Genomic DNA, 72,089 nt, shown 5'->3' on the forward strand with positions numbered 1-72,089 from the left:
TTAGAAAAGATCTATTTTAGTTCTCAATATATAAATTGGGAGTCATTGGTACAGAGCTGATTGGCAGCCTTATCAAGTTCGACACTCCAGACTCTACACCTGAGTTACACTTCCTATCAAATGGAATTGTCTTGATTGGGTTCCCCCAGAAGCTGGCCCTGGGACAAAGATATGAGTGCAAGTAGTTTATTTGAGAGATACCATCAAACACTTGTAAGCAAGTGGGGAATTAATTGAAGAAGGAAGATAGCTTTTAAAGAGTGGGCCATGAAGCCTGTTATGAGACTTAGAGCTTAGTCCCACTGGGAACTCTTGGGAGTCAGCATAAAATTCACACCTCGGGGTCTTCTCACTCTGACTTAAGGAGCTGGGGTTTTTATTCACCTCTCCCATCATGAGTCATTGGTTGGGGAGCTACCAACATTATTTTTCTAACACTTCCAGCCTTTCTGATATGTGCTTAGGCAAAAGAGGTGTCAGCTGCCAGAAAATTCCCCCAGACAGTTGGAAAGTAAGGCATTTAGACATCAAGAGTTTCAGGTAAAAAGATTTATAATATCTACATAGGTGTGGCATATAAAGAAGAGGGTGAAATGGTTCATGAATGCATGAACTAGTCTGTTCTTCAATAAAACACCTACTAATCTTCTACCTATTCATTCAACCTACGTTTGGTCAACGCCAAAAATTATTCACTGACATAGAACATCACTATTATAAACTGCCTTCCCAGCAGGATGATCAGCTGTATTAATTACTCATTGGACAACCTTAAGCTTTCTATTCCCAAGTGTGGTTGTTTTTTTTAATTCTTACATTTTTCATCTCGTTTTCTTCTCTAAAAACTGGATAATGAGCCTCCTGAGAAATCACATAGCTTTTCTGAGAATGAACCATGATACGAAAAACCATATGTATAGATCTGGCACATGGTAGACACCCAACAAATGCTATTCCACTTTTATCTTCCCCACCCACTTATCCTCAAGCACTTCTGCTGCTTTCCTCTCCCTCTGTGATTAGGAATCCTTTTGTGAGCTCAAGACCAGAAATCTTCCACTGATTGGAATATGGCAGCCGTTCAACATCGCTCCTGTCTGCTTTCACTAAGTTCCTCTGACCCAATGGGAATGAAGACTCTCAGACTGTTTCATGGGTCACTCTGGAAAATTCCAAATTGAAGCTTTTTTGAGAAAGGAGACATTACCTCAGAATTCCACATGTAGCTATTATGGAGTTTCTGTTTCTGTGAATGGGTATTTTCACCAGATATTGGAAACATGCTAAAGCTCAGCTGCGATGCAACACAGACAATTCATTTGGTTATTGGCTCATGGTGTTATGTGAAATACAGTTAAATTAGACAAATTCTCCACCAAGATTTGTGGCCAAGACAAATTATTATTTAAAGAAAAAGAAGATAAAAACTCAACAGTTTCCTGTCATCTTTCCTTCTTGCCAAAATCTTTGAAAAACAGACTTGAAGTCTCAAATGAATACCTTAAATTCCAAATGACCACTGAGAGATCAGGGAAGCTTAGTCTCCTTGTTGGATGGATGGATGGATGGATGGATGGATGGATGGATGGATGGATGGATGGATGGATGGGTGGATGGATGGGTGGATGGGTGGGTGGATGGGTGGGTGGATGGATGGATGGATGGATGGATGGATGGATGGATGGATGGATGGATAAATATTCAAAAAGTGTTAAGTCTTCTGTGACTAAATCAGTGGAATAGTAACCGAGGAGGGCTTCAGAATGCTTCTTTGACAATGATGAGTAATCAGAGGTGAAGTTTCGAAAGAGGACATTTTTTATTGAAAGGAAAGAATAGAAAAAGTTACAAAGAGAACTGAAAAGAAATGCACCTCCACCTCTCATCCTAGGAACAGGTAAAGGGTCTCTCCACTTTCACCTAACAGTTGGAAGAAGCAATGTTTTCTGCAAATAGAAATCAGAAAACTAAGAATGTTTTAAAAATTTGTTTCTAATAAGTAACATTTTTTATTTATTAATTTATTGCTCATTTCTTTTAAAATAGATATTTACTTTGGATAAAAATGGGTATGAACTTGATTTTAAACTCACATAATTTCGTTACCTAATACAACAATTTTTATTTTTCCTAAGTATCTACTATTGCTGTACATGTAAACTTACATTTATATAATTATTATCACAGTGGAGATACTATTTGATATTCTTTTTGAACATTATTGTGTAAATGTTTTATCATTATTTTTATAATTATTATATTTAATTATTTATAACATTCCATTAAATGGAGAAAACAGGATTTATTTAGTTGGGCCATCTAAATGTTTCACTGTTTTTGTTATTATATATGAATTTGCAAAGAATTTCTCTATTAACGTGGCCTTTTTATTTCAATTAATTCCCTCCCTTAGGATAAAGTCTCAGGAGTGACATTACTAGATCAAAGGATATATTTTTTTTAACAATGCAATTTATTTTTCTAACTTTATTCTTATTGTTGACACTGCTATAGATGTCCCCATTCCCCTCCCTGACCCCCTTTGCCCATCTCCTCCCAGTCCTGCCCCCACTTCCCTCTGGCCATCACCACACTGTTGTCAGTGTCTACGGGTATTGTGTATATGTTCATTGGCTAATCCCTTCATTTTCTTTCATCCAACCGCCTCCCCCCCTCCCTTCTGACATTTGTCAGTCTGTTCCATGTATCCATGACTCTGGTTCTATTTTACTCATTAGATTCCACATATAAGTGAGATGGTATTTGCCTTTCTCTGCCTGGCTTATTTCACTTAGTGTAATAATCTCCAGGTCCATCCATGCTGTCACAAAAGGTAAGATTTCTCTCTTTTTTACTGCAGTGTAGTATCCCACTGTAAGGATATTATCTTTATTGTGGTTCCTGATACACATTGCCAATTGCAATCGCAAGACAATTACCAGTCGCACGCCAACCTGTAGTAGAACATTAATTCATTAATTTCACCGAGCTGTGCCAGTATTCAATGCTACCATTTTTTAATCCTTGAATAATTTAGGGGATATACAAATAATTTGCAGAATTTTAACTTTAATGAACCATTTCCCTACTACCTGAGTCCCTGTAGAGATAACCTGTGTAACAAACACCTGTTGAGCACTGTCTTTGTTCTCAGTCTACACAGCAAGAACAGTTAGGGAAGAGGAACATGAGGAGAAAGGTCGCCAGGGCTCCGACAATCAGGTCTTTGGATCCTGGTTAGGATTTGACTTTAACTTCAGTGCTGTGGGGAGCCAGTGGAAGGGAAACAAGTTATTTTGTTTGGTGCCCAACCTTCAGGAGCTTTTTAAAAATCTTAATGGAGAGATTAAGGGCTGAGGAGCTGCTCCCCACCCTCCCAAAAGCTTGTCACACCCCCACCACTGTGCAATGACCAGAGGACCATAACCAGTCCTTAGAGGTATGGCTACCCATCTCTAAGTATGGAAGGGAGGGCACTAAGGGACCCCCTGTGTGGGGAACATGCTAGGTGTTCTACGTAATTGATTTTATTTTATCCCAACAACAATCCTGTAAGGCCAGTTCCCACTCTTACAGATGAGTAAGCTGAGGCTCATTGTGTTCACTTCAGAAGAGAGTCTGTCTATCTTTCTTACCAACAGAGAGAAGTTTAGAAACCAGAGCCTCCTCGGGGAGCTCTGATAGAATTAGAATCCTTTTTACCCTGTTTTTTATTGTTCTATCCCCAAGACATCCTTCATTGTTTTCACCCTGTGGAAACTGGGGAGCTCCGTGGGTTACAAGATTGGCCCATCAGGTAAGCTGGTCACTGCCTACGGTCTTCACCCTCTTACATGTGTTTAGAATTTCCAAAGGAGGTTGATAGATCCCAGAGTAGTCAGTCCACAGAACTGGGAACATGTGAAATGTGAAATCCAAATTTACAATGTCTTCCATAGTTTTGAAGTGGTCCCCTCCTCTCCTGGGTCTCAATTTCTCAAATGTGCAAACAGGAGACAGGGAGGTAAACCAGGGGGTCTCTGGGGGTGCTCCTGCTTTAATGACCTACAAGAAAACTTCCCCACTGGGCTACACAACCAGGAAAGTACAAGGCTGAGAGCTACTCCTCCCCAGAAATGTGAGTCTACAGTTTCAGTTTCCTGGAACAACTGAAGAGTGTGGTAACAGAATCCATGGAGAGAGACTTTATGTGGCTAATATTCCAAAGCTTTCTAAGTGCACTAATAAACAGAGTATGTCTTGGTGACACAGAAATTATGAGGCAGAGACCATAATAATAACTCATGTCTGCTTCTGCTCACCATTGACAAGAGATGCTTCCACTCCCAAGACGCCAGGCCAACAGCAAAAGAAGTAATTCCATTAGTTGCCGCCACATGTACTTTGCTTTATGCTAGCTTCCCTTTTATTATTATTATTTTTTTTTTGCCACCCACAAAAGTGAAACCCAGCCATGTGCAGAAGCTGCCTTATGTCTAGGAGTAAGTGGTGGTTAATTAAGTCCATCATAAGAAGCTCCACATCACGCTTTCCATGCTGGAAAGCAGAGCTCCTCTTTATTAGGCATCTTTGGTTTATGGTAATATACATTTGAGGACTGGGAAGGCATTTTGAATACATTACATTTGCAAAAGATTTCGCAAACTCAAAGTCTATGGAAACTAGATGATCCCATGAGCCAAATTTACTTTCTTATCTCCCCCCATCTGACCATTCCCCGCTCCCTGAAATAATTCTTGGGAAATTTTTATCTAACTTCTGCTGAGTACCCTAACAGACGTGGGACTTTACTGCTTTTTTTTATGATTCATTCCATTCTATCTTGTGCTACAGCTCCAATTATTAGAGAGAAATAGTCTGCCTTAGAAATACACAGCCTTGGAACAAGGCAGGAGGCTTGTATTCTCTGAGGGCACAGCTGTTCTTCAAGGCTGTGGACTGAGCCCCGCACACCTTCTAAGTCTTGCTTCCCCATGTTAGGCGTGTACACTTCCTCCACCGTTCCTGGTGGGACATCGCAGACCCTGCCTGTATCTTCCTCATGCTTCCCAATGTGGTGCCCCTTGACCAATGCACACTTTAAAATTAGACACCCCTCACTTAACACTCCACCTCCGGTGTGGGATGTGTCAGGGAAAATGACTGGAATTATCACCAATGGCAATCTGAACGCTCCATCTATGTTAATTTTGCCTAAGCATGCTGTAATTTTTTCAGCCACATTTAGCTTGCGGTTAGTCCTGTGATGGGTTTGTGAGATTTGATTTCTCATCAAGGTACAAGCAGGAATATGTTGAGAATCAAAGTGCTCATGGTAATTAGAGTACGTTGACAGAACAGAGCTTCTTCACAAAATCCGAGTCCGCCTCGATTGCACTTTGGACACCTCCTTCCTTTTAGTGCCGTGGTGCCTCCCGTATCTCCTCCACCCCAGCATACCTGCTACCAGGCTGCTAGATTGTAATGGCTGAGAGCTTGGCCTGTGGAGCCAGCCTGCCTGGGGTCGTATCCCAGCTCTGACATCTGCCAGCTGTAGGTTTCAGAAACTCGTTTAATATCTTTATGCCTCGCATGTAAAATAATAATAGTTCCTCCCTCATGTGTTCTTATGAGGATTTAATGCTTAATATGTCTAAGGCACTTGGAGAGTGCCTAGTTCACGTTGAGTGCTGGCTGGACCATAATGCAAGCATGGTATTAAGGACAACCAGGCCCGGGGTATAGCCGTGCCCAGGCTCCAGTAACCCGTCACCTTAGATTTCTCATATTCTCTTTCAGACTTTCCATTTCTCTATCTATAAAATGGGGAGAGCAAACAGCAAGATGCTTCAGGTCCTTTCCTGCTCTCTCATTTATCAGGTTAAGCCTGTCTGCAAGTTTTCAACCATCTGGCCCCTGCCAGGGGTGGGAGAATCACCCCGGCTCGGATGGTAGGCAGTAAAAGCTGAGATCTGACTCCTCTTGTTGATACGGCTTTTATCATCCAAACAAACAAAATGTGAAAGCAAAAATGTTTCATAATCCTGTGAGGCAAGTCTGGGGAGACTTCTAAGGACAGTGAGAGTGGCATCTTTTCAGAGCCGCCCTTACATCACAACACAGAGGGAGACTTCTCACTCCGCAAGTTTGCCTTCATTGGTAACACGGTGGGAGTATTTTGAAGAACAGCCTGGCAGTCAGGGATGAAGGATTGTGTCATTGCGAAGACTGAAATAGAAAAAGCAATCCATTTTTCATGAAAATAGTTGGCTTTGCATGGGTCTTTGGAAACCCACACGGTGAACGCAGTGGAAAAGGCAGAAGGCCAGAGGTCTGGGGCTGCCTCGGCTACCAAACCAGCAGAGCACTTAATTAACCTTGACCATATGTCTGAACCAGCCAGAGATGCGGCCTCCTCATTAACCTAATGGGGTAATAATGCTCTCCCTAGACTTTCTCAGGGAACTGCGAGAGATCGTGAGTGTGAAGGCATTATGAGAGCAGGGAAGCTGACTTCAGTTGCCATGTGGTTAGTAGCACCAAGGTTCCTGTCTCTCCAGGGCCAGAATCTGGGGCCTAGAACCTCCTCCATCATTTAGCTCCTTCGGCTAGGTACAAAGATTCAGCCATGCTGAAAGATAAAAGTGCAAAATGCTTTTTCTTTCCCAGCTCAATGCCCTTAAGTGACTTCCTTGACATCTATAGCTCTTTGCTGCAATGTTCACTCATACTCAGTATGTGGCTAGTAATACCTTTTGTGATCAGACCTTCTCATCTCACCTTCATCTCTCATACACTTTGCTTGAAACTCTAAGATTTAGTTGATTGATCTAGTTCATCAAACATTCTTGAACACTTTCTCTCAGTTTATTGTGTCCTTCTGCTTGGCTGGTTCCTAATCATCCTTCAAATCCCAGCTTTTTACCTAGTTAACCTGCCCCCCCCCCAAAAAAAATTAGTTCGGTTCTCTAGGTTATGTGTTGCCAAAGCCCCCTGTGTTTTTCCACCATTGTCCTCACCACAACCCATTGGAATAACTTGTTTAATTAGTTTTCTCCACCCTGGACTACAAAAATCTTTGTAACGACAGAGGCCAGATATAACTCCTTCATTTTCAGTATCCTCAGTGCTGAGCTGAATGGCTCACATATACTCAGTAACTATGAACAACTTGCATGTTAAAGATAAAAACCACCTTCTATTGACATTCTGCAAAGCCCTTCTCATCTCACCACAAACCCAGCTCTTCCCCCTTTGCTTGTTCATATTACAACTCTCCTATTTCCAGGGCCCATCATCGGCTTGAAGAACCATTGCGTTTCAGCTGTTCTTATGTGAGTTCACTTAAGTATCCCTTTCTCCAAGAAGGTTCTCTGACTTGGTTCTCGGGCAACGAGGTGTCTCCTCCTCCCTGTAGTTTATACGTCTACCAGAAGGAATTATTATATTGCTTTATTCACTTGTCTACATGCCTGTCTCCACAAGTACACTCTGAGGCCTCTAAGTGCAGAAATCTGTTCTTTTCATCTCTGTTTCCCTTTGCTCAGAAGTGTTTTAAAGATGGTAGCTCTTACTGAAAACTGAATAAATGCTAATCAACCTTTTTTTTCCAGATGAAAATGCCAAACACCTACACAGATGAAGAGACCTACTGATTGAGGCAAAGGATTCAGAGTACATAACCCTCATTTATTAGTTTATTCAACAAATATTTATTGAGTGTGCTCATTCTAGGTGATAGAGTCTCCGTGCAGAACAAATGCTATTCTGTAACCACTTTGGGATAGATAGCCTATGCTTTCCACTAATGATATTTTCACTTGTTGGTCCTCCTAAATATAACTATCATCCTTCTAAAAGACTTCATGACAAAAACACATTTAATTTTGCCAAAGAGTGATTGAAATCCCACAAAGCATAGTAAAAATTTTTCAGCTGAAATTAGTGACCACCATGATATTACTAGACTACTTTTTAGTGTCATTTTCTTGATTGCAGTATGACATCTGGCAAAGTACAGCATTTATTGGAATAAGCTGGATGGTCATCAGGAGCCCATCGGGGACTAGTTAGAGGGCTGAAATGAGAATGTGGGAAACCCCCAGAGCCGCCGGGCTCTCTACTTCTTCATATGGGAAGACTCTGGCAGTGGCACCCTCTTCAGCCTAAGCTGCTCATCACACCTTCTTTCTACTTGAACATCCAGTGATTAATTATCCCCAAGATCATGACTGAATCAGAAAATAATATAACATTGAGTTAGAAAAGTCATTACTTACTTTATAGAAATGAAGGCAAGGATATGAGGGATCGGATTGCACAGAAATGGATTTCAGACTAGTCACAAAACTTTCGTGAATCAGCCAAACTCAGAATATAGGTTAAATTATGAAAAGAAAGAGATTAAGATTTGAGGACCCTTGATCCTCTTAACTAAGACAGCTCATGATTAAGTCAGCTCATCAAAAACCAGAGTCCACAGGATCACTTCTGTTCTAGACACAAGAAGGTGAGGGTGCACATCATCTAGTCACTGGAATTAAACAGCTTCATTCGGTTTAAAATTCTGGCTCAACCACTGTGTACCTTCAGCAATTTACTTGATTTCTCTTGGCTTGAGGTTCCATAATTATAAAAAGTAGATGGTGATAGCCACCAAACAGGGCTATTGTGAAGACAGAGTTATGTTATGGATGTATCAGTGCCTGGCACAGAGGGCCAGTTATCATTCATCTACAGTAAAGTCCTCTCGGCTCCAGAATGTCAATATGAGATCATCCAGGTTGAAAATTAGGTCTGCTTATTTTGAAAAGCTTTGTATATAATGTTCAGTAAATGAACATTAGTTCCATCCATCCCTCACCCCAGCCCCCATGTAACTCATTGATTGCTTCTCTGAACCTTGGTTCTCTTGTCTATAAAACAGAAACATAGTAAGTACCACAAAAGAATATTGTGAGGCTCTCATGACATAGCCCATGTCAAAGGACTTAATACTGACTGATATGATAAATACTAAATCATCAGAATGTTTCTGATTCTCATCGATTTTGCCTGAATTCTCAAACAGAACTAGAGTATCCTTGGGAATGTGAAACAGTGTCTGCTGATGATTTTTGATAAAAATCTTCCTGGTGCCAAAATTCAAAGAGTCTGTGAATCCACGATCATTTAAAAGGTTTTTTTATAGCCATAGCCTGAGTGGGTGTTTGAGAGCTTGACTTCCAGAATTCACCTTATTAAAACATTTTTATGTTCCAGGACTGGAAGTAAAGAGTAAACAAGGTTTCCACCCTCAAGGAACTCACATTGTAGAAAAAAAATGAACACATTAAAACACAATCAAAATCTTCCTTTCCCATGGCTTAGAAAAAAAATTAGATCCCCACTGAGAATTGTAAAAGTTCCCACAATAGTAGGTAAAGACTGGTTTGTCTGTAGCCATGGTAACAGGTAACTAGCAGAACTGCTTTCAGACCTGTTGAATTGATCAACAACAAAACAGTCTCTCGGTGAACATAAGTTTCCAAGCCAATCAATCAGTTCCTGTCCCGGCCTTTGGAAAGACAGCTATCAGTTACTGACTCACTCCAAGAAAACACCTTTGAGTGTTAAGCCACAGCAATCTACCCCAAATAACCTCCCCTTGCAAGTACCAGACAGAGTGTACCCATAAAGCCCACTAGTGTCATATCTTCAGTGAGTAATCCTGGTCTTTCTTTCATCATACTTTATATATATATATACACACATATATATGTATAGTCATATATATATGCATAACTTTAAATAATAAGTAATTGTTTAGGTGGACATGCAAATATGGCAAAATTCATGAATGTGTTATCAAAATATCTAAATATGGTAAAAATAAAAAGGTTTTTAAAAGGAAGACAACATTTTGCTCCCATCGACGAATGACATCTGTCACATGGGAAGAGTCTTACTCGTTGAATATTTGTCCTGGTCTTTCTATCTCAGCCTGACCACTGAACACTTTCCTCCATGTTTCCCACTGCGTCATGGTGACTCAGTCACCCTCAGAGTCTGCTCGGGGTCAGCATGGAAAAGTCATGGTCAGCCTCAGGCTAGTGCATGGGAGGGCTGGTGCTCACTCTCCCAGCTGCAGCAGGGACACATAATTAAAGAATATGCTTGTCCCAGTGCCATGGGGCAAAAGCCGAGTCTTGCCCTGCCTAAATCACCAAGAGACTATATGGAGAAAAGCCCTGTGCTGAACAATGTAGATAAACACTTGCTTTATGTAGCCACTGAAGTTTGGGGTACTTTTTAGTTGCAGGTCTGCTCCCATGGAAAAGACTGCCTGAGACTCAGACGCATACAGAGCAGTTACTGGGGCGTGTTCTCACAATAAACTCCTGCGGGACCAGGGGAAGAACCAGAATTGGGCAGTGAGAGAAGACGGGCTGTGGTATTGTCACTACAAAGGCTCAGCTGAACGTGTGAAAGGCTCCTAAGCTGCATGGCTTCTGATAGTTGTCCCAAATTGGAGCCGGGGGCCCAGCCTTCCTGCCCCCATGCAAATGACTCACAATGGAAGCTGCCCACAGGAGGGAATTGTGATATTGGGTGAGGTGACTTTCAGCCAGGGACAATTTCTGGACAGGACTGAGAGTTGAGAACCACCAGCTGTGAACCTTCCCAGCAGCTAGAAAAACAAACTCTTCAGTCTTGAGAAGGGATCTGGAAAATGCAATGCTGTGTCCACTACAGCAGCCTAACCCAGCCAATTCTGACTTCTCTGGAGAAGTGAAGTAACGTCCCCAGGTCACAAAGTTGCAAGTGGCAGATTTGAGATTCAAACCCACATGGGTCTACCCCTAAATCTTAACTCTTATGTTGAACTATCTACCTATCTAAACACAATTCTGAGCCTACCTTTTGTTTGGAGGCCAGTTAGTGGGGTCATTGCCATTTACTGGGACTTTTTCTTAAATGCTCTATTTATATCAAAACCTTGAGTGATGAAGATATTCCTTATTACACACAAGGCACCCACAGCTTGGAGAAGATAGGTTGTTCATCCTGGTTCATCAGTTAGTAAAGGAGGCATGGATCCTGGTGTGCTTTACTCTAAAATCCACCTTTTATTCCTAAACACTCCTGGCCAACTACAGCCTTGCAAGGAAAACTAAACAGGGTTTTTTGTTTTGTTTTTTTAATTTATCTTTATTGTTGAAAGTATTACAGATGTCCCCTTTTTTTCCCCATTTGTTCCCTTCTATCCCACATCCACCCCCGCCCCAAGCCTTCACCACACTATTATCTGTGTCCATGGGTTATGCATATATGCATATAAATTCTTGATTAATCTCTCCCCACCCACCCCCACCATCCCTCTGAGATTCCTTAGTCTGTTCCATGCTTCTATGTGTCTAGGTCTATTTTGTTCAATTTATTTTGTTCTTTAGATTCCACGTATAAGTGAGATCATGTGATCTTTGTCTTTCTCTGCCTGGCTTATTTCACTTAGCATAATACTCTCCAGGTCCCTCCATGCTGTCCCAAAGGGTACAAGATCCTTCTTTTTTACAGCTGCATAGTATTCCATGGTGTAAATGTCCCAGTTTTTTTATCCACTCATCTACTGATGGGCACGGGGGCTATTTCCAGATCTTAGCTATTATAAATTGTGCTGCTATGAACATAAGGGTGCATATATTCTTTCTGCTTGGTGTTTTAGGCTTCTTAGGATATATTCCTAGCAGTGGGATCACTGGCCAAAAGACAGTTCCATTTTTAATTTTTTGAGGAACCTCCATACTGTTTTCCATAGTGGCTGCACCAGTCTGCACTCCCACCAACAGTGAATCAGGGTTCCCCTTTTTACACATCCCTGCTAACACTTGTCATTTGTTGATTTGTTGAAGGTAGCCATTCTGACAAGTGTGAAGTGATACCTCATTGCAGTTTTAATTTGTATCTCTCTGATGATGAGCTACATTGAGCATTTTATCATATTTCTCGTGGCCATCTGTATGCTCTCTTTGGAGAAGTGTCTATTCAGGTCCTTTGTACATTTTTTAATTGGATTGTTTGTCTTCCTCATGTTGAGTAATATGAGTTCTTTGTAGACTTTGGAAATTAACCCGTTATCAGATGTATCCTTGGCAAATATGTTCTCCTATACCATGGGGTTCCTTTGTATTTTGAGGATAATTTCTTTTGCTGTGCAGAAGCTTTTTAGTTTGATGTAGTCCCATTTGTTTATTTTTTTCCTTTGTTCCTCTTGCCCTAAGAGATGTATCTGTGAAAATTCCACTACGTGCAATGTCTGTGACTCTACTACTTATGTTTTCTCCCAGGATTTTTATGGTTTCTCAACTTATATTTAAGTATTTTACCCATTTTGAATTTATTCTTGTGTATGGAGTAAGTTGGTGGTCTAGTTTCATTTTTTTGCACATACCTGTCCAATTTTCCCAACATCATTTATTGAAGATGCTGTCTTTACTCCATTGTGTATACTCCTGCCTCCTTTGTCAAATACTAATTGACCATAATGGTGTGGGTAGATTTCTGGGGTCTTTGTTCTGTTCCATTGATCTATATGTCTGTTGTTGTACCAATACCAAGCCGCTTTGATTACAATGGCTTTGTAGTATAGTTTGATATCTGGTAACCTGATCCCTTCAACTCTGTTCTTTCTCAAGATTGCTGCAGCTATTTGGGCTCTTTTTTGGTTCCATATAAATTTTTGTAATATTTGTCCTAGTTCTGTGAAATATGCTGTTGGTATTTTAACAGGGATTGCATTGAATCTATAGATTGCTTTTAGTAGTATGAACATTTTAATGATGTTAACTCTTCCAGTCCATGAACATGGTATACTCTTACACTTGTTTATATCTTCCTCTATTTCTTTTTTCAGTGTCCTGTAGTTTTCTGAGTACAGGTCTTTTACATCTTTGGTTAAGTTTATTCCTAGGTATCTTATTTTTTTAGTTGTGATGGTAAATGATATTGTTTTTTTAGTTTCTTTTTCTGAGAGTTAACTATTGGTGTATAAAAAATACTATCAATTTTTCTATGTTAATTTTGTATCCTGCTACCAAGCTTGCCATATTCATTTATTAAATCTAGTAGTACTTTTGTGGAGTCTTAAGGGTTTTCTATGTACAATATCATGTCATCTGCAAATAATGACAGTTTTACTTCCTTCTTTCCAATTTGGATGCCTTTAATTTTTCCTTTTTGTCTAATCACTGTGGCAAGGACTTTCAGTACTATGTTGAATAAGAGTGTTGAAAGCAGACAACCCTGTCTTGTTCCTGTTTTTAAGGGAGATTATTTTAGTTTTTGCCCATTGAGTATGATGTTTGCTGTAGGTTTGTCATATATGGCCTTTATTATGTTGAGGTATGATCCCTCTATTCCCATTTTGCTGAGAGTTTTTATCTAAAATGGGTGCTGGATTTTGTCAAATGCTTTTTCTGCATCTATTGATAGGATCATATGATTTTTGTCCTTCATTTTGTTTATGTGATGTATCACATTTATTGATTTGTGAATATAATACCAGACTTGCATCCCTGCAATAAATCCCACTTGGTCACGGTGTATGATCTTTGTAATGTATTGCTGGATCTGATTTGTTAATATTGTGTTGAGGATTTTAGCATCTATGTTCATCAGATATTAGTCTATAATTTTTTTTCTTTGTAGTGTCTTTATCTGGTTTTGGGATTAGGATAATGCTGGCCTCATAAAAAGATCTTGGGAGTCTTCCCTCCTCAAATTTTCTGGAATAGTACAAATAGAATAGGTGTTAATTCTTCTTTGAATGTTTGGTAAAATGCCTATAAATCCATCTGGTCCTGGACTCTTGTTTGCTGGTAGTTTTTTATTACTGCTTCAATTTCATCAGTTGTTATTGGCCTATTTAGGTGGAAAACTAAACAGTTTAAACCTCTGGGGATGGGCACTTGTTTTTTCTCCTCCATTTCTGTTGGCATTTATTTAGGACTGACCACTCATTTTAGAATCTTCATAACTAAGACTTTTCCAGACCACACACTTCTTTAACTTTATGAGTATAAATGTTGGAGTGACTAATTTTGTGATGACAATTTGAAGAGAGAATAACTTTTCTTGTGAAATAGCTTTTCACAAGGAAAGCTATTCATTCCTATGAAGGGATAAAAATAAAGATACCTGGTATGTAGTCCTATTCCTACTACTAACTGATGAACTTGGACACTTGACCTTTTGTTACTTCAGAGCTAAAGAAGTTGGACACTACATATAGATTCTAAATGATATTTTCTTATTTAGATTCAATTCCTCAAGCATTTGGGAAACCTATACCATGTGCTAAGCACTACACTGGGTCATATACATTGTGCCAAAGATTTTTACATCTCCCATGACCCCTCAGGAAATTCCATGGATTTGAAGGAGGATTCTCAACAGTGACCAAGGTTTAGGGCAAGGTCATGTACTCACAGAAAATAATAAACTTATATCTGGTTCAGTAGACAATAATTTTAGTTCAAAGCTTTAGATTTGGATATCTGTAGTATTACCCATGGAAATAGCTCATGGAATAATAGTGCTTTTAAAAATATTTTAATTCTTTTACTCATTTACTCAAAAACTGCAAAGACTACCAGGGATGTGGAAATGAATAAAACAGTCTATGACCTTGAGGATTAGTAGAGTAGAAGCCACAAATTATAATAACAAAGAGAAACAAACATGCAAATCCTAAGATAAATAACATTTATAAAGGTAATACAATAAGAAGTCAAGTTTATTGAGTTCTTAATATATTTCAGTTACTACATTGCCTGACTGTGTTATGAGTGCTATGAGTGATGATATGCCAGTTTATGCTCAGTGTTCTATATCATTTAGTCTGGCATTTGCAAGCACTCAATAATTATTTGTTCAATGAGTATATGTGATCTCATTTAATCTATTTTATAGCTGAGGAAATGGTACAGTAAATGGCAGAATTATTGGCGAAACCCAGGTGTTTCTGATGTAACAGCCTTCTAACTCCACTTTCCTAATCCCCATAAATACATACAGGGTGAACCAAGTGAGGAAAATTCCAAAATATATGACTGCTTTGTCCACTGGACCGTGAATTATATAAGGTCAGGAAACATGCCTGTATTGTTTATCATAATATTCTCTAGTGATGGGCACTATGGATAAAATATATTATAGACACATATGTATTTCCTCAATTACGGAGTTTGACTCAGACATGTTTCCTTTCAAGAATATATATTATATTATTATTATATATATGTTATATAGTTATTAGTCTGGTCCTGTATTACTCTGTTCAAGCTGCCTTAACAAAATACCATTGACTGGATGATTAAATAGCCGACATTTGTTTTCTCACAGTTATAGACACTGGAAGTCCAAGAGCAAGATGTCAGCAGGGAATACTCTCTCTGGCTGGCATGTGGCCACCTTCTCATCATGTTCTCACAAGGTCTTTCCTCTATGCATGCACGTGGAGAGAGAAAGATCGCCCCTCCTCCTTCCTCTTCTTCTTCCTTCACTTCTCCTTCTCCTTTTCACTCCATTCTCTTCCTGCTTCTTCAGCCACCACTTCTGTCTTATTAGGACCCCACCCTTATGACCTCATTTAACTTCAATTACCTTCTATAAGTCCTGCCTTCAAATACAATCTCATTGAGGGTTCAGGTTTCAACATATGAATTTTGGGGAGACTTATTCAGTCCATAGCACCTCCTATGTTGATCTCTCCTCAGGACCTTCATGGGTCAAACCCAGCCAGATATCAGAGGCAAAGATACACATTAATGTAGTCCATACAGAACAGTGTCCAGGGCCCAGAGCAGGTAGAAGGGTGGAGAATATATCTGGAGAAGGGAAAAACATCCACTTCAGTAGGTTAAAAGAATGAATAAGCAGAGAAATAAATGAATGAAGAGAACAAATGAAGCTATAAAATGTTATGGAGAGTCATGTGGTGTGAAACCATTGCAGTTCAGGGCAGAGGGGTAATGAGCAATAAAGTTGAAGTTATTGAGGACTAGATGTTGAAAAATTTTGTAGATTATGCTAAGGATTTTGGATTTTATCCAAAAGGTGGGATTTAAAAAAAAAACAAAAAACAAAACAAAACATGAAGAGGACAGAATTAAGGAAAAAATTATGAGTTCCATTAAGATTGAGACACCTGTGGCATATTCAAGTGGCAATGCCCAATTTGAAATTCACAGGAGAGATAAAAGAAGGAAATAGTGTATTTAGAATTCATCAGTGTACTGTATGGGCTTGGATAAAATTACCCAGAGATAGTAGACAGAGTGAAATTTGATTATCAAAACCTAAAACTTAAATTGTAATTATACAATTTGGGGGAAATAAAGTTGGCAAAGCATGCATGTGTATTCAGATGTCTATAAAGATCTGAACTTTACACAATGAGTTGGAAGAAAAAGTAAAGGTAAAGAGAGATGGCTCATGGTAACATGAATTACTCTGGTAACTATACACCAAAATGCTTTTAAAGATATGTTTATTTATTCAACTAATAGATAGAGGGAGACATGTTATGAGTCAGGTACTATGCTAAATGCTATAATACAAAGAATATTATATTTGGACCTTTTTATCAATGAAATTGCAGCTTAGTAGAGGAAATAACAAAACTGGCAGAAAATTGTAATGTTAAAGAAGTGGTAACAGGATGTTTGAGCAGAACGTCCTCACTTGACTTAAATTTGATGGATGAAGTATGTAGTCATGAGTGCAAGTGACAAGAACTTAAATCTGAACAATCTTGAAAGAACAGTAATAGCGATTCAGTTGGCAACTGCCCATAGGCTTGACCTGCATACAATGACTAAAGGAGGACACCATTAAAAAGCCCTACTGTGGTATGAAACTCTGATTCATGGCAGGGGCAGAAATAGAAAGCCTTGACTTTTAGCTTGTGCCATCATTTCATCCCCAATTGAATCATTTGGTTTTGATAATGCCATTAACTCTTGTGAAAGGGAGTACATCAACTTCCACATCCAGCCTTGATGAATGACTGTGATCAGACCTTCCTTCTGCCCCAAATAATGAGAAAACCTGAAAATATATGAAACAAATATTTCCATCATTTTACAGTAAGGAGCACAAGATTATGATTCCCTATAAGGAGAGAAAAATAAAATATATAATCCCTATAATTGCCCCAAATTTCTACTTGTATGTACTTTCCAGACTGCAGGGTAAGGTAGGGGCACTTGAAGAGAAGATGGCATTCTCACTGAGTTGGAGAGACTGATATTGGAGTACAAAGAGGCAAGGCTGGCTGGAATAAGCAAAATAAATAACCAGAGAGGTGGTAGAAATTTTTTAAAGAATCAGATATGTCTACAAAATTTCTCTTGAGTTTATTACTAAATACAAAATCAGATATGTCTACAAAAGTTCTCTTGAGTCTGTTACTAAATACAAAAACATATGTGTTCAGTAAGATTCAGCTGGGCAAAGAATGACTAGGAAACAGTAAGCTGAATAATATTGCACAAATCTTGGAAATGTTCAGGTTCTAACCAGCCATAGTGGAAAGTCCTCAAGGAAAACCAGGAGAATTTGGAAGTGAACACAGAAGTACAGTGACTTAATAGTAGCACTAAAATAGCCAGAATAAAGGGTATTTTATAATAAAACTTAAAAACAAGTCATAAAAGGATCAACTTAATCCATAAGTAATTTTACTACCTGGCAGAACAAAATCAAACTTTGAAAGAAGACAACAAAAAATCCAGTATTCAATAACACAAAATATACAATATCCCATATCCACTCAAAAATTGCTAGACATGCTAAGAAGCAGGAAAATAGATCCATAAATAAGAGAAATATCAATCAATAGAGAAAGATCCAGAAAAGACAGAGATAATAGAATTAGCAGACAAGGATTTTAAGAAATCATAAATACACTCAATATGCTCAAGGACTTAAAGAAAAATATAAACACAATGAATAAAGAAACGGAAGACATAAAAAGAAACCATGTGAAACTTTGAAAATTGAAAAATACATTTGAAATGAAAATTTCACTGAATGAGGTGGCAGATTAGACACTGGAGAACAGAATGTCAGTTAAGTTGAAGATACAACTTCAGATACTATTCATAATAAAACAGAGAGAAAAAGTGACTGAAAAAAAGTGAGCAGGGCTTCCATGATCTGTGGGAGAATATAAAACACCATAACATAATACAGGGTGGGGCAAAAGCAGGTTACAGTGTGAGTACATGAAACACAGAGTTTATTCTTGTATTATTATTTATTAATTATTGTATTATTTTCCATATGAACTACTGTAAACCTAAATTGCCTCATCCTGTACATGTACTTGGGATCTCAAAAGTGAGGAGATGGGGCAGGTAAGGTATTTATGAAAATAATGGCTGAAATTTGTTGAAAAGTAAAAAACCACATATTTAAGAAGTTCTGCATTTGCCAAGGACAAACAAAATGAAAATCACACCATGACAAACCATAACCAAACGGCTGAAATCTTTCACAGAAGAAAAGACGTTCGTTGCAGAACAGAGATAAAAATGAGCAGTCTTATTATTTAACACCATGTGAGCCAGAGAAAATAACTACAGCCTTTGCAGTGCTGAAAAAAACACAACCAATAATTTGATATCCAGCAAAAAATATTTTTGAAAACTTAGGGAAAAATAAACATTTCCAGATAAAGTTTGCAAGAATTGCCAACGGATAAGTCCTACAAAAAAATTAAAGAAATGCCTTCAGGAAGAACTGAAATACTGAAAGTTGGATCAACACAAAAAAATAAAGACTGCTAAAATTGGCAAAGGATATGAGTAAATATCAATAATGTTTTCTAATTTACCTATTTATTTATTTTACTTTATTATGGTAAGAGCACTTACATAAGATCTACCTTCTTAACAACTTATTAAAACAGTATGCACTGTTTTTACCATGATATTCTCAGCCACAAAAGAAGTTTTAATAAATTTTAAACAACTGAAATCACACAGAGCATGGCTCTCGGACCATAGCTGAATTAAAACAGAACTTATCAGCAAGATATCTTGAATTGTCCACATGTTTGAGAAATAAACAATGCATTACTAATACTAAATAAACCATGGATCAGAGAAGAAATAAGAAGGGTAATTATAAGGTATTTTAAACTGGATGAAAATTACATCAAGTTTTGAGATGCAGCTAAAGCAATGCTTAAAGGGAAAACATTAGCCTTAAATGGCAGTGCTAGAGGAAGAGAAGAAGCCCTAAAGTCATTTATCCAAATCAGACATTACAGAGCTGGATGAGCAAATTAAACCCAAAGTCAGTAGAAACGAAGGAAATGACAAATACACAATATCCTATAGTGACAGAAAGCAGATCAGTAGTTGCTAGGGCTGAGAGTTGAGGGGCATTGTTTGAAAGAACAGCAGAAAACGTTTTCAGATATGAGAATTTTTTCTATTTTTATTGTAGTGGTGACTACATGAATGCATAGAATTAACAAAACTCACTGAATTTACACTCGAAATGAGTGCGTTTATTGCATGTAAATTCTGCCACATTAAATTTGATTTTAAAAACTTTAACAAGTGTATTCAAAATTTACTGAAGGTTCTGTGTTACGCATTAAAGATAGAAATATAAATTAATGATAGTGATTCTATTACGGAAGCTACTATAAAAAGCCTGTGTTGTAGATATAATCATCCCCATTTTCCAGACAAAGAAACTAAGACTTGAAAGTTTAATTAACTGACCCAGTGTCATACAGAGAGACCTTAAAGGAAGGAGCAGAGACTGAAACCCCATCCAGGCGGCTGTCCAGCCAGGAGCAGCGCGGTGGAGGCAGGTGCACCTTTGCAGGCCTAATCCCTGCGCTGTTCCATTTGATTCATTGATCACTGTCCCTCCTCCTGTGCTAACTTCCTGCCTCCACCTGACTCACTCCCAGGGCACCCACATTTTGGTGTGCTATCTTTGCAATGCTTCGCATGTTTAATTTTTCACCCAGCACCTCTCTCTCTTTTATCCCCCCCTCGCTTTGCGTCCTCATGTACTGGAATAGTTTGCGCTCTCAGGGTGCGTGCGGGGAAGAGCCTTCTGGAAGACAGGGCTTCCTTCAGTTCCCCGCGCAGGCTCGGCCTCTCCCGCGGCAGCAGGTAGGACGCTTGGGCAGCGGGCCAGGCTGCACACAATCTGTTTCAGGGATGGAGACCGAAGCGGAGCTAGAGACACACTCTCAGCTGTTATGCATTTTACAACATATGTGCAGGAAAGTGTCCCTTTGGCTGCATTGTTGCACAGCCTGGGTGTCTCTGGCGAAGCGAGGCAATCATGCAGGAAGGGCACGTGCGTCCCTGTGTGTCGGCCTGGCAGCAGCTGCAGTAATGTCCCATCTGCAATTAAGATTCTCCTACAGGTGACTAATGAGTCATACGAGACCAGCTCCTGCTTGCTGGTTTCCACCCCTCTCTTCCTTCACAAAGACTGGATTTCACACCTGCAAGGCCACCTTTCCCAAATGCAATGGTTTCAAAACCTGCACACTCGCTTTCAAAACAAAGGTCAGGATAGGGATTTGAGACCTGATCGGTGACTCACAGGTTGAGAGATGGTGGGTCATTCACTTATCTTCTCTCAGCTTCATTTGCTTTAGTGGCAAATGGAGAAAAAGAAACCAGCATCACAGGCGGGGTGTGAAATTTCAATGAGATAATGCATTCAAAACGCTTTTACATAAACTGTAAAAAACTAGAACGTAATACATAATTATCGCCCTTGGTAAACATCTCGTTGTTCAGACCTTTGGTTTATTAAGCCCTGCTTTCTATTGGAGGGAAACTCTCTTGAAGATCACGTATAATAGTGCTAAAAGGAACTTAGGATCCAAAACCTGTGATTTTCACACAGGAAACTAAAGTCCAAGGAAGGGAAATGTTTTGCTTATAATTCTGAGCTTGGTTACTCTTACCTGCTCTGAGGCTTGACATTTGTTTAGATTCTAGAGCCTTACGTGATCGATGACTAATATTATTGTCAAGATGTGTCTATATAGTATTTCCTGATTTTGTATTCTCCTATGCCAGTGTTTAGAATTTCCCACCAGGCACACTTCTTTCTAGACAAAACATCTTGTGCATGCAGGTTTCAGACCATCCAAATTCCAGCCCTGGAAGCCAAACCGTGCATCAGGGTTGGGATGACTGACCTTAGGTCTCTGCCTTACGTGTCTTCATTCGCTGAGTACCCAGAAGTCTACAATTTCTAATCCACGCTTCCATGACCCTCACCAAGGGGTGTCCAAGGGATGGCTGTTTTTGGGGGTGGACTGAGGTCCTCACCTTTCCTGCAAAGCCCCTTCTGTTGGGGGCAGGGGACAAGAAGGAGAGTGGTTCTCAGGAGCCCATTCTTCCAGGCCACCGCTTCCCGACACAAAAATCCAAAAGTCTGAGAATTCTAAATGCAAACCTGGCCTTCCAGGGTGTTATGACATTAGATTTGTCAAGGTAGGAGGACAGATTTAAAGGGTTATGAGCTTGACTTGAAACATTTAAATATTTAGACAGATGGTGTGTGGGCCTCTGCTTGTCCTCTTGTCCTGGGCCCTGCGAATGTTAGGGGCAGGCACGCTGAAGGCTGCGCTCGGAGACTGTCTGAAAAGAAAGGTCGTGACAAACGAGTGAATCTAGATCACCGGCTGCCTGTTATTTAGTTAGCCCTCTCCTCTTGGCTATAACCATCGCTATTATTACCATTTTAGTAGTAGTATCACCCTTTTCCAACCTTCATAGCATATATTACTGTTTTAACTTATTCTGTTTGTCGGTTTATTATCTGTTACTCCATTAAAATATAAGTTCTATGGTATGGCAGGCCTTGCCTGGCTTAATCACTTGTTTCTGAGGTGTCTATAACAGTATTTAACACATTACAAGCATGTAATAAGCCCCATTTAAAAATTCACCAGATAGCTGATTTTAGTATGTAGTCGCAGCTCATGGGCCCAAAGATTCACCAACACCAGATTGTTTTTACCTGTGTCGGCAGCATGGAGTTGCAGCCCCTGTACTTCATTGCCTATTCCCCTTCCTCAGGCACAGCCCGGAGAAAAACCTAAAATAGCATTTTAAAAATTAAAAAATGGATCCATTTCCCATGTTGGTGTCCTGCAGGCTCTCCACAGGATGTCAATGGGCATCATCAGGAAAAAGAACACGATGCTCCAGTATGACTGGGAAGTGCTGCATCATCTCATTTATCCCACGGTGGGAGCTCTGCCTGATCTCCCCATTTAAAAGGCCTGCAAACAAAGATTCAGAGAGGTTAATTAATCTACTGAAAGTCACACAGTCAATGAGAAATGGAACAGGCTTTAAATCCAGAGAGTTTAACTCCAAGGCTGGAATTTTAATCACTAAACTTTCCAAGTATAATATAAATTTCATAGTGTCCCCTTAATTAATTAAGTAGCTCAATAGTTCAAGGTGTTCCCCAAAGAAGAGCAAGACTTCATGACTCCTGGTTGTTCCATCACTTAAACACATGTGACAACCCTTGGCTTAGTAGGAAAAGCCTGCTGTTAACTGAAAACTTCCCCACCCACAGCACCAAAATCACTTCCAGCTTCCTCCAAGCCAATGCCTTTTCAGGTCTTTGGCAGCAGCGTTCCCCTCCGGTACCTTTTAGAAAACGCCCACGGCAGGAGTTATCTCTGTGTCCTTACCAGTGTGGCTCACACAGCCGGGCCTCCATGCACAGCGTGTGGAGGACTGAACGAGTGGGTGAAGGAATTCTTGAGGGAAAGCACTGGAGCTAGGTTTCCACCTGCACCTATGACTTATTACTGGTACGATAAGCTTCTTAACCACTTTGAGCTTCCGTTTTCCCATATTTCCCTTGGAAATACTATCTACTCTACCTTCTTTGCAGGCTGCTTGGAAAGAACAAATGAAATAATAACAGCAAACTCTTAGCATCTCTATGTAGCAGGCATACTCCAGACACGCCATATTCATGATCTTAGTCAATCCTTACAGAAAGCCTAATAGGAAGGTAGCAGTGGTATTTATTATCACCTCCAGAAAAATGAGACTCCGAAAGGTTCAGCAGCCCTCCAAGCGCACTCCCTCACAATTAGGAGGAGCAGGATTTGAACACCACCCTTTGGCTATGGAGTCTCTGCGCATTCCCCTCTCCACAGGTGCGATAACATTTTGTTCATTATAAAGCACTGTCCAAATAACAGACCTTCTTATTGTCACCCCTCTGTAGAGCAGGCTTGTTTCCCCCCTTTGGACACCCAGTCCTCGCCTCAAGGTTCTGCAGGCCTGTTTCCATTTCGTTCCCTTGCAGCCTCACTGGAATTTTGGTGTTGAGGGAAGTTGCAGACACTCCAGCCCTTTTATTAAGCTTGCTTGTCGGCTCTGTTTTCATGTTTCCCTCTGTCCGGCCCAGCCTTGGTGGCATGAATCTGGGTTTTCATGCACAAAAGAAAGCAGAGGCCCTCGGTTGCTTATTACCGGATCTGCATCCTGAATCCAGGTATCCCCGCCACGATCGCTGCAACCCCAGGAGCAGTGCATTTGGAGCCTCGGTGACTGAAACCGGCCAGATGTTTGGAAATTGAGACGCTTGCCCAGGCGGCCACAAAGGAGCCTCCACGATGCGAATTCCTGATGGCAGGAGGGAGGGGGTGGAGGCAGGTTAGGGCCCCATAAAATGAGCAAACAATAAAGAGATGATTACAGGTGTCTCGCTTCAGCCCCCAGTGGGTAGCTGAGCATACCTGAATTGAGTTTTAAGCGTTAGTAATGAATTTAATTCTCCCATTTGAGAAACGGTGGTATCAGCTTTCAGCATAGTGGAGCTGGTATTACTTTCAAATGAAAATTTGGGAATTGGAGAAACAGAGGTGCTTGGCCCGGAGAATGGAGCTGCTTATGATCAAGCTGTAGTGGAAAGAGTCATGGAGTCAGGGTTCAGACCCAAGGTCAGTCACTGGCCAACCAGGTGACCTTGAGAAGTCCCTAGTTTAAGTCTCCATCTTCTCATATCATAGAAACTATGCATCTACCTTAAAACTTGTGAGCATAACAGAATCTCTCTCTTTTGTTATTCCTATAGTTACATGCTAAGGCCACTATGGGGGATATGAAGGCGTGAAAGATAAGAGAAGAATCCACAAGGTAGAATTTAATCAAGCTAGCTATTATCACTCAGTTGTTTTACAAACATCTGGGTGTTTGAATGTGCCCCTCTGGCATTTCGCCTCCATATATTTTCATAGATATTTTCTGCATACTTTTTTCAGAATATCAGTGCTCCCCAATAATACTGCTTTCTTAGCATATCCAAACCAAAAAAATCGGTTGACCCAGATTCAAGTCCCAACTGCATTATTTGTAAATTTTGTGACTGTAGACAGTGTTCTTAACCATCCTAAGGCTCAATTATCTTATGTATAAAGTGGAAATAATAGCAATATTTATAGAGTTGCTGAGAAGATTAAATGGAACCATATATATAAAGCGTTTCTTTCAAGGGCACATGGTAAATGCTCAAAAGATGGTTACTATTATAGCACTGGTAGAATTGTTACTGTCATTTCAAATATCTGCATCTATTATATGGATAAAATATCTAGATGGTAAGATGCAAATCTTGTTTTTAATATAATACTTTGTGCCATGAAGCAACATTTAAATTTAAAATAATTGTACTCGCATAGTCCCTACAATCTCCACGTGCTCTTAACATGCAGTTCTGAGAGCTGTCACCTCATAAAGAAGCAGAGTGTGTTACTGGTATGGACTGAGCCTCGGAGACTTCAAGTGACCATGGAACGCTGAATGGCCAGGCAGGGGCAGCTGAGAACTTGAATGCTGGAAATGCCTCCTAGTTTAGCAAATAAGCAAAAGGAACAGATGTGACTTGAAATATTTGGCACCAAAGCCTGTCTAGACCTGATCCTGCCGACTTTTTCTGCCTCTTTTTCTCCTATGTCCTCAACACATATCCTAAGCTCCAGTGTTGGAAATACTTAGAGATCCCTCCACACACTATGTTACCCCACCCTCCCGACTTCGCATGGGCTCCTAACCTTGCCCAGGTTGCCATTTCACAAGCATCGGACCCCTTGCCCTCCAGCCAGCTCCAACCTGTGGTTAGGCATCCCTCTGCAATCATAGCTGTCACATTGCATAGATGATGATGATAATAAAAGATAATATTTTTTAGTTTTCGCTATGAGCCGTATGCATTATATTACCTAAGCTCCTATAAGGCCGATAATCATTATTATTCTCATTCTATATATGAAAAAATAGAAGCTTATAGAGGTAGGAAAACCAGCTCAAGGTCACAGTTGGTCCATAGCCCATTTGTTTGCATACGGTGACCTCCAGAAGAGGAGAGACCCTGTGAAAGTCATCTGCAAGGCCTCTGACGGAGGGCAAAGGAGCATCACATCCAATGAAAGCTGAATGTGAAAACCCAGCCTGCTGGTGATGTTTCTGCATCTGTCAGTGTTTAGACTCGGCCAGGGCGCTCTCTCCCCAGACAGCAATGCAGCCAGCATCCCCTCCTCCTCATACTCAACAAGCAAAGCCTTGGCTAAGGAGCAGCCATGACTACCCTTCACCAGTGCAACCAGATAGAAACAGAAATCTCCCCTTCATACGCAGTGCCCACTGAGGGGCAGCTGAGGCTCGGTCTTCTGGATCTGACAGATAAATCTGGGTTATCATCCAAGTCTTGGCCTTGATTTTACAGATGGCAGGGACCTCAGATCTATTCCCATTTTACATATGAGCATGTTAAGGCTCAGTGAAGTCACACTGCAGCCTCAAGATCACCTCAGAATGGAAAGGGAAGCTGAGATCAGAATGCTAGTTTCTGGACTCTGCAGCCCAGTTCCCCTTTCCTCCAGGCATTTTGAAATCTAAAATGGAATTAAACTACAAATACTTTGAAAAGGACTTCAGTTTCCTGTCCCCACCTTCCCTTGTAGCATCAGGTAACTTTGAAAGAGCTGAGGGTCAAAGGAACTGTTTGCTTCTAATTGTCTCAATAAATTTTAAAGATGTTATTACATTGTAGTGATTAAGAACTGGCCGGAGTAGACGCAATATGATAAGACTGTGGCCATGAAACTTAATAGTCCTTAGCTGACCGTCACCCTCTTACTTCTTTCTTTTTTTTTTCCTTTCTTTCTTTTTTTTTAAGAAGAAACAATTCCATCCAGGACTCTAAAGCTCCCGGATCCAACAGCACTTTATATTTCCTGCTATAAAATTCCTGGACTGGAGCAGCTGCCGGCTGAAGTGAGGAGCGCGCCGTAAACACCAGAGCTCCGATCCCGCAGCACAGCCGCCGCCTCACAGCCCAAGGGACAGGCGGGGCCCGTGCCAAGGAAGGGACCTGTCACACGCATTGGAATTCTCTCTGTTCTTACTAATGTCTCACAACTTTTTCCTCCCTCCCTTCCTTCCTTCCTTCTTTTCTTTGGAGCAGAGTTAAGAGGCAAACTCATCTCCTAGAGTTGACAATGGAATTGTGTGAACCCAGGACTCTGGATGAGCGAGGTGTAATTATAACAGAGCCACCCATTTAGCACCTTCTATATCCAAGAGCTAGACTTGGTACTTTACTGAAGACATCTCATGTCATTCTACCTTGCAAGGTGGTTATTACAATTCCTATGATACAGAGGGGAAAACTGAGTCTTAGAGAAGTTCTTAAATTATTTTCATTATATTATATGGTAGGTGGGATGGAATGGTAGGATCCATTTAATGGTCCATTAATTGATTTTCAAAGCCTTAAAGTACCCACACACAAAAACAAATTTCAATGTTGGCAAGAAACTGCTTAAATTCAAAGAAGTTTCTAAGAAAGACAGAAACTTACATGGTTTACCAAGATTTCCTCAAGAGCTATGTTTAATGTGAAACAGCAAATCTCTCTTCACTAACGTTAAATTGTGTAAAATGTACAGTAGGCGCCCCGTAAGTCAGCATTTGCCACTCCTCTAAGTTCAGTGCAATTTGCCCAGAGCACTATTGCTGTGTCTCAGCACCGTGACAACTGGAGTAGAATCAGAGATGGGGAGAAGGGATTCTGACATTATCATGACCACGGTCCAGGTCTCCTTTGGTATCTCAAGGATTTCCACAGAAGGAAATTGTGCTTCCATGAGTCAAACCACCTAAATGTTACACATCACTGGAACCGTTTTTTATCAAGAGAATATGGGAAATATCAGCTGCATTATGTAACATCAAGCAGTGAGCAGTGGCAACCAAATAAAAAACAAAGGGACAGTCCATCTACTAGGCAAATGCCTGGCCATTCAAAGTCACTCAGTTATCATTGCTTAGAGATCAATCAGATACAGGAGGGGGAAGTGCTCTGAGTTCTCTGGTCTCACTAGATGTCAGACAGTTTCTTCCATGTTTCTGGCAGCATCCAGCCCCTGCAGACTTACCTCAAGAATCCTCTTCAGGAAAAATACAGAAAGGACAGAGCTGAACACTTGGAGTGGAAGGAGAGTCAGGGTGAGACTAAAGCCACACACAGAGCCAAGTACCGATTCATCATCTCCGAGCAAAGGGGTGGCCCGTTCCCAGAGCTGAGGCGTAAATCCAAGACGCCCACTCACTAGGGTGGGCAGGATGAGGCCAGAGAGAACGGAAACTTGCCTGTGAGGTCCTGAACGCACTGGGGGCAGCAAGGCCGCATCTGAAAACCTCCGGGCCTGGGCAATGCCTCTAGTGTCATCTTCCAGAGCCTCCCCTCTAAAGGCTGCACTCCTGTGAGACAAGAACCAGTTCTTATTCAACGCTGTGTAGCCAGCACCCTGAGAGTGCTCAAAAATATTGGGGAAAATATATAGACTTTTAGATTTTCTTCCACACACCTGCCTTTCCTCTACCACACTCTAGAATGCCTGGGATCCAGAAAGAGACATTCTCTGTACCTCCCAGGTGGTTAATCTAAGTGATAATACTTAATGCGATGTCTGTCTCTGGCAGGATCATCTCCTTGAGCAACTTTTCCCCCTGAATAGAATAACTTTCCCTCTCTAACAACCCAGCCCTCCTCACATACAAGGAACCATGCCTTGCACAGACCTTGTCTTTGAGAAATAGGGCAGATTGTGCTGTGATCCCAAACTAGCAGCCCCATACCCCCACCAGGGATATGGGAGGCCCTTTCAGACAGAACTTCTGGTGGAGGGAGACATGTGCCTGAAATAAAAATGCCTAGAAAGCTTGCTGAAGTTGCTCCAAGGAAATAGATTTCATAGCCTTCTCTTGATGAGCATTCGAACGGTTTCTGACTCAGGTCTAACAGCTTGGAGAGATATTTAGGCAGTTGTGTAAATGATACAGGTTTTCTCAGTGTGTCCAAATGTATAATTAAATGGATAATATTACAGCTCCCCAAACCCGCTAAGGCCTGCTGCCTAAGTGGAGGGCTTTTGAAATTTCATCCCAATACATGGTTACATGATCCATCGCTTTTATGGCCTGCTGGGCAAATGACTAGTGGTTTGGAAAGGGTCTGAATGCATATTTATAGTCGAGAACACAGTGATGTTCAAAGGGCCACTAAAATCGCTCTAGTAAATAACATGAATTATACAAAAGCATCTCTTTATGCATCTGAACTTTCCTGATGCAGGATGAGTGTCAGCACAAACACATTTCATCTCCTTAATGTTTGCAGGTAACTTCCTCCAATTCTATGTAGTCAGGTGTCAGGGTTAACCAAATCTCAAGGAGAAATCTGTTTCTGAGATTGCTCTGCTATGTTTAAGGCTTCTAGAATCCGCAACAGATGCCATTGTCATGATTGGTAAAATGGACCCAGTCTTGAACCCAGGCTTCTGTGTCTGTGCCCACCCTTTCGCTCACACACCCAACAGAAAACTCTGACCATGGGGACAAATCAAGAAGACTTTTGTTTGCAACTTTGAAGGTCATGAGTGAGAATGGGGCCCATTGAGAGGCCCCGTGGGCATGAACTGTGCTATGTTCAGAATCCAAAGCCCAGATGCGTGCCCTTCTCCACCAGCCAGCTGCGCAACCTCAGGAAAGCCTCCTCGCCTGCCTTTCTGAACCTCGGTCTCTGAACCCAGAAGCAGCAAATGACATCTTCCCTGCCCACCTCCCCGTCGCTGCAGTGACCAAATGACGCGAGTGCTCCACAGCAGACGGCTCCTGGGAAGCAGTGTCAGCCCGCAGGGAGCAAGCCTGTTCTTATTCATGGCTTCACTTAATCCACAAATATTTTGGACATGATACTAAGCAAAGGTATGTGCTAGGAAGTAGAGCTAAAACAATATCAAAGAGGCCCTGGCCGGTGTGGCTCAATGGTTAAAGCGTCAGCACGAGCACCGAAGGGTCGAGGGTTCGATTCCCAGTCAAGGACATGTTCCTGGGTTGCGGGCTGGCTCCCTGGCCCCAGCTGGGATGCGTGTGGGAGGCGGCCCGTCCACGTGTCTCACTCACATCGATGTTTCTCCCTCTCTTCTCTCTCTCTCCCCCTCCCTCCTTCCCTTCCACTCTCTCTCAGAGCAGTAGGATGACAAAAAACCAAAACAAACAAAAAAACAATAACAAAGAGGTAAGTCCCCGCCCTCTAGGAGGAATTTACAGTTGAGCGGAAAGAAAAATCATTAAATGCAATGCAACCTGTGCTAAAATGGGGAGAGTAAAGAGATGCCCTGGGTAGACAAGAAGCATTGCTTCAGCCTGCCTATGAGGGTTGAGGTGGGTATTGTGGGCGTGGGAAGGAAAATTTCAAGGGAAGACAAGACAATCTACAGGAATCGGGGTTTGGCGTTTGAAGGGAAAGGAACAAGGAGTGTTTTCCAGCTGAGATGTGAACGCGTGAAAAGGTTTGGTGATGGTGAGGCGCAGGCTGGGTGAGAGGACGGGGTGGCGATGGCCTGACGGTGAGAAGACCTGGAACACGCCCCACCAGCTCTCCTTGTCCCCAGGGGAAGGCAGAACCGCCTGCCCTCTCCCCACTGCCCTTAGGCCTTTCTCCGAAGGAGCAGCGGCCTCCTCACCTTCCTCCGCCTCTCAGCCTGGGGTCTGCAGCTGTCTCCCGTCAAGCCGGGCAATGTGACCCGTCCTCGGTAATGCCCCTTCTGTAGGCTCTTTGGAGGTTAGAGAAGGTTCCATTTCAAGTGCACTTGAAGTGTAATATAAGAAGGATCCCACCTGGGAAAGGGAGCGCCACGAACCCCATGCATTTCCCAGCTTAATCCCTGGGCCTTTGTCAGACTGAGAGCACTGCCCATTAGTGGGTCTGCAAATCAAAGTCATGGGCTTTGATCAGCAGTACATTAAACAAGATAATTTAGAATAGAATAGAATAGAATAGAATAGAATAGAATAGAATAGAATAGAATAGAATTAATAGAATAGAAAGAAATAATAGGGTGTTTGGCTTTAGAAGAGGGCATTATATCATGAAATACTCTATTCCAATTACAGACATTTGTGCGTGTACACTAGGTTGCGAGGCAAAATGAATTTCTCGCTGTGAGTCTCTGCCACCATTTGAAAAACACAGCTTTCCCTCAACCAGGATGTAAGATTTAGCCAATCAGTTTCTGTGGAACATGATGTCAATAGATGTTTCGCAAAATAAAATTGATGTCGGCAAGTTGTTCCTTTAAAATAGAACTTAACTACATTTTTGAGAACACAGACCTTCTAAATGCTTCTATATAATTAAAATTAGCATTGCACTATAAGAAAGGGTGTGCTTTCCAAGGAATAGGAGGAACTCGCCTGGGGTCTCCTGCTTGTGAAACGAGGGTGGCAGGAAGCCCTGGCCAGCGCATTGCTGTGCGCCGTATGTGTGGTGCCCACAGGTTAGACGATGCATCTTTTCAACACGTTTGAACACGAGTCAGTGATTATTGTTCCTCAGACGTTAATATCCTCAAGACTGACTACTGCTTTTATTAGTATTTAATCATTGTTAAAATTTCCTGTGGACAAATAAGTTTGGGAAATTCTATCATCGTTGTTTTATATTTAGGAAAGATCTGAGCCAATATTGAATCACCTCACTTTTGGGTGAGATTATTGAAACCCTGGACAGTGACCTTTCTTGCTAAATAATGATGAAAACAGCTATTGTGTGTTGAGAACTTAACATATGCCTGTTACTTAATGAAGCAGTTTGTACACATGATTTTATTTCATTCTCACAGGAACCCTACAAGATAGGTAGTATTTTCTTCAGATGATAGGTGGGGGAAAATTAGACCTTGGGAGGTAAAAATGATTAAAGTAATACAAAGAAAACATTGCTTCGTGTTGCACAGTTAATAAACGGTGGAACAGGGGCCCAAGGCCAGGTCTGTCAAACTCCAAGCCTATGGCCGGGGGCCTCATTTTCCCATTGCCATAAAGGAGGGCACTTCTCTTCTGCTTCACCTTGGTCTCTCCCTCTGCCCCGTGTCCACTCATTCCAGGAGAAGGGCCAGCGAGCTAATTTACACAGGAAACGTCTAAAACCCACTGAACCATTTTTTTCAACAGAAGGTAGGGCCACTTCATTGAAAAGACCCAGCAGCCCTGCCTCTTGCAAACTTCATTCTACCGAAGACTGTGAGCACGACCCCTGCCATAGGCCCTCCCCGAAGGCCAACCGGGGAGCACACAGACGCTATTTTGCAGATCCAAGTGTTCTTGACTCAGATGCCTAAGTTTATATTTAGAGGGGAAAATTGGAAACCCAGCTTTGGGCTTGGTTGTGAGCCACAGGCTTTACTGGAAAGCCTTGAACATTCAGAACGATGGAGCCATCTTCACCCCGCAGACTGTTTTCTCCCTTTTGGCTTTGCGGGACTATGTATGCTCTGCCAGTTAGAAGCCAGGAACACGGGAGCAAGTAAGGACACCCTAAATATCTGTCAAGCACCTCGGGTGACCATTCTGTGACCTCACAACCTGTTGGTGTCCAAAGCACTCCAAGTACATGCCCTAGTCTTAGTGAAATAGAGAAGAAAATAATAATACTCCATAGTCTTTGGAGATTGAAAACACTCTAGAGGTAATTAGCCTGATGATCCTTTAAAAGACAACGAACTAAATACATCCAAAATCATATTGATTTTCTTAATGTATCTTTTTGAAAAAATAAACCTGCAAAAAGTTAGAAACTGACCGAGTATATAACACAACCTGCTCACGTTGCAGATGAAGAAAGTGAGACTCCAAGTGGGTGTGACTGGAAGCGTTTCAACACTGACAGTTCACTCGAGTCTCTGATTCCATCATAAGGCACCTGGCTTTGCTGTCGACCAGTTTGAACACAATTCACTTCGTGTGAAATGCAGCTACTGCCTCGGAAAAGCAGGGCAAGTCGTTGGGTAGACCAAGGATAAGTTGCCACTGTAAGCGCAGCAAGTTGCATTTTCAAAGACTCCCTGAAGACCGGGGAGAAGTGTAATGTATCCTAAGTGTTTTCCCTAAGGAAAATAATCCAAGAGTTTTTACACCCTGACTTTGCTTTGAAGGGAACTCCAAGCAAGAAAAGAGAGGCCAAGAGGAGGTCCACGCCAGGATGAAGGCAGAAAATAATATTTGGATGAATAGGCTTTAATTCTAATTAAATCCCCACAAGATGACTCGAGTCAGATCCTCCAAGAGCAAAACGCAGCCTCTGTTTAGCAGGTTCCTCTGGGGAGGGCAGGGGTACTGTTTGTGGCCTGTTTGTGTCCCCATAGCACTGAGAAGGGGGAAGGAAAAGGGAAAGCAAAAAGAAATCAGCTGGTGTGGAGGCGGGGACATCGGTGTCTCCCCTTAAACGTGTTGATAGACCAAAGTACTATCTGACTCTCCGGGAGAAGGGGGAATAGGTGGGAAACAAACTCTCTAAAACAAAAGAGACATGTTAAAACGCAGGATTGTTTTATAAACCATGAGTACCATCATTTTGCACCAACATAGCACGTAAACCAAAACCTATGTGCACTGTCTTGTGGAGTTTTCTCCCAGGATGGTGTTCGGGGATCTGCGGCCCGGCCCGGTTTCTCTCAGGCTGCATTCAAGAGCCTGTGTACAGACTTCACAACAGCTCCTTCTTCTGAAACGCCACGAGGCCCTCGGAACCCCTCTGGTCTAGCTTTCCTGTTTCCCTGGTTAGCAAACTGAGCCCCAGAAAGGGGAAGGGTCTGGGCCAGTACACCCAGCCAGCAAGTGCCGGGAAGAGACCGCAGGCCCTGCACCCCGGGGTTCCCTGCAGCTGCTATTCAAGCGCTTGGCCAGACTTGGTCTTCTTGACATGGAGTCAAGGCTTGGCTTAAGTGTATCCTTTATTTCTAGTGACTCCTGGTGTTTTAATGGGGAAGGAAAGTTACTATGGCAACTGGCAATAATCATTAGTGTCCTCAAATAAGAAACTGATTCTATTCCTTCCCTCCTTCCCCTCCTCCTGCTCCTGCTCCTGCTCCATCTCCATCTCCTTTTCAAGAAATCCACCTAAATTTAAGTACATTTGGGCCTGAGCTGCAAGATGCTTAGTCCTTAATCAGGGAGCTGGAGAAACATTTGAGAACCAAGTAAATGTGTTTACAGCTTGGTGGGTGATTCATTTCATCTTTGTACTTGGAATTTCTACAGGGTCTGAGTTAGTCTGCATGATGCGTCTTTCCTCCTCAGGCTTTGCTGAAACAAAAGGAAACAAAATGGCTGAGTTTTGTGCTCTCGAGTTAAACTCAGGTCACCATCTACCTTTCATTAAACTGTCTCATAGCTACTCATTTATGCAATATTGTAGCAGGTGTCTTGTGGGACAAAAATACCCTAATATTTCAAAAATGTTTGAGAATGGGGACACAGAGTGAGAGCAAACACAAGGAGACCCCAGGTACCTCTCTGCAGCCAAAGAAGTCTGTTAACAGGAGGCTCCATCTGGCTGCAGTAGATGGTTGCTCACCTAACAGGTGCAAGAAGACAGACAGACAGACACACACACACACACACACACACACACATACACACACACAGAAGCTCCGTGTATTTCACCCGGTTCGGGTTCCTCCAACCTTGTCTTTTCTGTTAATGATCAGATACCCCTTTGACTATGTTCTGAGACGTTATATGAGCGAGGCCAACACACCCATTAGGTTCAGTTGTTTATTTCAAGGGCTTTCATTTCACACAGGCAGGAGCCTCATTGAACTTACCATCAAAGGACATGTCTTGTCACCATCAGAAGGTGCACCAAGAGTGGGACTATTGAACTAGATAACATCAAGTCAATTTTCAGGGTGAGTGTCTGTTTCTTTCAGGTATATCTTGTATTTAGTAGACGTTTATTTTTTTCTAAAAGAACCATAAACTCTAGAGGGAGCGTGCAGGTGCTCACTGAAGAGCTGCATAGAATAATTAGAGGGGAAATCAAGTAAAAATTGGTGACAAATTAGAAATAAACACATTTGAGACATTATTTTCAACATGAAATAATTATAGTGCTTTACTTAAATGATATGATTCATTGAACTGGAGACAGGGCATCAGTTATGTTGTGAAAGATGCTAAATCTTTTCCTTAATTTTAAATCTATGACCCCCTCATTCCTCCTCACTCCAAACAATACCAACCAAAAGAGAATTCTTGCTATTCTGACCCTTGAAAACATAAACCAGTTCAGATAGTCGTTTTACACTTCTTTTAAGATCTATAGCTTTCCATTTCAAACCGTTTTGTCCTTAATGGACATAGTTCTAAAAAACACATAGCATGTCCCTTCTTGCTTCTCAGAGAGCCACAGCTTAACTTGTCTGGGCACCATCTAGTTCTGGCTAGTGAGTGACTGGTTATTAAATATGGGCTTACTGTTGAAACGAAGGCACATCTAAGGCTATTGCTTATTGTGTGTGAGAGGCAGACACTCCAGGTACAATGTCTATAATCTTTGCATTCATGCCCTTAGACATCTAAGCATTGTTTCCACTGTTCTTGGCTCCCACAAGAGTTCAGACTCCCAGGCTTTCCTCATCACCTGACACGTATCTCCAGATTGAACATTTAATTTAGTTTGATGTCTCATATGTTGTTGAGATAAACACCTCAGGCTCCCCCAACCCTCCAGTAAAGCCAGATACTCAAATGCTTTGGATCAGTTCCATTATTCCTTGTTGTTTTCACTTCTGAAAATCCTGGACAGAGGCTTATTTCTACAGCTACTGGTCAATGGAAAAAGAGGCAGCACCTTCATGAAGGCAGGAGAATCTGTAAAATAAACAGCTTCAGAAGCAGCAGGAATTCAGAGCCTGAATGATGTCCTGGAGAATTTACGCTCCTTAGGAATCCAAGGGGTGAGGTAAGAGGCACTGGGTGATCTTACCTACAAGGCAAGAAACAGGGTGGCTCCTGCTGCTTTCTGAGTTGCAATGTCTTATGATTAAAGCCGATGTCTTATAAATAGGCACCACCCTAGCTATGGCCTCTACATTGTTTTGTAGCCTTTAGTTAAGTTGATGTTTTTTAAGTCCTGGTCCCAGTGAGCATCAGTAGCGCTCTCTCTCTCCTCTCTCTGGCTCACTCGCTTGCTATTACTCTCGCTCACTCTCTCTCATTTTAAACATCACTAAGGATGTCACAGAAGGAAAGTTTCTGCTTTTACTCTGTGGCTGTGCCTCTGAGATAACCTGGGTATCACGGCCGATATATGGAAATGAGAGCCGTCAGGCCTGCTCCCTCCTGCAGCTACTCTCCATGGCAAATGTCTAAATGGGCAACGTTTCAAAGGGGGAAGGAGAATTAAAGATAGTGTAGAATGAGACAGAGAGAAAATAAGACATATGCATTATGAGAAGGTGAGATATTATTAGAAATACTCTAAGCTATACATAAAATACCTTATTAAGAGTGGCTTTAATTAGTTTGATTTTCTCACGTAAGCATTCGGGAAGCAGGCCTTTGCAAGATGGTTACTGCCCGTCCAAGCCTCGGACCCTCCTTCTAGGCAGGCGGAGGTCGAGGAAAGGTGGTGACAAGCATGTGTCCTATTATTGGGGGATCAGAAGCTTTCCCAGGTACCTTCTGAACAACTTCCCCTTACACCTCATGCCAGGCTGCTTCACACGGAATCTCTAACTGCAAGGGGAGCTGGGAAGAGGGAAACTGGCTTAGCCTTAGGCCAATTACGATCCATTGCATGGCTGGGCCAATCACTGCTCCATAGAAAACCACAGTTCTGTTAGCAAGAAAGGAGATCTCAGGCATAGTCGGCTGCCTTCTTCTCTCTGTGGCCAGACCGAGGATAAGCACTTCTAATCTCAAACTAACTCCTGGGAAAGGATTTCAAAGCAGTATCTCCTTAAGTCTTCTCATTTGGAAGCCGGAGCATACATAATCCCACGGTGACCCCTTGCTCAGCAGTTAGCACTCTCCCTTCATACTTCCCACTCTGGTTTCGCTTCCAGGTCCTCTTCCGTCATTCTGCTACTTCTCCCCATACGCCTTTCAGACTCATGAACAAAGTTAGGAGATTATCTCTCCTTCAAAATACAGTTCAAATTGATCATGACCCCTCCCCTGCCCCTCCCTGTGAAAAGCATCTCACTCCCCCTTCATGCTCACCACCCACCCAGCCCCAGGAACATTGTCCAGAGGTCTCACTGTCACACCACGAAGCACAAGGTTCTTGTGCACCATCTCATCACTGTCCGAGGTTCTTTGAGAGCTAGTGAGTTTCGATTCTTTGAAGATTTTCAAGCAGAAGCTAGGCAGCCACTTCGTTGGGATGATACAGAGGAGATTAAAGCATAAGGTGCAGATTTGGAATAAACAAACCTTGAGGTCACTTCCAGGCATCACTGAGAAATCACTCTGTGCTGGGCCCCAGGCCCCATGCTGTGCATAGTCCTCATACAAGCCTTAAAACGACATTATTGCCCAAAATCACAGAGTAAATACCTGGTGGAGACGGAAGTCCATCTAGATCTCTCTGATTCCAGATTTTTTTCCCCCGTATTAAATAAGAAAAGCATTTTTAAAAAGAAACAGGATTCATGATTTCCACTCCAGCATTCCCATTGTTACAGCAATATGAAGCTGAACAGACTGAAAATCAATGACTTCCCTCAGACTCTTTAGAAAACTGAGGTTGCAGGGCAACCCCACCCCCACCCTTGAAATCTGAAAAAAACAGGCAAATCTAGAGACTCAAACAAGATCTCCTTGCCTGAAGTAGAAATTCTTAGAACTATTAACTGGTAGGAACATTTAAATGGCAGCTCTGATGAGTTGCTGGAAGTTGCATGGGCACTATTTTAACAGTGAGAAATTCCTGGGGACCACAGTCTCAGGGAGGCCCTTATATTTATGGGTTTCATCTCTCCAAAATGTACCAGATGCTCATGGTAGGGAGTCAAGAAAGATCCCCTCATGGTTCTGGCAGAGTGAAGAGTTAACACTGTAAAATACGCTCAGAACCTTCCTCATATCTGGCTTGACCTGTTTATTTTCAAAAACAGTGTCTCATTGGACTTGTCAGTCTATTTAAGTCAGCAGTCTCCCCATTAGAAAAAAATATTAAAAAGTACACCTTTCAAAAGATGCAGTTATAAATTATATGCATCTATCTCTTTTCTAATAGGTTATATTCATCATAAATTACACAAAAATTAAAATAAATTAAATTAAATGTATAAATGGAGGTTCTCATACTTGTCCCCGACACCTGATGGGTCATGTGCAACTTCGCTGTACACCTTGTTTTGGGTCCACTGGGATGGAGAGCAGGTTTCTAAGATCCTCATTGCCTGGTACCCACATGTGCATGCAATTTCATCCCTTTGAATGAGGGCAGAGTCTATGGTTTGCTTCTAACCAATAGAATAAGGTAAAGGAGATGGAATTTCAGATGTAATTGAGGTCTCTCACCAGTTGGCTTTGTGTTCATCCGAAAGGATATTATCTTGGCTGAACCTACCAGGATATCAGGCGAGCTCTTTAAAGGAGGGAACAGGGCCCAGCCAGTGTGGCTCAGTGGTTGAGGGTCGAGCCATGAACCAGGAGGTCACGGTTGGATTCCTGGTCAGGGCACATGCCCGGATTGTGGGCTCGATCCCCAGTAGGGGGCATGCAGGAGGCAGCCGATCAATGACTCTCTCTCATCATTGATGTTTCTCTCTCTCTCTCCCTCTCCCTTCTCTCTGAAATCAATAAAGACTTATAAATAAATAAATACAATTAAAGGAGGGAATAGGTCTTCCCTGGCAGAACAAAGTTGAAGCAGGAAAAATGCTCTCTGCCAGCCTAGAAGAAGCAAACAACCATTTTCTGAACAGCCTACAGAGAGGGCTGGCGCCTAGGAGTTGAGGACCGTATTCCTGTAATCACAAGGAACTGAATTCTGTCAATAGCTTGAATGAGCTTGGAAGCAACCCGAAGATCCAGATGAGAATGCATTCCAGCCAACACCTGGATTGCAGCCCTGTGAGATGCTGCACAGAGGACCCAGCTAAGTGATGCCTGGACCCCCGAGCCACAGAAACTGTGGATCATAAACTGGTATTGTTTTAAGCCTATAGATTTGCAGTGATTTGTTACACATCATAGAAAACTAATATAACTGGTCTTAGCAAAGGGGTTGTCTCTAAGAGTTCACAGTTTTCAGTGCAGAAAGGCCTCTTGAGCCCTGGCCAGTGTGGTGGCTCAGTTGGCTCTCTCTCTCTCTGTCTCAAATCAATTTTAAAAAATAAAGTAAAATAAAAGGCCTCTTGGGCTTGGAGATGCCATCTCTGCATCCTTTTGAATGCATATCAAATGAGACCCAGTCTGTGGAGTGTTCCTTCCTTTCAGATTTTCTATGGCTCGGTTTCCCGAGTCTTACATCTCAGTTGTGGGGATCAAAGCATGACATCACATTTACTCATTTTACCTCTCAGGAGCCCCATAAGTTCACTAAAATTCCTCACACTTAAAGGTTCTCAGTTACAGCTCCTGAAATGAGTGGTCATTAAGATTTTTTGAACAGGTGGTGGAGCTGGGGTGGGTAAGGCACAAAGTCTTGGAGTTCCCAGGCCAGGAACAAGAGCTCTGCCGCTCGTGTGGACACCGACCCCTCTCCTCCTAGCGTTCCAATGTCAACCTCATGCCCTGCACCACACACGCACAAACTCTAACCTCACCCCAACCCACATATACACACACAATTCTAACATTCACACACAACACAATTCTAACATCACCCCAACATACACACACAAGTCCAACATCACCCTCAACACCACACACACACACACACACACACACACACACCATTTTCCTCTGCCTTCCACGCCCAGCACACATTCTGCTGCTTCAGAGTTTCAGACTAGAATCAAGTGAGGAAAACAGATTTGCATGGAGCTTCTTATTCTAAGCTGGACTACTCATCATAAAAGAAATGATCAGGAAATATTTGGATGGGAAAGCTTCTTTCACCAATATTTGACTCTGGACAGGCATGAGATAGGGACGTCGGCAGGAGCCCTTCCTCTCACTATAGAGGAACATCATTGAGTGAGATCTTAATTTAAGTCCCTCCAAAAGGCAGAGTGCCTGAGGTTGCATGTGGCTTTGTCTCTTACTAACCACGTGAATTTTAAAGAGCGATTCATTTTCATGATGCTCTATGAGTCTGAGATACCTCATAGGATCGCTGTGCCGATGAAATGAGGTAAGGTGAGAGTGCCACAGTCATGTGACAGGTTCCTAAAACTGTCTGCCTGCTTGTTACATCAGCCAACCTGTTTCCACAAGTATATTTTAGGATAGGAATTTTGCATGTCATATGTTACTCTGGTCTATGTTCTCATCAAAGCAGTTACCTGCTTCGATTTGGTTCCTTTCCAGTGTATTTATTTACCCTAACTGAGTGCCATTTAAACGCACCAAATCCCTCCTAATTAAATTCTTAACATTTTGGAGTTTCCTCTCTTTATGTTTCAATGTTGGCAGCAATTCTGGGTAGCTCTGAAATGAACAGAGCTCTCAGGCACAGCGTTATAACTGGACAAAATATTTGCAGGGACCTACTCTGCCTTTCTCCTGCTAAACTGAGTAGAAATTCCATAACTACCCATGCATGGTTTGGTTGTATGTAAAGCATAACCGAGCAGCCAATCTTGTTCCTCTGTATAAATCATAACCAATATTTCTAGACACCTAAAGCTCTACAAAGTGTTGCAAACTTTTCACTTTGTTGCACCCTTAGTTCTGGGCTTTTTTTACACATTTTCTCATCGAATCTCTATGTCAACCTTATGAAGGAAGTTCTTATCATTGCAGGTTGCCGGTGAGCACAGTCAGGCAGGGCAAAGCTGCACACCGGGCTCTGGATTATGCAGATATTGAGTAGTTGGTCTAAAACTTGAATTCAAGAACTCATTTTAAACTCTGGGCTCTGTTTGCCAGAGAAAATGGATCAATTTCCTTAATGGTCTTAGGAAAGCCATTTTCTGTGAGCTCTAAGGGGACAAAATTTTGTAGGAGACACACGTTACAAGCTCCTGTTAACATTTCCTGCCTGATCAGTACTTCTTTTATCTTGTCACTGTGGCCTCTTGAGAAGCAAGTTATACTACTTCATCCTCACTGGATAGCCTATAATTCCCAGACAGCGCCTGAATATTGCAATTTTACATAAAGGCTCATGGAATTTTCTAAAGAAAAAAAATTAGTGCGATATAGCATGTATGTATAGCATATATATGTCTGTACATGTGTGCACACACACATAAAATGCACAAAAACTTACGGAATTTAAGGTGAACCCATCTCCAGGAATTAACACATTTTCCATGGCTGGATGGTAAATGGGAAAGCTATAGCAGATGTTTAAATAACTGCCCAGATCTCCTACATTGAATGGGCCCTTCTGCCTTAATTTAGTAAAATTACCTATATTTCTCAGGCATACAAAGACACAAGAGAAGGCGTTTTAATTCCATGTGGAACCAGCTCATTCAGAAAAGACAGTAGTGACCAGCCTAGGGAATGCCTCTTACTGTTCTCTGGGATATTTCTCCCAGTGCACGTTCACGTTTGCCATTCTGGCAAAGGAATAAAGAGACTGCTGATGCCTTTCTAAAGAAAAACGGAAGGGATGATCACACGTTTTTAAATTTGCCACTAAGCCATTCTCCCAATAAGCACTTAGTAGGCACTTATGCACTCCAGGCCCTGCCTAGTCTCTGGACCTATCAAAGTAAACGAACTCTGGTCTCTTACCTGTGAGGGGTTTTCAAGTCAAGAGAGGAGAGACAGACATCTCCAACTAACTATAAAGTGTACAGGCATTTAACAGTCGGAGCACTGGAAGCAGAGGAAATGGGGACATTTTCACATGAAAACTCATATTTGGTTCTTGAGGGATGAAAAAAATTTGAGCTGAAGAAGAGGGTATTCCAAATCTAGGAATAGGTAGAGCAGAAAACTCAGCATCCTAAAAATGTTCCTTGTGCCCAATGAATGAAAAGCCTGGAGCTTAGCCTAGCACTGGGGGGACCCAGGGACAGGCGAAGCAAGCAACCCAGGTTGAAGACATCTTTGCAGCCACACTAAGGCATTTGGACTTTATCCCATAGCTGATAGAAAGCTTGGAGAGCTTTAAGAAGCAGAGATGTGTCCCTAACTCTGCCTTTTAGGAAGATGCTCTGGTGACTATGCAAGAATGGACCAAAGAGAAGTGCATCCAGAGATAGTGAAGGCAGTTTTCAGGTTCTACAAATGCTGACTATGAGAAGCTATGGTAATAGAGAGGACAAGAAATTGTTAGGGGCAGAAATATTAATCATGCTCTGTTAACCATGATTTTTAGCCATACTTATAAGAAATATTAATCATGTTCTGTTAACCGTGATTGTTCTGTTCTGATTGGAGAAAGCACATTCTAACCTGGCGGACAGTTGTGTGCCCAGGGACATTTGGAATGAGATCCATTCTCTTTAACTGCCCATCATCTTGGAAAGATTGACAACTGTATTCCAGAGACAATGGAGTCCCTTAGGCATCCACCCTTTTTGACCAGTAGATTGCCTCCCCACCACATGCAGGAGGACATGCCCCACCCTTTTGCAAACCTCCAGCTGGCATTGAGTCTTTATACGCATTCTTATTAATTTTGCCTACTTCCCCAGGCCTGTAACTCCTTTTGCCAATGTAACCTTTGTCCTTCTACCCAATATAAGCAGCTGGCTTATGGGGAGGGGTAGAGCAGATTTTATGTGGACAAATCCCACTGCTCCTCCATACTGCTGGCATTATTGGAATAAGCGCTCATATAAGATTCAACCTTGTCTCTGCTTAATTGGCTCAAGTAGTGACAGGCAGCCCGGACCCATTGCATCCGGTTTTAAAATCAGTAGGAAAGAGGTTTGACTTCTGCATGGATTGAGGTAGAGAAAGGAGTTTAGGATGACTCATAAGTTTCTATGGATTGGGCATCTGCATAGAGAGTATTGCTGTCTGCCAGAAAAACAAACAGGAAATGAGAGAGGTCATCTGTGACCCAAGTCATGGGGCAAAGGTCCAGTAGAATACAGGTCCTGACCTCCAGCCCTCTTTTTTTAAAAAAAGGAACATGTACATAAAATATGAATGAAGTACAAATCAAAGCATGGGTGGACCTGTGTACAAGAATCATTTTTTTAAAAAAACAGTATTAGGAAAAAGAATTGTGAAATGGAAAGGACACAGAGTCAGAGATTTGGGTTTCATTAACAGTTCTGCTCAGCACTTTCTGTGTGATCTTGAACAAATTAACTTCCTGTACTTCAGCTTCCCCATACTTCAGTTTCCGTAAAAAGTGTTAACAATAGTAACTGATGTGATTTGTTAGTTGAAAATGTTTATGGAAATATAAGACAATAGATACAGGAAAGTCTCTGGGTCACATCATGAAGTCATCTCTGCCTTCAGCCTGACCTTGTGGAGGTGAGGACCCCCTAGATACCCTTTGATAATAAAAGCTCCACTCCCCCAGCTGTAGGAAGGTCACTGTCTTAGGACCTGCTTTGGTGAAGAGAACTGCCCTGCCCAAAGTTATGGTCCCCTTGAGAAAGTTTAAATCCATTGACTGACCTACTCCAGTGCATAAGGACTCCACCCTCTTGACCCAACTAGGGACAGCTCTAGAAAAAAATTCCCTCTTCAGAGCTTCCAGTGGGGGGTCCCTTAAATCTCTGCTGAGGCTGCCTCACAGCTCCACTTCTCCTTCAGCCCAGACTATTTCAGTGACTCCAAGGGATCTCGCAAATAAATCTCCTGCTGCTAATCTACATCAAACAGTTTGCTTCCAGAGAAGCTCAGCCTGGCCTTTATCCCAGGGCACCCAGATATGCATATCTTGGAGAATGTCCCAACCTCCAGATTTATGTCTCTGCCCCTTTCTAAGAACAAATGTCATCTGTCTGTCCCTTGCCAAATTCCATATTGCTCCCTCTAAAATAACCATCTTAGAGTTTCTCAATCTCCACACTTCTAACATTTTGGATGAGAGAATTCTGGGTTAGAGGGCTGGTCCATGCATTGTAGGATGTATAGCAGCGTCCCTGGCCTCTGTCTACTGAATGCCAGTAGCAGCCACTCTCTAAACTGTAACAATCAAAACATCTCCAGACATTGCCATATATCCCCTGGGGCACACAGTCACCCCCATTGAAAAACACTGATATAACATAAATGTGTGTTAAGTGTCAATGGTTAACGTTTAACTTATGTCAGTTCTCTAGATATTTGCTGGGTAGCAGAGATTCCTTTGGGGACGCAATGCCTTAACATGAAGGGATGCATTTCTGTGACAGGATTCCTTGGAACCCTTCCAATGATACCACCAAGTTGTCTGCCTTATCCCCTGAAAATAAAATCCAACTTAATACTTATTGCAAAACTCTTCATGGCAGACCTGGCTTTGAGAAACATCAGCTTATGGGGTGCATGTGTTATAAAAGCATAATAATAATAATAATAATAATAATAATAATAATAATGAGGATTATTCAGGTCAGCTTCTGAAGCTATAATTTAAGCACTGCATTCACAAAAATATAACCGAAAAATCGTGGTAAGAGATCTGATCTGCGTATCTACCCAGGGAACTCTGGGACATGAAGCCAAGCTATCTCATTTTTTTAGGATGAACTGTATGGAATCCTAATATTTGACCATTTTTAACCACTATAAAAATGGTCATTTCATAGGATTCAATCTAATATTTAGCCAAAAATCTGCTCTGACTAAGACTAGAGAACACAGAGTAAAAATAGTTTTTATGTCACGTCTGGTTGTGGTTGCCAGGAAAGATTTTTAGATTTCATCCAAATTCAAAAGAAAAATTTTCTGCGATCAATTAACGCCTTTTACATAGTGCCAGGGGAAAAGGTACATCCCATGCCTTGCATTCCCATCCTATTCCGAAAGAGAAGCATATTAGAAGATGTCCTGCCAAATCTTTGGGGTAGAAGGGAAACGTGGAAGAGAACAGACGTGGGAGAAAGTCTATGACATTCAAGAGAATCAAGGTGCTTGCAGCCGCCTTTCTCAGTCCTCTTGAGTCTCTGCTCACTATATGACAGGGAAAAATAATTTTGAATTGACACGGGATGGTCCAGATAAACATCTTCTGGACTAAGTAATAAAAATCCATGCTGGGTCTCTCCCAACACTCTACAACATCCGCTGGCTTGCAGCTTCTTTTCAAAAGGTGCTCTGGATACTCCTGATGGCGCATATAAAGCAGGCTAGCAGTTTCAATTCAAGCAAGAGGAAGAGGTGCCCTTTCCTAAGCGACTCAGTTTGTTATAGGTTTTATCTGAGTCAGATAGCAGCCATCCCCTCTTTCTGGCTCCGCCATTAGCGGCTGGAGGGCTCTTTCACAAGCAACCTCCCAGGAAAATGCCCCATTTACCAATTTGTCAGTTCTCTCTTTACAATTTCTCTGAATTTTTAAACTCGTTCCTGAACATTTGCTATGGCCAAGAACAGTGCTTTGTACTGAGACTGGTTACACATTTGTTTTGTGTGGTTTTTCCCATTTTCATTTTTTTTAATTGTTTTTAAATGTATCTTTATTGTTGAAAGTACTACAGATGTCCCCTTTTTTCCCCATTGACCCTTTCTACCCTGCACCCACTCCCCCGGTTAGAAATTTAGATGTTGACTAGCACCTGGATTCTAAGGTTTGTCATGAAATGGAGAATTCAGAAAAATTTGCAGTAGCCTCGAGTTGATGCCAGGGAAGAAACCTACACTGGGCACCGTGAAGGCTCAAGGAGATTCCAGTTGCACCAGGAGTGTTGGGATGGGAAAGGAGGCAACAGTTCATAAATACCTTACAAGGGGCCAAGAGGTGTGAACCGAGTTATGAGAGATGAGTAAGAAGGTCACCAGGTTGATGAGAATGGAAGGACCGGAGAGCATTCAGTGAACGGGTGTAAGAGAGAGACATGGGCCGGCCAGGCAAGCCCCGAAATTCAAACTGAGCTAAGGCCAAAGCAGAGGGTGTGGAGGGGAAGGTGGTGCCAGAGGCTATGTCACTGTCACTGCCAGCTGTACCTTCTATTGTCTTTTCTCAGAATTGACAAGCCGGTGCATCCCTGCTCCCATGTCCTAATTACTCACTGCCTCCAGTTTCTCGAACCCACCAATAAAGTACAAAACAAGTTCTTTCACATGGCAAGTAAGGCCTTTCATCACCTGACACCCCATCTTCCCTGGCCGCACCTCCTACCAGCTCCTCATTCATTCAGTCATCCACTCACCAAAGATTTAGCTGACAGCATCTGTGTTCCAGGCATAGAATGAAATGGCTGTGCAACCAGACAGGCATGGGCCCTCCCTCATGACAATGACTTGCTAACACACACACACACACACTAATATATATTATGTTACATGCATGCATAACTCTTGCATGGATGAACTCCATGCAGTTCACCACAGGGGCCATGAGATCCGACCCACAGCCTCTGGACATCTTTTTTTATTCTCAGAATGTCCTTTCCTCCTTGACAAGCTGATGTATCCCCAGCCATCCTCCACTCTGCTTCATTTCCTCTGGAAATCTTCCCAGAATTGAGCATCCTGCTCTCAAAACACACTGTCCTTACCTCTTGGTAGTTCTTGCTACTTGGTTAAGCAGCTGCTGCAGGCTTATCTGCTGGTGGAATCCTGAGAAGACTTAATAGCTGGTATGGCAGGAATGTTAACCAGTCCTAACCGATGCTGCCAACCAGCACAGCCACGCCAGAGTGCGCCGCCTGGATTTCAACTCTCCTCCCTGCTGGGCTGTGGGCACCGGGCTTTTGTCTGGTTCAGCGCATAGTAAGTCCTCAACAACTTTCCTGAATGAATGGAGAATTGGTTTTTTCTATCTCGGACACAAACTCTTCACTCTGCCTTCTCTGGCCAGCTGTTAAGGGGGCTAATTATTTGCGAAAGCTGTAGAAAAACGTCCAGGGCTCTCTTGGGAGGCATCGCTGCCCTGGGAAGGCTGGGTCTGAATGAGAACGTTCCCTGGCTTGCCTCCTCTGTCCTTTGCAGCCTCATGATGTATGAACATTTCTCATAGTATAGACAAAGGGGCATCTATTCAATGCAGAAGCCCCAGAGAAAAATAAAATTATAGTGAGCAACCCAGTTATTTTGTATTAACACTGATAAAAACTACAAGATGCCTTTTCCCCCTCAAGCATCGGCTCTAGTTAAAACGTCGTTTGTAGGTGAGCCTCACCTTTGGAGGGAATGAGCCCCGCAACTTTTGATGGTTTTGGCTGTACTTGTTTGGTTGGCTGCTGGTTTCGTTGTTTAGTTTGTGTTGTTATTTGGTTTTTAAACAGCTGCTGGCTGTCGGGGTATTTTCTGAAGTAAGTTCCAGGGCTGCAGGTCAGCTGAAGCCAGATGTCACATGTGACACTACATGGATCAGGAGGTCCCAGCAGAGCTAAGCAGCTGTTAGTGCTCACGCCCTTCAGGACTCAGACCACTGGGAACTTAGAACGAGGAGCCGCCGTCACTTGTTGCTCTTTCTTGGGTGTCCCCGCCTCGTCCCAGCCTATGGCTCAGGGAGAGGCCGCACTAGGTGCTCACACGTGCTTCTTCCCTGCAATTGAAATGGACCCCCCAGGGGTCCTGTCTGTCGGCCTTTGCTCCTGGAGTCCTGGACCTGGGAGAAATGGTCCCCGACCGCAGGATTCTCTGACAGCACCTGGGGAAATCATGCACTGGACCAAGTGGCCACAGGGCAGAACACCTGTCACCAGGCATCGTTTGAGGTGGAATGCCGTCCAGCATTCTTTTGACAGAGTCCCTTGGAGATGGCCTTCTGCATGTGTCATTTTTACTCCGTCTGCCAGGAGTCTTTCTTGTTGTCCTTGCGGGAAGTCCTCTGTAAAGATGCAGCGCTCCCATTTTCCAGCACTTAGCAGCTCTTGAGAGGGCTTTTGTTGACAATGTTTTTCCATTAAGTGAAGACAGTGGAACACAAAAGGCCACTGGACAGAGGCTGTCTTTTCCATTGGCTGGGACAATGGGAGGACAATAGCTTGCAGGGATTAAGAATCTACCTCAAAATGAAGGTAAGTGTTGGAATATTTACAACTCCTGCCAAGAATAATTTGCTTCTGCCCAACTCATAAGAATGCACATTCTTTATAAGTCAATGATTATACTTCCAGAAATGTGTCTCTTGAAAAACTCTCATGTATAGGAGATACAAGAATGTCTGTTGCCTTTTTTTTTAAAGCGAAATGTTGGAAACTGCCCATCTACCAACAGAATCAATAAAAGCAATGCTACATTAATATGATGGAATACTATGCAGTCATTAAAAGAACTAAGGCAGACACATGTATCAACAAGTACAGATTCAAGAAATATAGGACTGAAAATTAAAGCAAGTTTCAGAGTGATTGTAGGATACCTTTTTATAGCTTAAAACAAAGCCAATATTCTATAGCAGGAGTTGACAAGCTTTCTGTAAAAGACAAATAATAAAAATTTTAGGGTTTGCAGGCGATATATGATCTCTCTCCCATATTAGTATTTTGTGTTGTTGTCTTTTGTTTATAACTCTTTAAATGTAGAACTTTTCTTATCCTGCAGTCTTTAGAGAATGGGCCATGAACTGGATTTGTCCCACAGGCCATAGTTTAACTTCTGCTGTATATCGTTTGGTGCATATATTTGTATGTAGAAATGTAAGAAAAGATAAAATGTTTTCACAGGTTCATAATACTACTTACCACGAAGAAAACATGGAGCAGAACAGGGCTGGGATGCAAGACAAAGGGTCGTATTTATCTGGAATGTTTTATTTTTTTCATTAAAAATGTGAAGCAAGAATGAAAAATGGTGCCAATGGTTGTTTGTGATGATGAGTGCATGACACTTTTTTATTATTCTTTATACTTTTCTGCTTTCTAAAAGTATTCTCCAAATAAAAGGATATGCAAGAAAATATATACTTGTCCAGGCCATTCATTCAGTGCTGGTCTGCAGCTCTGCTCAGAATAAGACAGTTCCTCACGAAACTCATCCAGCAAATACTGTCCGAGCAGCCGCTCTGAGTCAGGCGCCCCGGCTGGTGCTGGGAGAAGGGCCAGATTGAGTGGGACCTGCTGCTGCGGACCTAATCCTCAGGAGGCTCAGGGGCGAGCAAGGGAGATGTGCACACACAAGCAGCACCACACAGAACAAGGAATAGTATTTTCCAAAAGAGATACTCGGGCCATGAGCTATGGGAGCTCCCTCTCGATCAGGAGAGGCCGAGGCTGCCATCCCCAGGGTGCTCAGCCTGTACCCACCAACAATGAGGTGTCACTGAAGATTTATGAGAAGGGATGTGGTAAGACCGAGGAAGCTGATTGCTTCTTAAGATCTTTTAAACAGTGTGTTTGTGAATAAAAGAGGAGGGAAACCAGGAGCAGAGAGGCAAGCCAGCCATGCAGAGCTTTCGAGAAGGCTGGAGGATGGGCTGCCTTTGGAAGGCAGGAGGATTCTCTGAACACTCATCCCCAAAAGGGATTGCCAACTACTACAGCTGAGCAGGGGGCCCAAACTAGGGTAAATGCCACCCAGAGAGGAAGGAACAGTGAGATAAGGGGAATACAGAAGTCACCTGGTGGGAGCTCAGGTGTGGTGCGAGAGGGGTAAGGTCAGGTGGGGTGTCTGTGGACAGGCCTTGGGGCCAAGGTCTGCCTCCCAGCCATCACCATCAAAGCCAGGCCTTGGCTGTTGAAGAGCAGTGCATTTATCTTTTCAGGAATGCATCTGAGAGAGCATTTCCAGGGGTGGTCAGGGGCCCCAGAAACAGAGCAATATGCCAGGAGCTCACCAGGCAATGCCATGTGTATCCAAAGCCTCACTGAGTGGCTCTTTAGCAAAGACTCTGACTTCATGTGCTTTGGCCAACGAGTCCTTCTTGTGAAGCTGATGCTACGTGTGCTGGGCCTGCCACATGCCCAGCTTTTGTCCTGTGAGTTAGACCTTCTGGCTTTTATATTTCTTTTGTTTTTCACCAATCTGCTTGTCTAGAGACAATATACAGCTTATGTCAGTTTCTCTGATTTTTCTAGCCAAATCAAGAAAGCACAGATGTAAGGGGAAATCTAAAAAGTTGCCAAAATGAGATATACTCCACCCCCAGTAACCTTGACCTCACGAGGCTATTAGAAGCTGAGAAAAAGAGCATGAAAACACTTTAAAGTGCAAAGGAATATCCTCAAAGGTAATGTTTCAGTTATTAAATGGTATAAAGGCAAACGTGAGGCATCCCTGAACTCTGAGATATAGCCAAGTAAAATCAACATGTAACATAAAAGTGGGGACCTATATTCAACTTACTCATCTCTCAGGGCAAATACAGAAGGAACAAGATCTTGGCAATCTAATCAAATGTTCCCTTAAATATATATTTTTTAAAAAGGTAAAGGTCTGAATGTATATGAAGAAAAATTGCTTAAATAGAATGGGTCCAGTGTAAGAGGGAACTTAGGGGAGAAATGGCAATGGATATCTATCTGCCTTCTCTCTGCATACCTAACAAGTAGGAATCAAGGGCTACACCAGTTATTTGGGCCATTTGAGGAAAGTTGGATCCTCATGGTGAAAGTCAAGGCCAGAAAGATCAAATTAAATTTTTTGTCAACAACACAGTCCTAGAGAGCACCAAGAGTAGAGCTGAGAAACCCAAGATCAGTTCAAAGACTGATAGCAGGTAAAATATTGAAGAACTAAATTAGGGATGAAAAATCAGTCTAAAGGAAAGCAGACTTAACCCATTGACAGGGACCAACAGCGTGGTGATGGCGGGGGGAAGGGGGAGGGGGAAGAGGGTATAGGTAGGATAAATGGTGATGGGAAAAATAAAATTTAAAAAAATAATAAAGGAAAGCAGACTTGATAAAGAGATGCCAGTAGTAATCCGAGTAACTGGGGATTGTCCTAGCTTGACTTTTCTTGCCACCACCAGCAGTGTCAGCATAAGGTCACAAAGGACCGACGGCGATAATTGAATCAAAGGAGGAAACTTTTGATCAGAAGGTTCAATACCCAGCTCCCTTAACAGGTACCTCTCAATTTTAAAGAGGATTATATCCAATGTAGATGCATTATTAAAAGCCATTAAGACACACTAAGTGCATTAAGGAAACCCCCTGTTTGTTTGACTTGCTGTTTTAGAAGAAACACGTTCACCAGAAGACTCAAGAATCTTATGCTCTCATGCCAACTTTTTTCATTTTAAATTAATAAGTGGGTGTTCCCAGTGTTTGCATTAATCTCCTCTAAGTTGGTTAGCATGGGTGCACGTCATAAATAAATCCAATTTCCAAATGTTAAAACCCAAGGACTAGATCCTAGAACAGGGAAACAAGCCGCCTTGGAAGCCAGAGCCCTCCGGCAATAGCTCTGTCAATATTTCACAGAAAATTTACAATGATAAGACTTGCCTCTGGGGTGGGAGGGGGGTAGTTGTGCTGAACCAGTGATTATTCAAGCTTTATGGAGCAACAGAAGCTAAAACCAAAGCACCACTGGGCTTTAACTTACTCAAGATATCAGTGTTGTGTGTTTTTTCCCCATTGATTCCCTCCACCCCCTCACACCCCTCAGGCCTTCATCACACTACTGTCTCTGTCCACGGGTTATGTATATATGCGTGTAACTTCTTCAGTTAATCTCTTCCATGTATGCATATAAATTCTTTCATTAATCTCTTCCCCCCACCACCCTCCCACCCCCACCACCTTCACCCCGCCTTCCCTCTGAGATTCCTGAGTCTGTTCCATGCTTCTATGTCTCTGGATCTATTTTTCATTGGTTTATTTTTTTCATTAGATTCCACATAAGAATGAGATCATGTGATACTTGTCTTTCTCTGACTGGCTTATTTCCCTCAGCATAATACTCTCCAGGTCCCTCCATTCTGTCTCAAAGGGTAAGACATCTTTCTTTTTCACAACTGCATAGTATTTCAGTGTTTCTTTATGATATTTTGAAATCCTATTAGACAGGAATGAACCAAGAAATTGCAAGTTCAAAAAGAAGAATAAGTGTTTTTCACTCATACGTGGGATATAAAGCAACAAAGAAACAAGACAAACAAAAGCTCATAGACATAGATATCAGTATGGTGGTTATCAGAGGTAGAGGGGGTAGGGAAGGGTAGGAAAGGGTAAAGGGGTAAAGTACATATATGGTGATAGAAGGAAGTTTGACTTTGGGTAGTAAATATGCAATGCAATATACAAACGATGTAGTTTAGAATCGTACACTTGAAACCCATATGATTTTATTAACCAATGTCACCCCAATAAATTTAATTTTTAAAAAAAGTTGAAGAAGAATGTATGTGGAAACCATTAAGTTCTCTTTTAAACTTTCTCTGGCATTGTTTAGGAAGCTACAGGGACTTTGGATTAAAAACAAACAAATGCAAGAACACCCAAGACTATCATAATACAATGAAAGTAAAAATGACAGCAGAACTATCATCTAATTGTTGATTTCTCTTTAGGCAGTTGGGGTGAAGCAAAGGTCTAGAAATGAACAATTTTAAAGCCAAGCATAACTCCAGAGTTTACCTAGGGTCCATCCCTATGACCTTGGGCTAGTTTCTTGGCCTCCCTATGCTTTAGTCTTTTCAAATGCAAGACAAACTAATAATGTTTATATTTCATTACTGAGCTCTCAATAAAAGTCTTGAAATAATATGGGTACAAAATGTTTGTTTTACTGAATTAAAAGATCATCTGTTAATTTGATGCCCAAACTGCCAGTGACCAGTGAGATCTCATAAATGCCATTGACTGGCTGGCTGGCCATAGCTCAGAAATGGCAGGTGTCATTAAATATTTTAATGAAATCTTTATGCAAATTTTGACATAATATAATATAGCAAAATTCTTCTTTCCATTCCATGACATTAACCAATATATCTTAGGGTGATTACAATACCCAATCTGCTAACTAATTAGGGATTAATTAGTCAACTTGTGTATTTATGAATGTTTCCAGTTTCTTAATTGCAAGCTTGTGGAGTCCTGGGAAATACCTGTGCCTGTCAACAGGCTGAAAAATATCAGGACATTGGATTACAAAGCAGTGATATTAAAGATTGGATCATAATAATCCTTCATGTCTTAATAGCATGTCAACATATACATATAGCCTTTCTATCTACATTAGCTTATTTGATTTTCACAACACCTCCTGGGATAAGCATATTGGGACTTTTCTTAACTTGGCATTAGTGCCTGGAATGTTGTATGCCCTCAATAAATGTTGACTGAATGAAACAAATGAATGAATGTTAAGTGCTCGATAAATATTGGGATGATGAATGGATGGATGGATGGATGGATGGATGGGTGGATGTAATTTACTCAAGAGAAAAAGGCTATATAGCTCGGTCTGCTAGGACTATCTTATCTCCCCAACATGATGACTATCTTCTTTATAGGGATAGGTTGGCCTTTACAGCCACTATTTATGTCACAATGCTTTGGTCTCAATATACTAGTAATGCTAAAGTTGGTGCATTTCTATACTCATTCTCCCAAATAATAATATTCATAGAAAATTGTGGGTTGGAATTCTCTGCTTACCTCTTCCCCAACAATTCTTGAAATATTAGAACTGTACAAAATGTACTTTTATCCAAAAATTATACAATTAATCTTTAACATAAAACAATACTAACATAACGGCTGACATATAAAGCTGAAAAATCTACTTTTCTCTTCTGTGTTACCAATTTTCTATGAGTATATTTTAACTGTACTATATTGGTTGAACATTAAGAAAATCTTTTCTTTTGGTCTTTGCTGGAATGAATAAAGTTTTGGTTTTTCAAGAAAAAGGGGATATTTGCACTTTTGAAGGCAAAAACAGAGGGAAGGTTGAGCAGTAAACTTCTCTGCGTGCATCATAGTCTCACACCAATTAGTCATTCAAGTTACATTTCATGAAGGATTTTGAGGGCGATATCAAGAAAATTGAGGCTGTGGGAAGAGATAAATAAGGAAAAGCCCAGGCAAAAGTGGAAATTTATTCTTACTCTTCCTTAGCCTTTTAAAAGTTGGAAACCCTGAATGGTTACACGCAGATTTCATTGTGTTCATCTCCCCATGGATGCTGCTTAAATGAAGCTCCAGAGTTCTTGCAGCAGGTGACATAAAGCCACCTACCATCTTTAAGCCTCAGTTTCCCCATTTGGAAAACAAGACTTTACGCACTTTTTTGAATTGGCAAAATAATCATAATAAATGAAAAACTACGTATGAACCAGAAACACAGTAGAGTTTCAGTGGCAGCGATGAACTATTGCTGATGCTTTGTTGACCCTCATGAACCTGTAGGGTAGGCAGGGTACATATTATACTGTGGGCATTTTACAAAGAAGAAACTGAGGCTTGAGGAAGAAAAGTGACTCACCCAGGGTCACATGTCTTAGCACTCTCCAAAAGAAATGAAATGACTCTTTTTTATTACCTATCCATGAAAAAACAATATTTTGTTTTAAATATTCTTATTTTTTTGAGTACAAGTGCTCAAGATATAATATTAAGTAGAACAAAACAAAATTGGATATATATTTTAATGTTAACATTAATGCATATATATGCATATATATACCCATATCTAATTATATTTTTCTACCTAGTGAGTTTAAAACACTTAGCACAGTTTCTAGCACATTAAAAGCAGTAAACAAATCAGCTGTCATCTTTACTATTGTTATTGTTACTATATATGTGCACAGAAAAAAGATTGAAAAAATATGTATGGCAACAAGTTAATAATTTTCAATAGAAGGATTAGAGGTTAATTATTTTCTGTTTTTCAGCATTTTCTAATATTTTCATGGTGTGTATATCTTTTTTAATAAAAACAAATATAATTTTTGTAACATATGTAAATTACTAAATTATACATGTAAAACATGAAATGAGCACAGATAAAATGAAGGATATTCATTTCATTTCAGGGTAAGAATAAACTTTCTGTCAGATAGATCCCAAGAGAAAGGGGATTGGCTGAGCAGTCACCCTTGGTAATGAGCCAACAGCAGCTGCATGGCTATTGGCAGGGAATTTATAAAAGGAATGTTTGAGCTGATAGCCCCAAGACTGTGTGATCCTACAAATTATATTTAGACATCAGGGTATTCACACTTCAGGGAAGGATCCGTATCATAATTTGCAGGGTCCAGTGAAAAATAAAAATGCAGGTCCTTGTTCAAAAAATATTAGAAATTTCAAGACAAGGACAGCATGGCATTAAACCAAGTGCAGGACCCTTTGGAGAGCAGGGCCCTGTGCAATGGCACAGGTCACACGCCCATGAAGACGGCCTTGCCTCCGAGTCAACAGTGTGAAGGTCTTGTCCACTCAAGATGATTTGGACATCCAGTTGTCTCCTAAAAGTTAAGAGAAAAGATTCAGCGCTTGAGGAGGACTTAAAGAGTCTAAAGCATATCCTGCCCATCAAAATTTCGTTTTTAAGACCTCCTTTATATTACAAGGTAAATCAAAGAAGTTACTTTCCCAAGGGAAACTTCAGGTTAAAAAATGGTGAATAGACTTTTATTACTTATTCTACACAAAACCTAGCCAGATGAAAGCAAAACAATAACAAGAAGTACAGGATAAATTGACCAAAAGAGGAATCAACAAGTTATCAGCAATTATAGCTATATTCCGCAAAAGTAAAAGTGGGTAGAGAGTTAGTATCTGACTCAGCTGACTAGAGAAAGTTACAACCTGAGTGTCTATCTATGAAAGTACCAGTAAGAAGTGAGCCAGTTTGGCCTGCAGAACCCCTGAGTCTCAGCATTTAGAAGCACCAGGAATGAGGGAAGGCCTGGCCAGTTGAGTGCTGGTCTACAGACTGCAGTACTGATGGAAATACTAAACAGAGTGTGTTGGAATTCATAGGATCCCTCTCCCATGCCAAAGAAGATGAGGGGTTTACTACCGAATCAAAGAGGGTCACTCTGTATTCAAGACCATCAGACATAACCAGGGATAGGCAAAATGATCTGAGCAGGAAGTTAAATGAAAGTCTAAGTACTGACCTGTGAGACTTTAATAGAACATCCGGAGAGACAGCATAAAATATATTGGCTTCTAGAAACAACAACCACTGAAAGGGAACACTCAGAGAACACTGAAGAGCTCTTAGAAATCAGTAACATCACGGTCAAAATAAATAATTCAGTAGCAGAGTTGTAAAGTCAAGTCAAATGAACTCACCGGACTGTGGAACAGAAAGAGAAAGAGTAGGAAGTGGGAGCATACTTTTAAAAATAGAGCCTCTGTGAGAAATTCCAATGCTCCACAAAAATGAGTTTGGGAAAGAAAGAAGAGAGAAAAGAGTGCATAGGAAATTCTTAAAAACTAAACAGAGGTACATAGAGATGCAGAGGGGAAAAGGCAAATCAGATAAGACCAGGAATTAGAATGCCATTGAACTTCTCAACAGCTATCTTATAAAATAGAAGATGGTTGAAAAATGATCACAATTCTAACTTTTTAACAAATCTATAATGTAGACATTCAAATTGGAGATCAACTATAGGAGAAGAGTAAAGATATTCTCACATATGCAAGATCTCAAAAATTTTACAGTCCATACATCTATTTCAAGAAAGCTACTTAAGAATGCACTCAAGTGAAACTTCATATGACCGCAAAGAAAAGAAGATGGGAGATTCACAAAACAGGAGATCCCACAGGGAAGAAGAATGAAGAGAAATATGAGGAAGGTAACTGTGTGTCTATCTTAAAAACAAATAATTCAAATTCTATTGCGAAGACAGAGGGCTTTAAGGAGAGGGATTTAATTCAGCTGTGAGGTCACCAAGAAGAACCCCACATCTTTTTTTTTTTTTGGTATTCTCAATGACTAGCACATAAATGACTCTCAAAAATACTGAATTGCATTGTGTATTTACCACCCAAAGTCAAATCTCCTTTCATCACCATATATTTGAACCCCCTTTACCCTCTCCTATGATGTATTATAGAATCGTACACCTGAAACCTATATAATTTTAACCAATGCCACTGTGAGAAATTTAATAATTTTATTTTTATTTTAAAATAAAATAAATACTGAAATGACTAATTATAATTACTAAAAATTAATTTCATGAATAAAATTTGTACAAGACATAATTTATGATAAATAAAGGAAAGTATTTATGAGATAATTTTATGAGGAGCCATAGGAGAAGTTATAGACTTCTTTGGGCTAAAGAAACACATTAGACAATATTTAAATACTTGAAGCACTGAAGATGACCATGAATAAGCACATATTCAATTTATCAGTCACGTCATTGGTCAAATTGGGGTACAGTGGTTTTCATAAAGAGACCTGATCATCCAGAAAGTTGCATGGAAGAGGGAGGCCTTAGGCTAAGGTTTATAAGATTGGAAGGGGCCATGAATAGCTGGGGACTTAGCAAAACCAAACCCAAAGTCAGGCATATGGTGCAAGCAAGCACATTAAAATATTTCTGCATTACTGTAAGTCTAAAATTCTCAAACGGACCTAGGAAATTGCATTCCATTTTTTAATAAAATATTTCAAACATAGAGAAAAAGCCTAAAGAAAAATAACACATATCCTTACAGCCCAGATATAGTACAATATAACATTTTCCTATATTTGCTTTAGAATTACAATGCAGAGAACTAAAACATTACAAATACAGTTGATCCTCATGACTCTCCCAACACCTATCTGATGAGCCTTCTTTTTTCCAAGTTAGTATCTTGTTCGATTAGGTTCTATCTTTGAGTCTATAGTTGTATATATCTACATTTGTAAGTATTCATTTTAAAAATGTAGAGAAATTCTTTGAGTTAAAAAATAATTAATGGCATTGTACCTGTTCTATCCCTTCTGCAGCTTGTGTTGTTTGCTCAATATTATGTTTCCCAGATTTTCCATATTGATATATATTTTTCTAGTTCATCCACTTTAGAGCTTTCTGGTATTTATTCCATAAATATGTTACAAATGCTTTATTGGTTCTCCTAATAACAAATATTAAGGTTGTTTCCAAGTTTTGTTAGTTTGTTTGATTTTGCATTAACAAATAATGTTGCCAGGAACACTCTTGTATATGTGTGACAGGTATGAGGGGTGAATTCTTGAAATTATAACTGACGAATTATAAAAACTGTTGATTCTCAAACTTGCTGGACACTGAGAAATTGCAGGCCAAAATGGTGATGCTGACCAACATTTCTAAGAGCGAGAATGAAGAATATGAGTTCATGTTTGCTTCACATTTATGCAGCACTAATATTATCAGATATTTTAATTTTGCCTGTGGAATGCATTCAATACTATTTCATTTTTCAATACCTATCTCAATTTTCATATATATGTATTGGCCATTCCAGTTTCCTCTTCTGCAAACCAATGGACTGCACTCTCCACTGCTGTGTGCGTGTGTGTGTGTGTGTGTGTGTGTGTGTATAAACTATTATTTTCTAGTAACTTCTCCCAGGCTAAACAAATCTAATATCAGAAACAGTTTCTGGGAAGAAAGAAGTAAAAGGAGGGAGGAACTAACAATCTTTGAGCACCTGCTTTACGGCAGGTACTTACGAGCTATCTCAGTCGGGTTCCCTAAAAGAGAGCCTGAGATGAGTATTCGAAATGTAATAATTAATTGCAGGAGTGCTCTCAGGATAGGCGGGGGGGAAATTGGGCAAAGATGTGAGTTTGGTGCAGGTATGGCCTCTGCCTGACCCCATGGGGTACTCTGAAATATGGGTGTCATCAGTGTTCCCACCTTAAAGCAAGAGCATCTTGAACACCCAGGTCACTTAGTCATTAGCTGTAGGCTACTGCAAACCTTCTCGAGACCCAGGAAGAGAGAACTGCATCCCAGAAATTTCCAAACAAGACAGATCCCATCAGCTGAGAGCAAAGGGGTGTGGTTATGAACTGTTTAGCAGTTAAAAGTCACAAGAGCTGAAAGGTGGGAACCTGCTCACCCCATGAAGTGGAGCATCACAGGGCACCAGATAGTATCTACTACACATGAGTTAAGTCGTTGAGTCTTACCACAACCATAAGACATAGGTAATATCATCTATGTTTTAGACCAAGGTGAACGGAGTCTGAGACGTGCTGATGGGCTTGTCAAGGACCACACTAATATCAGAGAAAACCCAAATCCAAACCTAGGTTTTCCTGACTCCAGAACATGTGCTCTGTTAATCTGCGATGGCAGCTCCTCTGTGAAAGTTCTGTTCAGCACCCTCACCAGTTAATAACAAACTAAGCCAGGGAGGCCTTCTCTCTGCCCAGTGGTGGCTATGGTTGCCCTCATTTGTCACCAGGAGAGGACCTGTAGAGTGAACAGCTTGCCTGAGGCGGGTAGGTGGGAAATGCCCCACCAGGTGCACCTTCATTGACCACCCCATTTGCACCACAGGGTGCTTTCCCTGGAAAATGGCAAAAGACGTCACCTCCCTGCAAACAAGTTGGTACCTGAAGGATCCCAGGCTCACTTTAAGGAAACACGTTGTAAAGAAATAAATTAGTTTCACATCTTGATGTCAGGGAAATTCTCTGACTTCACATATGACTCTTTCTGGTGCTGGAAAGGCATGGCTGGGAAGAAGTAGCACCTGCACTCCGTATAAATTAAAGGTCAGTAGAGCTGAGGTTTTAACCCTGTCACCTTGCTACAAAGGGAACTTGTCACCGAAGCTGGAACACATATTGTTACAGGGAAGGTCTGCGGGGTTCAATGAGAAACTGTTCATCTTTTTGCTTAATATCATGACAATTCAAAGGTGCCTCACCATCCAGGCCACCGTGACTCACTCCCTGCTCCACACCAGGCTCCGTGCTGGGTTCTTCCACACGCATGTGATCTCATTTACTAGAGCAAATGATCTAGGAGCCTTCAGTGTTGTCAGCTGCTTTTCCCCATGACGATTTGCTCATGAGCCAGGCTGCCATTTGTAAAAGTAATAGACAAAAGGTTTGCCAGATGGCTTGGGGATCTGAGAGACCAGGAAACATTTTTTACACAGTATGTTCTGTTGGGTTACTGGCAACTCAGGCGCTAAGGCGAGGTGACTGAGAAGGGAGTACTTGCAGGGTTGCTGTGAATTCCATTTGTTCACTGCAAACAATGTCCCCCAAACCACCTCAAGAATCTGAATTACCCTTGCTTCTCTACATGACACTTTCCTCCCCAAACAACATGGGAAGATGCTGTTGGGGTTGTATGGTGTTTATAAGGGGATGCTCCATTGTAAACCCACATGCCACAGTGATCAGCATTCAGACCTCCAATCAAACACCCCAAAGCTAAGTGGTGGTAAAATTAAAATGGAGCTGCCGGCTGGAAAAGAACCTCAAACCAGGTGCAATTACACTCACTTTTATATCAGTCTCTTAATTTTAATACTTTTTATGAGCCCCTGAATAAATGAATTACACAAGGTGTATTACCACTGAGATGAATTTTAGCTTTCTCCAAAATCTAGTTCCACAGAGATGGTGCAGTGGACAAGAGAATAAAGGAATGAACTTGAAAGGTGGTATCTGTAGGTATTGCACTGAAGAAATCTACAGGTAAAAATTGCTGCGTGTATAGCAGCTCCATAAAAACCCAGGCTCATACGGAAGATGTTGAATGAAACATGACGCATCCATTGCTTACACAGTTCAGTTTTTTATTTCTGACACCCTCAGGAACACCTCTGCCTATCCACTGAGAACCACGTATTTTAAGTAACTCTTTATAACCAACTGGTATTGGTCTAGATGACCCAGACCCCTTCATCTTCTCAGTCTGTATCTGGTGACACAGGGCAAATAGATTCTTCATTTCGTCATTCCTTCATTCTGTCCTGGGCTGAGAGTGTGGACTCCGCCATGCACTTGCTCCCAGCAAGTTAATTAACCTCTCTGTGCTTCAATTTCTGCATCTGTGAAAGGTAGTAATTCTTGTGAATTCTTTACTCACAAGGTTATTATGAAGGTTAAATATGATGATCTATGTACATCTGTTTGTACAATGTCTGATATATAGTGACCCCACAATATAAGCCATCATTATTATTAATTCATTCAACAAATATTTTTCGAGCATCTACCACGTGTCAGGCACTGCCCTAGGTGTAGAGTCCTGAGGATGACTGGGAGAGGCCCCATCTCCGACCTCACCTGGATCCCAGCTCTTATTTCCTGTTCCTGCCTCTCAGAGATGAGAGATAAGAGAAAAGCTAGGGCTAATATCTCATGGGTGAGCTTCATATCAAGTAAACTGACGACAAAGCATATATGTGTGTTGATATACCGTTAATAGTAGTCATAACTGTAATACCCTCGCCTTCAAGGGTACTTAGAGAAAAGTCTGTGACATTTCTTACTTTTTGCTTTAATTATATCAGTGCTTCTTTCATGATGGTTATTTTTTTATCTTCATAATTTTACATTTTTCTCCTCAAATTAAGCATCCAGAATCATGAAATTGCTATCTATCTATCCACCGATCTATCTACTAATCCCATATTTAATTCTATACTCCTGTCACGGAGTTGTTTGAAGTAGCTTACAATAGAAGCAGTCAGACTGAAAATTTTCCAACAAGGCAAAAGTGTGTGTGTGTGTGTGTGTGTGTGTGTGTGTGATAGAGAAGAATTTGTACATGGAGAATTAAGGAAGATACAATAGCTACGTGCACTGTTTAGTTCTAATTCTCCTAGAAGCCAAGGAACACAAAACAAAAAAGATGAGTAATAAGACTTTTGTCCAGAAATAATACACATGTGATTCACTGGCGAAAACAATCTCTTTTTTGTTGTTGTTTACTTTATCCCTCTAAACTCTGAGATTAATTTATCAAAGGGGGTGAAGAGGTTTGGGGTGACACAGAAAATGCTGTTCTCCACAGCGATCCCCACTCTACTCCATAAAAAGGCATCCCCTGACTGTCCATGTTGTATCCGCCCCATTGTTCTGACAACTCAGTCCACTAGGAGTCTGAGGGACATAAAATAGGTGACCTGGGTTAGGAGGAAGGAAGGAAGGAAGGAAGGAAGGAAGGAAGGAAGGAAGGAAGGAAGGAAGGAAGGAAGGAAGGAAGGAAGGAAGGAAGGAAGGAAGGAAGGAAGGAAGGAAGGAAGGAAGGAAGGAGAAGGAGAGAGAGGAAGCGAGGGAGAGAGGGAGGGAGAGAGGGAGAGATTGCCTAGAAAATCTCAAGGAAAGAAGCATGAATTGCTCCCTCAATGTTTTCTTCTCCAATGTCAAACCTTAGCTGTGTTTATAACAAGAGCAGGTGGCAGTCAAATCAGGACTGATATTGGGGGAATTTAGGCATTTTTGTTCCATGTGGTCACTGTAAGAACAATGATCTAATCTCCACAGGCCAAGTGTGCAGAGGGCAAGGTGATGCTATAACGAGTGACATTTATTTCCAGCACAGTGCCAAGGGTTCTGCACACACCACCTTCCACTCAGTCATCACTGCATTGTCTTTTTTGTTAATATCATTATTATTTTTGCTTATAATAGTTAACAAATATATTTTGTCTCTGTTGTTGATACAATTATCAATCCACTTTAGTAAGGAAAAGGGAATTTTAGTAACATTCCCAATGCTGTGTAGCTCATATGTGGCAGAACTGTGGTTTGAATCCTGTACTTAGGTTACAAAATTGAAACTTTTTTCTACCTTTGAATTTTTTCCAGGATTTTATGGTGAATATTAAAAAAATAAACAGCTTTGTCATCATAGCTTTTATGAGACAGCATCAGTGCGAAGACAAGCACTGGCTTGGAGAACTTGGCTTTAAGCTGTGGGATTTTGAGTTTGTTAGCTATCCTCTCTGAACACCATTTCCTTTGTCCATAAGGTGGAAAAAATAATAACTAATCTTCAAGGATGTTATGAAGATCAGAAACAATGTACATAAAGTGCCTGGAGTGTAGTAGGTGTGTAATAAATGAGAGTACTGGCAGCAATGACTTGAGATCAGTCCTAGTCCACACCGTGGAAGGGCATCATTTTCCTCAGGAAGTAGCAATGGACCTACCCAATGGCTAGAGCAATGCGGGAAGGCGTGGAAAGCACCCTACAGGGGAAGAAAGGCAAGAGCGGGAAGAAAGTAAAGAGGACACTTACCATCCTGGCCGGTGTGGCTCCGCCGTTAGTGTTGGGCCTGTGAACAAAAGGTCGAGGGTTTGAGCCCCAGCCAAGGGCACATACCTGGGTGGCAGCCTTGATCCCAAGCCCCAATTGGGGCAAGTTCAGGAGGCAACCAATTGATGTGTATCTCTCACACAGATATTTCTCTCTCTCTCTCCCCCCCCCTCCCCTCGCCCCTGCCTCCTTTCCCCCCTTCCACTCTTTCTGAAAAAAATCAACGGGAAAAACATCCTTGGGTGAGGGTTAACCAAAAAAAAAAGAAAGAAGACATTTATCAAACATCAAATGTGGGATAAAGAATTACTTATATATCCCATTTAACCATTCCAACAACTTGACATAGAATATGTTATGATTTTTCCCCCAGAAAATTAAACTATTAAATCCACCATGCAGTAAATGGCAAAACTGAAACTTAAGCTCAGGTGGCCCAATCCTAAACCCATTGTCCTGATCCATCATATGTGGCATCTCGAGAAATCAGGAAATAAGCTCATGGTGCATGCATTTTCTGTATTTTTTATATCACTAAAGATACTCCAGAACTAGATTTTCCCCTTGCCTCTGCCACAGACTAGATACACAGCCACTGTCCTTCTCTTGGTCTCGGCCCTCCCGTTTCTAAAATGAAGCAGCGAGTCCACACGCTTTCTAAGGGCCTTTTCGGCTCTAACGTTTTATGATGATTCGTCCCCCGAAGAGCCCTGCTGGCCACCGGAGCGAGGGCGCAGCACACACGTGGGAGGCCCCCGCTTCTGTCAGAGCCCACATTCCTGCGGGGATACGTCACGTCTGTTGCCCTTTATTCGACTCCCTTCTCCAATGTTTGTTTACAGTCATCGGAGCATGAAGGGCTATTTTTAAACCTGGCTTTTCATGTTAGAAGGTCCAAACTCAAACTGAATTTGATTTGTTGGAGGATTTAAATCCTCGGGATTATGGCCGGGAAGAAAGAGACATGCAAGTCACTGTAATTACCCTTTGACTCCTCTCCCCAGCCCCAGCCCCGGCCCCGGCCCCGTGACTCCGCCAACAAAGATGCCATTGGCTGCGCTGACTGTATCCAGGGCAGAGAGGCCTTTACGCTGGCAGCTGATGACCAAAGGTCTTGGGGTTGTTTACTTTATAGTTTTGTTCGAAACAACAGGAAGTCATGTTTTAGGAGGCAGCTGGCTCGGGAGCCAACAAATCCAGGCATTTTCACAGCTGGCTAAAGCGAGACGGCGCGTCGTCCTACTCAGCCGAGTTTCTCTCTGTCGGGCCCCCTTTTAAAGAACACGGGCTTCGAAGGCAGACAGACGCCTGTCCACTCCTTACCAGCAGAGCGATCTGGCAGGGAGCCTGGCACCAAGTGAAGCTATCACAAGGATGTCTTCCTGCTCCCTTCTGTTACCAACATGGGTTTTGTTCTGCTTTGTTTTTCATTTAGGGCCCATCTGTAGCCCCCAACACAGAACATACGGTCCCTGAGAGCTGGGATTGCCTGCTTGTCCCTCTCGGCTGCCTCCTTACCACTGGAGCCTGGAAGAGCGTCTTACACATAGTCATTTCAAGAAACGTTGGATGGCTTACTGAGGGTTTACATTCCTGGAGCACTTCACAAAAAGACTAGAGAGGTCGCAGAGTTGCTGCATAAGACGGGGAGTGACTGCTAATGAGCATAGATAGGGTTTCTTTGGGGGTTGAGAATGTTCTAAAATGGACTGTGATGATGCACAACTCTGTAAATATAGCAAAAAGCATTGAGTTGTATACTTTAAGTATGTGAATTATATGGAATGTGAATTGTGTCTCTATAAAGTTATTTTTAAGAATTTTTTTTAACTCCTCTAAAATTCACATGCTCACGAACAAGGAGAAGGAATTCAGTGTCCCATGCAGGGCAGGGATGCCCCACAGTCCCATCCTAATGAAGCATGTTCTTTCCCTCCCTGCTCCGAGACTCTCATCAAGACCAGCCTGAGGCTGGTGGAACAGCCAGGAGTGGGAACGCCAGGCCTTTTCCTTTTTTGCTGACTTATATCCAGTGGTACCATGAAGCTGTCAAGTGAATTGCTCTTGGCTTCCAGCATGGCTCCAAACTCATGATCTTCAGGACTGACCGGAGTTCCTGAGTCCTGATTGCCTGGTCAAGTCTTTCACATCGGAAACTACACACCTGCATAAGGCATACACTCCACAGGCATATTTTGAAATGATTCACTCATATGTTCAACAACTATTTCCTTACCAGACATTGAGCTAATGGCTGGATAAAGATGAAACGCAGGACTGAGAGTTAACACTTAATGAGCATGCTATGTGCTTCATAAGGATAGATTTGGTAAATTATCCTAACAGCCATTAAAGGCAAAGACTAATGTGATTAACCCCAGTAAACAGGTGAGAAAACTGAGGCACAGAAAGGTTGAGTAACTTGCTTAAGGTCACACCAACCAGAAGTGAGGGACCTGACATGATACAGAGGCTGTGAGCCTCTGCTCTCACTGCCTTCCACATCGAAGGTGGGACACCCCCAATCCGGGGGCAAACACCCCGCTGCAATACAATATGATGAGATGAATTACAGCCCTATCTGAGAGACGAACAAGGTTCAGTCGGAGGGAACATATTGCTCGCATATTAACACAACTCAGAATTTTAGAAATCATTTTCTCCAACTCTCTTGTCTTTCAGCTCAGGAAAATGAGGCCTGGAGAGAGGCTATGACTTGCTCAGTGTCTCACCGATTAGTAATAGAACTTGATCACTCACCTCTTAAGTCCCAGTACAATACTCCTTCATTCATTTATTCAAAAATATCTATGCCAGGAACTGTGCTTTTTTTGTCCATCCTACTGCACATTATAATTGTAAAGCTGAGACATTATTTTAAACAACATAAAAAAGACATAATTTCACATTAAGTTGTGCAAGGATCATATTGTCCAATGACAACTTTCCGAGCTCATCAAGTCACTCTTACGAAGCAAGGGAGTGGGGGAAACAGTGACAAAAACGGGACAAGGGAGCAAACTATTGCTTAGTTGAACTACATACTGGACCAATTAATTCCCACTATTCCAGTAGCCTTCCTAACAATCCTATTGGATGTTTGTACTTTGCCATTTTTTAAAATGATCAAACAAGCTCAAAAAAAAAAAAAAACCACAAAAAACACATACACACTAAATTTTGATTTAACTTTTGCACAGTTACAAGTCTAGTAAATAGGAAAAAAATATCTACATTTGACCTCTCCTTCTACTGACTTTAAAGCTCAAATTCTTTTCACTCCCATGCTGATTTCCAAGCTCAATAATGGAGGAAGTCAGATATCTCGGAACAGTGTGCATTCTTTGCATCTGAAGCATTAATCATTAGAAAAATTATAACTCTGGTCAGAGTTCCATAAGAGCAAGAGGCTGGATAAAATGACCTTTCTTCCTCAAGAACTACCTGTCCACAAATACAAAATGTCATCTTCAAACTCTATTTTACTTCCCTCTCTCCCTCTTTTTTCTTAAACATTCAGCTTTAAAATATCTTCTTTAGAGCAGCCAGCTGCCATGGAGACTTGAAAGCAGATGACCTGGCCAAGAGATCTTATCAACTGATTTTTAATGAAAGCTTCCTTTCTGAATGCCAAGTATAGGAGATGAGTCAAAAATGGGCATTTCCAAATGTTAAAGAAAGCCACAGATAGCCTAAAGCACTTAGATTTCTCAGTCAGCCCTTCCGTTGTCCATGCCAAAGGTCACCTTGAGAATCACCTGATGACAGACATTTTTTGCAGTGGCTCAAGGCTTTTTGTGCACACTTATGTCCCTTTCCTCCTTTCCACAGAATTTTCTTAAGTCAGTGGTCAGTATATTTCTCCTTATGCCAAGATGGCAAATTTATATTCTCTCCATAATTTTTAAACAATAATGTTCCAATTAAAACTTGCAGCAGAATATTTATTTTGGTGTAATTCTGCTATCATTCAGCTCAGTGGTCCCCAGCTGGCCTCACATTGGAATCACTGGAGAGCTTCAACAAGTATCAGTGCCCGGGTGTATCTCATCCCCTAGATTGGGACTGAAATAGATTAGGGGTAGCCTGGGCTTTCAAATTGTTGAAAAGATCCCCAGGTGATTCTAATGTACAGATGAGTTTTAGAACTCCGTTAAATATTGGTCTCATCGTTAATTAGTCAACTTTACGGGAAGGGTAAGCTAGCCTTCCCTTCCCAAGCTAGACTTCCTTATTCCACAGCTCCCAAAGCTTAGGGACAGCCAATGAACCATTCCTGAGCTGGCCACCCTTTGAACCCAGCACAACTGATGGATCAGCCTTTGGTCTGTGCTAAGAGAGGCTATATGAACAACTGCATCCTAGCACAGTGAGAGGTTGGAGAAAGAATTGTCCCTCTGGCTTTGTGTTCCACAGAGCCTCGGGTTCAAAAGGAACCCATGGGGCAGGAGGCAAAAGGAGTTCAGGAAGGGCCTGAGGCAAGGGGCTGTTGGGTTGGGCCATGTGAAGTTTGTAAAAGCCCACACAGAACTGGGTGCCACTACTGGGTATTTGTTAGTGACCAAATATGCTGAACCAGGCACAGCCAAGAGAATCTCAAGTGGTCCTTTTAGAGGCATCCAGAGCTGGCAAGAAAGTTTAACTAATAGGACCGGTGACTCTCAGAACCATTGACTGGTGTCAATTGGAGTTACGGGTGATGACTTAAAATTACAGCCCTTGGGCTGCATTTCTGCTAGGCTGCCTGTCCGGGACCCAGGACAGTGCTGGCCACTCCCAGGGTTGACTTGTTCTTTTTTCTCTCTTCCCTTCATCCCATCTGGCCAGATGGGTATTGGGACTTGAGGATCTTCTTGGGGCCTGGACATCCCTTTCTCTGTGGATACAAATGAATGTCCTAGTCTTCATGTTTGAGTTTAGTGTCTAAGCGGTAGTGTATGGGTGACAATAGCAGTAATAGGTTCCACATTGGCCTCAATTGTAAGGCACCTACTTTATTCCACCTTTGGCCAGAAGAACCCTCTGCTGAGCGCAATCGGGTACTTATTCAGCTATAGTTTGTAATATTTCAGTACTACTTGTTCCTTGGAGAATCTCACAGGTGAAATGGTGATTGGTTGGTATGATTTGGAAATAGTTGGGTCATGGACCATAACAGGACTGAAATGTCACCCTTACATTTTATTGCAAACATATGATAACATCTACTATGTTTCCAGAGACTGTGCTGGATGCCAGTGATTTCATAAGAACCAGGCAGAGTTCTTGTCTGTAATAAAATTAGAAAGTAATGGAGAAGAAAGACATGTAAATAGATCATCAAAACATGGAGTTTGCTCATCTTATTCAAAGGGACTTTGAGGTTTGGGGGAAAAACAGAAAGGATTTCAGTTTCCCTGGGAGAGCCAGAGATAATATCAAAGATCCAACACTTAAACTGAGTCATCATAGTTGAGTTCTAATAATAGTGACATTTGTAGAACATTCTTGAAGATATAAAGTACTTCCAGATCCATCCTCTTAGAATGTAAGCTTCATAAAAGCAAACTTGTCCATTTATTCAACACTGTATTCCCAAAGAGCCCTGGAACACTGAATCTATTATCATTTCTGATTCTCACATCCTCCCAGGCTTTGGGGAGAAGACAGAAGAAATGTGTTCCAGAGAGAGAAAATAATACACAGAGACAACAAATTAACAGTCCACGACCTCATGGAGTTTTGACCTGTAGACGTTCCAAGAAAAGAATCTCAGTAAACTTGCCAGCGTCTATGGGGGCTACGCTAAGGGGAAAAGGCTACAGTCTGCCCTACGTAATGCCTCACAGTGTTGCATTTAGTGCCTCAATAAACGCACCACAGCCCCAGGTCTTGTCCACATCTTTGTAGATTTATTTTTCTAAAAAGAGACTCAATTGCTGAAAGCTGTGCATTAGTCTAGCTTGTGAGACTGCTAGAATGACAACTGATAAATGTGTAATGAGAAATTATCATTATAGAAACTGTAATAGTGACATTTTGATGACCAGCCTGTCCTACCTTTGCCAATTTAGCAAATTATAGTTACTAATAATTGTCATGGTGACCAGAACATTCATGTCCTCATCATAAGACTATTTTATCCCTGTATAAGAGCAGAAATCAGAATGTGCAGAGAGCTTAGGAAGCACGGATTTTAAAAAGTTAAGGTACTGAATGCTTAATGGCACTTGGTTAGGGTAACCTCCTACCAGGACAGTTGTACTGGTGGCACCAAAGTGCACAGCAACATTCACTTGCCACATTACCAATAACTTCACGTAGGGAACCAGAATAATCAGAGGCCCTTAGTGAAACCTTTCTCCTGGGCAGTATTTCCTCTGTGCTCCCACGTGCCATTCAAAGACGTGGCAATTGTGTCTGACAGGGCTGGAGGTCATTATATTCCTTGAAGGTGACTGTGACTTCATTCTTTGGTCTCTCTGATTTGGTCTCTCAGGAGGAAGAAAAACGACATATTAAATGGAATCCGGCAAACCCATTGTTCAGTGAAATCCATGAGACCCCAATTTAAGTATTAAACTGAGTGTATGTGTGTGTGGGTGTGGGTGTGGGTGTGGGTGTAAAGTACCCAGAGATAGTCAAGTAATTGCAAAATCATTATGTGATGATCTTTGCAAACACAGGCTCCCCATTCCCATAGCAGATGCTCCTCCTTTGAATAACATTGACATTATACCCAAAAAGGACCAACAGCTTTGGAAAGTACTGTTAGTGAAGGAGATCTGCAAACCTGTTTAGGGTTCTTTTGGGGGGGTGGGAAGGGGGGGGGTGTTCAGCTTGCAGAAGAACAAGACTTCCTGAGCAAAATGTAAAGGAGACAGGAGGCACTGTTGCTAAATCATGTCTCCACCACACCATCAATCCCGAAAGAAGAAAGGAAGCCAGCAGAGGAACTGAGCCAGCTCATTTGACCCACTGGCTGCCTCAACTCTGAACCCGGGGAAGGAGAAGTAAGGTCTCAGCCTCATTTAGTCCTTCCGTTTTGAGGCATGAAAAGCTCAATGGAGTCATGTCTCTGTCTGTTCATTCATTGGACATCCAACAAGAATGCATGGCTTTGTCTCTGCATCTATTTGTTCACACATGTAGGGATTTTCATGATTCATTGGCAAGCTTTTGCCCAGAGACTACACTTTTCCAGGCTTTCTGCTAGCAGCCGGGGATATGGAGAGGCAGAAAACATCATTTCTATCTTCCACGAGCTCACTGTACAGCTGAGTAGATGATGTCTGAAAAAAGTACGAACGACAACCGAACAAATGATTACAATACAGCGTGGGAAGTCGGATGATAGAAATATGCCACGTGCATCGCAGAGGCCACAAATGAAAGAGCCCCAAGCTCTGTGACTTGCCAAAGGCACCTTCTGTGTATGGGACATTTTTCAAGGCATCCAAGCTTCCCCAAACCATGTGACATTTTACTTCCAGGTTCTGGGATCTTAGTGGAAACCCCATGTCCTCCGGTTTGACATGGATTCCAGCTTCTGCATCCCATCTCTCTTCACAGTTAAGTCCATTGGATGCCACCCCCACCCACCGCTGCCAGCTCTGCTTGACCCTAATGTCATTGGACAGGATTGACTTAGGAAAGGAGGAAATTAAAAGCTCAAATTAAAATTCAAAGGAAATTAAAAGCTAAAAGAAGGAAGACTCTCATTATTTATATGTTTTATGACTATGTATCTGGAAAACCCAAAAGAACTAACAGAATTACTATTAGAGTCAGTGGGGGATACTGAAGGTGGCTGAAGGCTCTATGATGACAGCACTCTGTCTTTTTTGTTCACTGCTGTGTCCCCAGCACTCAGAATAATGCCTGGGACAGAGTAGACGTAGGAACTATACCTTCAATGAAAGAATTCGTTTAAAATGCTTAATAATCATCTGTCACATTATAAGTTCTTAATAAATATTAGCCAGGATTGGTGCTTGTCAGAGAAATCCAGCCTTATGGAACTGACAAAAGAGACACCACCTCATGAGCTGTCACAACCAGCCCGAGAGAGCTGCTTTCAAGCCCCACTGCTGAAATGCTCCGGGCGTGGGTTCAGGGAACTTCCCTCCTGAGCTCTTTTCTGGAATGTAGCTCTATTAAAAGACTACCCAGTCAGCACTTCAGCTGACACCCCATTTCCTCTCTGTCCATCCTTGAGGTCTTTTTTAGCTGTCAGGCCCCACTCACTTCTTGTTCCCCATCGATCTGTCACTGTCCCGATGTTCTTGCCCCATTACAAAGAGTGACCAAGACACTTACACACTGGCCCCTGCCCTTCCTGCCAGCTGTGCAACAGAGAAAGATTACAGAGTCTCCATCCTGGACACTGTCAGAGACTGGCTGGGTCCAAAGAAACTGCTCAGTGCTTCTTTGGAATGAATGTCTGTTTTTTCATTTTGGGGTAAATTGTAGGCTTACCATGAAGGTGCCATTGCACTGCAAATGACAAACATTACTGAAATGATTCCTGACAACAATCTCTAGAGTGGACCTCGGGTTACGAGCCCTAATTTGCAGAACTTGAGGCCCAGAGAGTTCCAGGGCACAGAAGGGCACGATTTGAATCCAGCCCCAATGACTCCAAAGTGTATGTTTTAAACCAACACAGAGTTTATTCTGTGATGTCAACTTCATTCCAAACACTTCCCCAGACTGATTATAACGCTCAGCCTTTCTTTCCTGGAGAAGACAGGAAGTGAGAAGAAAAGATGTAAATGAGAAAATAAGAAGCAGTGGGTGTGAACTGTAGTGAACTCTGACAAAGAAAAACCAACAGCCTCCTGACGCCAGAGCTCTGGGGGAAAGGGGAGCTCCTGGTTTTCCTTACTCAGGATATTAGAGTCTTGACTGTCATGGTTGGGTGGGATCCAGTTTGTCTAGGGAATTGCATAAGAGGTGGTATCCTACACTGTTGGTGTAAATTTAAACCAGTGCAAACACTTTTGGAACACAATTATACAGAGTGTGCTAGGAAGCTTATATCGTCCATACCCATCAATATAGTGATTCTAATCACCATCACAAACACTTGGAAATATGGAGAAATTTTCCATTATCCATTCACTTGACAAATATCAAATGAGCATCTTTCATTGAAACAGATGTATGTATTCTAGAGCAGTAAGGAAGCAAAGCTGAGCAAGGAAGATCACAACCCTGTCCTCATGGAAATTATTTTTTAGGGAGAAATGCATAGTTAAATAGATAATACCAACTTCTGATAAGTGCTGGAAAGAAAATGAGTCTAAGAAAAGAGATAGACAATGGAGGGGAAGACCAAAGCAAGTATCTCAAAAGAAGTGATATTTAACAAAGAAACGAATGGAATGAGGGACTGGCTA

This window comes from Miniopterus schreibersii (genome assembly GCF_964146895.1).
Source record: "Miniopterus schreibersii genome assembly, chromosome: 17".
Classification (NCBI taxonomy): Eukaryota; Metazoa; Chordata; class Mammalia; order Chiroptera; family Miniopteridae; genus Miniopterus; species Miniopterus schreibersii.